The sequence below is a fragment of the Furipterus horrens genome, unplaced genomic scaffold (genome assembly GCF_987537825.1).
Source record: "Furipterus horrens unplaced genomic scaffold, mFurHor1.1.pri manual_scaffold_1, whole genome shotgun sequence".
Taxonomy (NCBI): Eukaryota; Metazoa; Chordata; class Mammalia; order Chiroptera; family Furipteridae; genus Furipterus; species Furipterus horrens.
In genome coordinates, this window is record NW_028327171.1 from 124,964,343 (window position 1) to 125,036,431 (window position 72,089).

Here is a 72,089-nt window from a genome sequence, read left to right on the forward strand (position 1 = left end):
GTGGCACAGCCTCCCCTATGACTGAAGCTTTGTACCCAAGGTTCCCACTTTGTATGGGCTGAGTACACCCTGCTCTTGTGGTTGAGCTTTGATTTCTGTTGGCATGTCAATGCAAAGTATTTACCTAGGCCAGTCAGCCGCATGTCCTGGCTGTGACCATTGACCACCATCCTCCACCCTCCTCCACCCTCCATGGATGATCAGCTGTGCATGGGAAGGGTGGTGGTGCTCCAACATGGTCTGTAGCTGTCCATGGGGTGCACAGGCTCTGGGCTTTCCTGGGTGGTGCAGGCCAAGGTCAGTCCCCACATGTGTTCTGTATGGCATCACCCTGCATAAGATATAAAACAATCTGAGGTGGCTGCTATTTGTGCTGGCCTTGGAGCTTCTCAGGAGAAGTTAAGCTGTGAATCTAGGCTGGCTGCTGTTAGAGCCAGGACTGGGGCTACTTAGCAAGAGTTACAGGGAATGGGGGCTCACTGAGACCAGCTGTTACTTGTTTGATAGGATTTAGGGAGTTGTGAAGCATTAGGCCAAGACCAGCCATTTTATGGAAAATTCATAGTTAACAGGTTAGGTAGGCCCATAATTTGGGTGATAGAGTCTCAGGAGATCTCCAGCATGGGAAAACAGTGTTAGCCAGGTTATTAAAGTCTCAGATATGGCACCAGCCTGCTGGCTCTATGGATCTGTGAGTGAGGGTTCAGAAAAGGACCAATAGTCTCTGCCCACCTTTCTGTCTGAGAGAAAGCTGTCCCCCAGCTCCTGCCTTGATGCCAGACACTTCCGTTTCTTTCTGTATGTCACCGTTGCCTTTCAAGCTGCTACCCCAGTGCTGGAGCTCATAGGGAGTAAGTCTGTATAAGTCCATGTGGGGGATCTTAAGGGGAACTTCTTGGAGCTCCAGAATTTTCTTCTACTGACTTAATCCCTGCTGGTTTTTGCATCTTCCTGGCACTAGAACCCTGGGCTTGTGGTCCTGGTGTGGAGATAGTACTCCTTACTCCCGAGATATTCCTCCTGAATTTTTATCAGTCACAAGTGGATATGGGCCCAGCCCATTTTGCATATCTCCTTCTCCTAGCAGTCTGGGTAGATGTGGTTTCTTTAATCTGTAGATGCCAGACTCAATTTCTGATGGTTCTCAGTAATGATTGTTTTATACTTTAGTTGTAAGTTTGATGTGGTTGAGCAAGGAGGCAAGCTGTATTTATCTATGCCTCCATCTTGACCGAGAGTCCTCTCTTTTCCTTAAAAAAAAAACACTAGGCTTTGGATTTAGAGCTCTTTTAAATCTGGTATAACCTCATCTTAACTAAGTACATTTGCAAGTACTTTATTTCTAAATAATGTCACATTCTGAGGTCCTAGGTGTATATGAATAAGGGGTGCACTATTTAACCAATGAAAAGACCATTTAAAATATTTAAAGAGGGACATTATGCCCTCATCCTGGTCTTCTCTGTTTCAGCATAATATCCTGAATAACTTCAAATCTCCTTAAATAATATTGTTTCCAGTCCCTTACCATCTAGGTCAAATTTCTTCAATTATATTTAAAAACATCCACACACTGACACGGCAAACTGTAGTAGGTAATTTTATTTATTTAAGCATAACTACTAATAAAAGCTGTTATAAAAAGTATTATCTGTAAGTTTTCATACTCAAGAAATAGTATGTGATTTTGTTCAACTAATAATTTAGCCTGCTGAGCAAAATACCTGCCTCCTGGATCATATACTTGGTGATCCAAAGTGAGAAATATATTACATTAGAAATCATCTACACTGTTCTGATTCTGACTTTTATACTCCAGTGGGTGCTTTTTAGATTGTATTTTACTACCTATGTCAAAGACCAATACTGGTCAAGACTTATTGCCCACAAATGAACTGTAAAGAAGATGCTGAAAAGGGCATTGGAGGCTGCTGAAAATATAGATCACACTCTGTTAGGGCAAAAATGCCCCTGGCACAGGACTTTATTAGCATTAGAGCTTCATTACTGCCCTTTTGGTTCTAGTTCAGAGGCTCCCAAAGTAACCCAGGCTTTGAAGTGTCAAGGACTGCAGAAGAATAAGAATATTGAGAATACACCTGCTCTGGCCTTAAACACCAGAATAGGGACCACACCTCAATTAATTAATTCAATCCAAAAGGTTTGCAACTGGGAAACCATGCTGGGAAAATTAATCAATTGCAATATTCATTTAGTGTCTACCATATTGGCAATCTAATGGTGGATAAAAAAATTGTGAGAAGGTAGGTAAGATGTGGAATAAATGTAGCTTAGTAGATGAATGCACCACCTCTGGAAATATGCAGTCTTGGATTCAAATCCTGGATCAGTTACTTACCAATTAAAATGACCTTGGTTAGTTTACTAGTTTAAGCCTCCAATACTTCATCTGGGAAACAAAGTTTAAGCCTCCAATACTTCACCTGGGAAACAAAGTTTAAGCCTCCAATACTTCATCTGGGAAACAAAGTTTAAGCCTCCAATACTTCACCTGGGAAACAAAGTTTAAGCCTCCAATACTTCATCTGGGAAACAAACAAATATAAATATATGCATTTTATTGTGTTGTTGTGAAGACTAAATGAACAATGCATACAAAGTACTTAGAAGAATGTCTGATAAGTATTAGTTGCTTTTATTATAACAGTGTAAAGCAACTTTGAAAACAAAGAGCAAAGCTGAAAGACACACACTACCTTATTGCAACAATTGCTGTGATGTTACATTATCCAAGACAGGACTGTATTAGCAAAAGATAGAGATGAAGAGCAGTGGTACAGAATAGAGACCAAAAATCCAGATACAGACACATACTTATAAGAGCAATATATTTTTTTAAATTTTGTTTTTCAATTACAGTTGACATTCAGTATTATTGCATATTATTGGATTGGCAAAATGTACATTTGGATTTTTCCACAAGATGGCTCCAGTAGTGCTTAGATGTCTTTAACTTCATTTGAAACAATTTTGTCAGATTATATTGCAGCAGCTATCATATCAGCGTGCATTTAAAAAATCGCACTTATCAAAATTGGTAAATTTTTGTGTAATCACTTTAACATTCAAGATGGAAGAAAATACACAACATTTTTGGCACATAATGCTTTATTATCTCAAGAAAGGTAAAAACACAACTGAAATGCAAAAATAGATTTGTGCAGTGTATGCAGAAGGTTCTGTGACTGACTGAACGTGTCAAAAGCAGTTTGTGAAGTTTCATGCTGGAGATTGCTTGCTGGACAAAGGTGGACCTGTTGAAATTGATAGCAATCAAATTGAGACATTAATTGATAACAATCAATGGTATACCATGCAGAGGTAGCCAACATACTCAAAATTTTTAAATCACTAAAGTTCTTAGTGATAATGAAAAAAACATGTCTTTTATTTTACGGAAAGAAAACTAAATGAACTTTTTAGCCAACCCAATAGTTTCAGTTGTATAAAATCGACTGATATTTGACAAAGGTTCTCAACTAACTCTATGGGGAAAGAATAGTTTTTTAATGAGTGGTGCTGGACAATTAGACATCCATAAACAAAAAACCAGACAAAACAAAAATTCAACAAGTATCTTACATCATATACAAAAACTTAACTTGAAATGTATCACAGAACTAAATAAAAGTACTAAAACCATAAACATTCAAAAAATATCACAGGAGAAATATATTTGCTACCTTGAGTTTCTTAAGACAAGAATGCAAAACAACTTTTTAAAATTGATAACTTGAACTTTTATCACACTGTAAATGTTGTCTTTTCAAAAAAGACTGTTAAATGAAATTACAAGACACACACTGTGAAAAAATATTTACAAAACACATAGCTGATAAATAATTTGTATCTAAAACATACAAAGAACTCTTGTAAATTATAAGAGAAGCAATTTAATTTTGAAATAGCAGAAAAGTATTTAAACATATATTTCACCAAAAAAAAAAAGGATGGCAAATAAGCATACATAAAGACAGCTAACACAACTGGTCACTAAGAAAAAGGCATATTTCAAACCACAAGGAGATACCACTATACTTCCACTAGAATTCCTAAAATTTATAAGACTGAAAATATAAAGGGTTGGCAAGAATGTTAAGCAACTCTGACAATCATACACTACAGGAATGTAAAATGGTATAGCTGTTTTGGGAAAATGTTTGGCAGTGTTTTACAGTTAAACACACACCATATAGCCCAGTATTCCACTCCTATTTATTTCCCAATAAAAATAAAAATATATGTCTACACAAAGACTTGTACATGAATATTCATTGTTGCTTGATTCATAATTACCAAATGTCAATCAACATGTGAGTAAAGAAATGTGGTAAATTCTTATAATGGATTAATTTTCAGCAAGAAAAAGAAACAAACTACTAATACATGCAATAACATGCTGAATCTCAAAAGCATTGTGCCAGTGCAAGAACCCAGAGTCGTATACTGCATACTATCTAATTTTATTTTATGACATTTTAGAAAAGGAAAATTTATAGAGACTGAAAATAGTCAATAGTTGTCAAGGGCTTCAATTATGGGGAAGGGATTGACTTCAAAGAAACATGGGAGATACTTGGGAGGTAATGCAAATATTCTATATTTTGATTATGATGTTGGTTACATAGCTACATATATGTCAAACTTCATCAACTCCACACTTAAAAAAGAATAAATTTTATTGCATATAAAATATACTTCAGTAAAAATAGTTCACTACAGTAATACTAAAGATATTATAAGGCAATGTTTGATTTATCATCAAAGTAGTCAGAAAATTAAAGAATTACATATTAATTAGATATCAAAATATTCTTGTCTAAGGCCTTATTTTAAAGAAGAGGACAAACAGTTCAGAAAGTAGAACTAATTACTAATTGGTTACACACAAATTGATGGGTTTTTTTAATTTTTATTTTTTTTATTTTTTGTTTTTCAATTACAGTTGTCCCATTTTTCCCCCACCCAGCCTACCCCTTCTCCCACAATCATATCCCTTCCAATTTTCCATGTCCATGAGTCATTTATACATGTTCTTTGACTAAACCCTTCCCTTACTTATTCCCCTTCTCTCCCCCCCCCATTGACTGCTATTCTGCTCTTTGTTCTATTTAGTTCAGAATATTTCCTCTACACAGTAATTTTAGGAGTTATTGTACTAGAAGACCACATGTTGACTTGGGATGTCAATCATACAAACCTGCATGGCTAGAAGAAACAACAGAATGAATGGGTTATATGAAAAATAAATACACTTAAGAGGGGAGCAGGGTGTGAGTGAAAAACACAAATGGGAGGTATTTTTGTCAACTTGATCTCAAGATTCTCTCCAATGATCTGAACACCATCATTTGACTGCCCTAAAGAGCCATTTGATTATTTTCTTGAGTAGAAAAATGAGATAAATTATTTGAGACCTGAGAATACTTACTGAATCCCCTCAGAGTGGTGTGACTGTGGTTAAAGTAGACATCTAAGGCTTGGATTCTAGATCTGACTCTGCCAGTTAAATCTATGTGCACTTATGAATCTTACCTCAATGTCCCTCAGTGGTGAAAAGAAAAAATAAAATAAAAAAGGAAAGAAAAAGAAAGGGAAAAAAAGAAATCTTGGATAAACAGCTAATAATAAGATGTATAGAATAATTGGTCATTTGGTGATAGAGTCTTATATAAATGGGAAATTGAAATGATGAAGATAGTCTGTACCTCTCTATTTAAATACATATAATCTATTCTTATTGGGGAAAATAAGTGATATTGCAGAGAGTTCATATTTGAATTTTTTTCTATTTTAGTTAAAATGAAGAATAATTCCAGGTAACTCTCCAATGAGCACTGAGGTTAAAAGGTAATGAGCGTACAAAAGAAGGAAATAAGGTCATATAAGTAAAGGTCAATAGGAGACAGTGGTTTGATCTATAAATACAGTGCCCAAGGGGGTAATCTCAAATTGAGCATATAAGGTTAAAGACAACCAAATGTCACATTCATAGTAGAAAAAGATCAAAGAAATCAGAGAGAAGCTCTGTGGAGCCTTTGGTGTAATGCCAATATATGGCATAGACAAAACAGAACTGCTCACTTCCCAAATTGCTTTTGTCTTTCCATCAAGGGAAAAAAAGGAGATAGAATGGATATCCATAGGAGAATAGAATTTCAAGGTGGAGAAAAAAGGTTCTTTTTATCTGGCAGGCACAACTCTTTAACAGTGTGGGAGAGCATTCCACCATTGCAGTTGAAGCGGATAAAGAGAATTTATGGCCTGAAGGAATGCTGATGCAGGAGGAAGCCACTAAATAGGGAGGCTTATGCCTTAATTGTTTATATTATACTCCACAAATATGGACAAATAGCATGAACCTTACATCAAAATTTAAAATCAATACTCAGAAACTGATGGCATATCTATATACTAATAATTACCTATCAGAAAGTGAAACTAAGAAAACAATCCCATTTACTATTGTGACAAAAAAAAAAAAAAAATGAGGTGCCTAGGAATAAATTTAACAAAAGAGGTAAAAGATCTGTATTTGGAAAACTATATGACACTGAGGAAAGAAATTGAAGATTAAGTGGAACCATATACTGTGTTCATGGATTGGAAGAATTAACATCATTAAAACGTCCATACTACTTAAAGTAATCTATAGCGTCAACACAACTCATATTAAAATATCAGTGGAATATTTCACAGTCCTAGAACAATTATTGCAAAAATTTATATAGAACCAAAAAAAGACCCCAAATAGCCTCAGCAATATTGAGAAAGAAGAACAAAGTAGGAGGTTTAACAATACCTGATACCAAACCATACTACAAGTCCACTGTAATCAAAACATTCTGGTACTGGCATAAGAAAAGACACATAGATCAATGGCACAAAATAGAGAGCCCAGAAATAAACCCATGTGTTTTTAATCAATTAATATTTGAAAAAGGTGCAAGAGCATACAATGGAGTAAACACAGTCTCTTCAATAAATGGTGTTGAGAGAACTGGACTACTAGTTGTAAAAAAAATGGAACTAGACCACCAACTTATACCATACACTACAATAAACTCAAAATGGATAAAAACTTAAATACAAGTCATGATACCATAAAAGTCCTAGAGGAAAATATAGGCAGTAAATTGCAGATATCTCATGTAGAAATATTTTTGCCAATATATCTCCCAGGGCAAGGGAAAAAAAGGGAAAAATAAACAAATGGGACTACATCAAATTAAAAAAGCTTCTGTATGACTAAAATAACCATCAGTAAAATGAAAAGGGAACCCTCTGCATAAGAGAACATTTTTTGTCAATGATGTATCAGACAAGGGTTTAATCTTCAAAATATACAAAAAACTCATATGACTCAACACCAACAAGACAAACAATCCAATTTTAAAAAATGGACAAAGGACCTGAGTAGACACTTCTCCAATGAGGATATACAGATGACCCCTAGACATATGAAAAAATACTCAACATTGCTAGCCAAGAGAGAGGTTGAAATTAAAATCATAATGAGATATCCCCTCACACCTGCCACAATGGCTATCTTTAATAAATCAACAAACAACAAAACCTGGCTAGGATGTGGAGAAAAGAGAAGCTTAGTGCACCATTGGTGGGAATGCAGACTGCTACAACCACTCTGGAAAAGAGTATGAAGATACTTCAAAAAATTAAAAATGGAACTGCCTTTTGACCCAGTGATTCCACTTTTAAGACATATCCAAACAATCCCAATACATCAATTCAAGAGAATATATGCACCCCACATTTATAGCAGCATTATTTACAATAGCCATGATTTGGAAATAGCCTAAGTGTCCATCAGTAGATGAGTGGATAAAAAAGTTTTGGTGTATTTACACAATGAAATACTACACAGCAGAAAAAAACAAGGAATTTTTACTTTTTTGCAACAGCATGGATAGAACTGGAGACTGTTATGCTAAGTAAAATAAGCCAGTCAATAAAAGACAGGTACCATATGATCTCATAACTGGAATCTAATGAACAAAATAAACTAATAAGAAAATAGAATCAGAGGCCCAGAAACATGAAACAGACTGGCAGCTGTTGGGGGATGGGGACTGGTTGAAAGAAGGTGAAGAGATGAGGCAAAGAAAATATATGCATCACCCAGGGACATGAACAACAGTGGGGATTAACTGTGGGGGGGGGGGAGAAAAATTGGGACAACTGTAATAACATAAACAATAAAAAAGGTTTAACTTTAAAAAATATATTTAAAAGAAGTCAACAAATGGATTCAAATAGAACACATCAAGTTAAAGTCAAGCTTAATAATTGTTTCTACTTTGAATAATAACAATTATAATAATCTTTATTAAAAGTGGTGGATCACTTCCCCACAGTCACTAAACTTATGAAGTGTCCTTCAAACAAGTACATTTTTCCATAAAATTTAGATAACAATAATCTAAATCTTAAAGTGAAAACTGAAGCACATAATGAGAAATACAAGCGAAAGAGCATGGATTCTGGAAGAGAATCAAAAAGCACAAAGTGAGATAAGCCAGTCAGAGAAATATGGTTTCATTTATATGTGAAATCTAATGAACAAACTGAACTAATAAGCAAAATAGAGACAGACTCATGGATAGAGAGCAGGATGACAGCTATGGGGGGATGGTGAGGGAGTAGAGGGATCTAGCAAAAATGGAAAAGAACTAATGGACATGGAACATGGTGGTGATTGTGGGGGTAAGGTGGTATAAGGAGGATAAATGGTAATGGAAAAAACACAATAAAAAATGAATTAATTTTTTTTAAAAAAGGATCACAAAGTTACCAGCACTCTGCAAATGAAATATTCTAAAAGAGCAACAGTAGGATATCATAAGTAAAAAATGCAACAATGGCTGTGGGGGAATTATGTGCAAATGTCAGATATATATATATATATATATATATATATATATATATATATATATATATATATATATATATATATATATATGAGGTTGCCCTGGCTGGTTTGGCTCAGTGGATTGAGCGTCGGCCTGCGAGCTAAGTGTCGCTGGTTCGATCTTCCAGTCAGGGCACATCAGAGAAGGAAAACTCTGACTCCAAAAAACCTCCGCTGCCTTGCGGCATACCTCTTCAGGGGAAAGGCTAAGGGAGTAAACCCCGACAGAAAATCCGGAGCCGGAGTCCCTAAGGCGGTTTGACGTTGTAGTCAACACCGGCAACTCCTGCGGCGCACCTGAAGCCAAGCTGTATTGACTCCGTCTTTCCCTTGGACCCTTCAGCTGCGAAGAGAGGGGGGGTCTGCTGCATGGGCAACAGCAGACCCTCCATATCACCCTGCCCAGGCTCTGTAGCTTCAGCTTCACTGGAGAGGACACTCCAGCGTCATCGCAAGATGTCGATTCAACACAGGAGGAGACAGATACCGTGTCACTCCCGAGTCGGACTGCACAGCCATTCTTGGCGGTGCAGATAGACTCTTAAGAAGCTACACCATCATCTCTCGAGACGGACGGCTGCCGACCTCGACCGACCTCGATATATATGAGGTCTGTCTAGAAAAAGTCCAGCCATTGTTAATGTAACTACAGTGGTTTGTGTGACATCCATATAACCTGGCAGCCAAAGTGAGTGGACTGGAATGTACATGCATGAACAATGATGACTTCACTGTTCTGGTCAGTGGGGGTAGTAGATGCTATTGAGTGAGCATGTGTTTGGTCATTGCATTCAAAATAGCTGAGTGAGCAGAGCAACAAATCTGCATCAAGTTTTGTGTAAAACTTGAACATTCTTTTGTGGAAATTATTCAGATGATTCAGAAGGTTACAGCTATGGGCAACTGATGATTGGCAACTTCATCAGGACAATGCACCCGCTGATGCATCACAACTTGTGCAGAGATTTTTGTGAAACATCAAATCACACAGGTGACTCAGCACCCCCTACAGTCCAGATTTGGCACCTTGTGATTTCTGGCTTTTCCCAAAACTATAATCACCTTTGAAAGGAAATGACTTCAGACCATCGATGAACTTAAAAAAAAAATACGATGGGGTAGCTGATGGCAAACGGGAAAACTGTGTGAGGTCCTGAGGTGCCTACTTTCAAGGAGACTGAGGCATCATTGCCCTCTGTACAATGTTTCTTGTATATTGTATCTTCTTCAATAAATGTCTCTACTTTTCATATTACATGGCTGAATGCCTTTTGGACAATCACACACACACACACACACACACACACACACACACACACACACACATATATGGCTCTTTGTAATTATTTTCCTGAATTAATTATAGCCTGTTAATTATATTTTACTATAGCAATGTACAGTGTTCTGCTTGATCAGTATTTTGTGATTTTGATCAATTTGGATCAGTTCATTGACCCATCATAACTTGAAGAACTAACAAAATAAAAAATAAAAATAAAAAGTTTTATCTTATTACAATATGCTGGCAGACCCTGAAAGCTAGATGACTTAGCAGGTTAAAACTGCTGCATGAACTTAGCACAAAACACCCACCAGTTTTTTCTAATACTTTAAAACCATGACATTCTATATTCATATTATTACAAAATGATTCAATACTTGTTTTAGTTTTTCTGGATTATGAATATTAAAAAGTGAGTTGGATGAGGAAGCAAAACGATGAACAAAAACAACAAAAAACATGTAAGGAAATGTGAAAGTGTACATGATTCACTCTCTCTTTTCATAGACTGGCTTTCTCTGCTTCACATGGTAGAACATGGTCCACCCATAATTCCCAAGTTTGTATCACTTCACTTAAAACTCAATATATAATAAACTTAGATCTCTCATCCACATTTCCAAATCTGGAATTATAGAATTTTATTGTCCCACATTAGATTCAATACCTACAACCTGGGCCAAACAACTGTGGCTAAACAGGGGTCTCCAAACTATGGGCTGCTGTCAGAAGATGAGAAGATGAAATTTCCTGTGAGATGATGGGTATAATTCCCCTTCTCTGAGCACAATGGTCTGAAGTTGGAAATCAACTACATGAAAAAAATAAAAAACAAATATATGCAGACTAAATAAAATGTTACTAAACAATAAATGAAGTAACAATAAGATTAAGAAAGTGTCAAATGATATGTTGAGACAAAATGAAAACACAACAACTGAAATCTATGGGACACACAGCAAAACCAGTCTACAGAGAGAAATTTATGACATTACCAGCCAACCTCAAGAAATAAGAAATATCTCAGATAAATAATCTAACCTTACACCTATGAGAACTAGTTTTTAAAAAGCCCAAAGTGAGTAGAAGGAAGAAAACAATAAATATCAGAGTGGAAATAAATAAGAGTCTAAAAAATACTAAAGATCAATAAAACCAAGAACTGGTTCTTTGAAAAGATAAACAAAATTGATAAACATTTAACCATATGCATTAAAAAAGAGAGAGGACACTCAAATAAATAACATCAGATATAAAAGAAAAGTAACAATTGATACCACATTAATACAAAGTATTGTAAGAAAATATTATGAACAACTATATACCATCAAATTAAACGATCTGGATAAAATGAATAAATTCTTAGAAGCATACAATATTCCAAAACTGAATCAGGAAAAAATGGAAAATCCATATAGACTGATGTTGTAATGAAATAAAAGCAGTAATAAAACTACCAGCAAACAATAGTCTTGGACCAGACAGCTTCACAAGTGAATTTTACCAGACATTCAAAAAAGAACTAATATGTATCATTCTCAAACTATTCCAAAAAATTCAAGAAGAGGAAAGACTCCCAAGCTCATTTTATGAGGCCAACATTATCTTAATTTCTAAGGCAGATAAAGACACTACAGAGAGAGAAAAAAATAAGCCTGGTGAATATAGATGCAAAAATCTTCAGGATTATATTACCAAACCAAGTTCAGCAATACATTAAAAAGATCATACACTTTGATCAAGGGAATTTATTCTAGGGATGCAAAGTAGGTATATTATCTGCAAGTCAATTAATGTGATACACCACAATAACAAAATAAAGGTTAAAAATCATAAGATCATATCAGTAGATACGGAAAAAGCACTTAACAAAATCCAGCACTCATTTATGATAAAAAAAAACCTCAGCAAAGTGGTATTAGAGAGAACACACCTCAACATAGTAAAGGCTATGTATGACAAACCCACAGCCAACATAGTACTCAATGGGAAAAAACAAAATGCATTCCCCTTAAGGTTGGGAACAAGACAGGGATGTCTGTTTACCATTCTTAATTCAACACAGTATTGGAAGTCCTAACCACAGCAATCAGAATAGAAGCTGAAATAAATGGCATCCAAATTGGAAAGGAAGAAATAAAATTGTGATTATTTGCAATGACATGATACTGTATATAGATAACTCTAATGATCCCACCAAAGAACTATGGGAACTGATAAATTAATTTAGTAAAGCAGCAGAATACAAAATAAATATTCAGAAATCAGTTACATTTTTACAAACCAATAATGAACCATCAAAAAGGGAATATGAGAAACAATGTCATTTATTATTGCATCAAACTAAATAAAATACCTAGGAAAAATTTAAACAAGGAAAGTAAAAGACCTGTATTAGAAACATTATAAGGTACTGAAAAAAGAAGCTGAAGAAGACATACATAAATGGAAGCAGACTCTTACTTGTGGATAGAGAAAATTAAGATCATTAAAATGTTTATACAACTCAAATCAATCTATAGATTCATTGCAATTTTTATCAAGATACCAATGGTGTATTTTATAAAACTAGAACAAGTAATACAAAAGTTTCTAAAGAACTACAAAAGACCCCAAATAGGCTCAGTAATCTTAAAAAAGAACAAAGTATCATGTGAACTGATATCAAACTATGTTACAAGTCCATAGTATTCAAGCCAGCATGGTGCTGGCATAAAATGAGACCTATGTATCAATGGAACAGAATACAGAGCCCAGAAATAAACCCATTCCTATATGGTCAGTTAGTATTTGACAAAAGAAGCAAAAACATACACAGGAGTAAAAACAGTCTATTCAATAAATGGTGTTAAAAAATTAAACAGATACATGCAAGAAAATGAAACTAGATCACCTTCTTACTATATACAAGAAAAAACTAAAATGGGTTAAAAATTTAAATGACTCAAGTGACAAAATTAAAACCATAAAACTCCTAAAAGAAAACGTAAGAAGAAAAATCTGATATATCTCACTAATATTTTTTTTCTGTTATATCTCTTCAGGCCAAGGAAACAAAAGACAAAATAAATAAATGGGATACATCAAACTAAAAAGTTTTGTACAGCAAAGGAAGCTATCAAAAAAACAACAAGAAACAAACTACTTAATGGGAGAACATATCTGCCAATGATATATCTGCTAAGGGGTTAATGTCTGAAATGTATAAAGAACACATAATACTGAACACCAAAAAAATGACACAACACAATTAAAAAATGGACAGAGGTCCTGTATAAACACTTTTTCAAAAAGGATATACAAATGGCTAAAATGAATGAGGAAAGATGCTTAATGTTACTAATCATCAGAGAACCACAAATTAAAGCACAAAGAGATATCACCTCACAGCTGTCACAATAACTATCATTGTTTAATCAGCAAATAGGAAGTGTGGACAAGGACGAAAAGAGAATCCTCATGCGTTGTTGGTGGGAATGCAGATTGGTGCAGCTACTGCAGAAAATTATATGGCAGCTCCTCAAAAAATTAAAAATAGAACTGTTTCATAACCCAGCAATTTCACTTCTGAGTATATAGCTGAAGAAACTTGAAACAGAAATTCAAAAGATTATATGCACCCCTATGTTCTTTGTAGAGTTATGTATAATAGCCAAGATATAGAAGCAGTCCCAGTGCCCAGCTATAGACAAGTGTATAAAATAGTGGTGATACATATATACAATGGAATAGTCGTCGTCGTCGTCGTCGGCAGCCATCCATCTCGAGAGACGATGGTGTAGCTTCTTAAGAGTCTATCTGCACCGCCAAGAATGGCTGTGCAGTCCAACTCGGGAGTGACACGGTATCTGTCTCCTCCCGTGTTGAATCGACATCTTGTGATGATGCTGGAGTGTCCTCTCCAGTGAAGCTGAAGCTACAGAGCCTGGGCAGGGTGATATGGAGGGTCTGCTGTTGCCCATGCAGCAGACCCCCCCTCTCTTCGCAGCTGAAGGGTCCAAGGGAAAGACGGAGTCAATACAGCTTGGCTTCAGGTGCGCCGCAGGAGTTGCCGGTGTTGACTACAACGTCAAACCGCCTTAGGGACTCCGGCTCCGGATTTTCTGTCGGGGTTTACTCCCTTAGCCTTTCCCCTGAAGAGGTATGCCGCAAGGCAGCGGAGGTTTTTTGGAGTCAGAGTTTTCCTTCTCTGATGTGCCCTGACTGGAAGATCAAACCAGCGACACTTAGCTCGCAGGCCGACGCTCAATCCACTGAGCCAAACCAGCCAGGGGTACAATGGAATAGTATTTGACCATAAAAAAGATAAAATCTTACCATTTGCCAAAGCATGGATGGACCTGGAGTTCACTATGCTAAATAAAATTATATGAAAAAAAAATCATATGATTTCACTTATATGTGGAATCTGAAAATAAAATAAACTAACTAAAAAAGTTAAAATAGATTCGGACACTGGAAATAGACTGATGTTTGCCAGAGGGAGGACTAGGTGGAAAAGGAGGAATGATTAAGAAGTAAAAACTGGTAGTCATGGTGATGAAAAATACTGTATAAGGAATATAGTCGATAATATTGGAGTAACTAACCCTGGCTGGTTTGGCTCAGTGGATTGAGCGTCAGCCTGCGAGCTAAGTGTCGCTGGTTCGATCTTCCAGTCAGGGCACATCAGAGAAGGAAAACTCTGATTCCAAAAAACCTCCGCTGCCTTGCGGCATACCTCTTCAGGGGAAAGGCTAAGGGAGTAAACCCCGACAGAAAATCCGGAGCCAGAGTCCCTAAGGCGGTTTGACGTTGTAGTCAACACCGGCAACTCCTGCGGCGCACCTGAAGCCAAGCTGTATTGACTCCGTCTTTCCCTTGGATCCTTCAGCTGCGAAGAGAGGGGGGGGGTCTGCTGCATGGGCAAAAGCAGACCCTCCATATCACCCTGCCCAGGCTCTGTAGCTTCAGCTTCACTGGAGAGGACACTCCAGCGTCATCGCAAGATGTCAATTCAACACGGGAGGAGACAGATACCGTGTCACTCCCGAGTCGGACTGCACAACCATTCTCGGCGGTGCAGATAGACTCTTAAGAAGCTACACCATCGTCTCTCAAGACGGACAGCTGCCGACGATTGGAGTAACTATGTATGGTTCCAGGTGAGCACTTTGAAAAATATATAATTGTCTAACCACTATAGTATACACCTAAAACTAATACAAACTAATATTAAATGTAAACTGTATTTGAAAAAGAGAATTTAAAAAGACAGTGGCCAAAATATGTATTTTTAATTCAAAGGATGGACTGTATCTTCTCCCAAGTTAATTTCCCATATACTACTTTTGGAGATGAATTTCTTGTGATCCATTAATTTTTCCTTAAGTTCCTGCTACAATTCTGGAATTTTGTCAATCAAAATTTATTTTCATTGCCAAACAAACAGTCCAATTTTTTTCTGGTGAACTCTACATTTTTTCCTTGGACTATACTGCTCTCTTTGACAGTATTCGTGAGCCCATCAAAAGTCATGATGGTATTTTCATAAAGAAAAGAAATAGTCATCTGAGCTGTCTTTGAAACATTTTTCCCAAAGTCTCTCATTTTGGGATAAAGAGCAGAACTAGAAGGATTGTCCAGTGCTCTGAATAAAGACAGATAACGAGACTGGTACATGATCTGCCACCACAAGGGGCAGACCCAGGAAGTGCAGATCAATCTAAGAAGCAGCAACAAATAAGAAGAGTCACAAAGATAAGAAGATGGGGAAACAACCCCTCATCAAAAGGAAAAAAAGAATCCCCAGGAAGAATGCTAAATGAAATAGAGGAAAGCAAACTATCAGATATGGAATTCAAAACATGGATTATAAAGAAGCTCAACTAAATCAGCGAGCTCAAAGAAAACTACAAAGAACTCCAGGGAAACTATAAGGAACTCCAGGGAAATTACAAGGAACTTACTGAGAATTACCCCAGGATGAAAAAAAGAAAACATAGAAGATATCAATAAGAGCCAGGAAAATGAAGAATACAATTTCTCAATTGAAGAACACAACAGAAGGAATTAAAAGCAGGCTAGAGGAGACAGAAAATTGGATCAGCGAGCTGCAGGACAAAGTAGAAAAAAATTCCTAGACAGTGCAACAAAATGAAAAAAGACTGAAAAAGAATGAAGAAGTTTTGAAAGAACTGCAGGACAATATGAAACATAATAATATCCATATTATAGGAATACCAGAAGGAGAAGAGGAGCAAGGGAGAGAAAACCTGTTTAAAAAGTAATGACAGAAAACTTCCCTAACTGAATGAGAGAAAGAGTCATGCACGTCCAGGAAGCACAGATGGTCCTCATGAAGAGGAACCCCAACAGGCCCACTTCAAGACATACCATAATTATAATGGTAACATTCAAAGACAAAGAGAGAATCTTAAAAGCAGCAAGAGAGAAACAGCTAATAACATGCAAGGGAGTTTCAATAAGGCTATAATCAGATTTCTCAGCCGAAACACTACAAGCCGGAAGGGAATGGCAAAAAATATTCCAAGAAATGAAAAACAAAGGCCTACAACCAAGAATACTCCATCCAGCAAGGCTCTCACTCAAAATTAAGGGTGAGATAAGGCGTTTCCAAGACAAAAGAAGGCTAAAAGAATACATCCCCACCAAACCAGCATTGTAAGAGATACTAAAGGGAATGCTTTAAGAAGATGCTTTAAGGCCTTTGTTTTTAGATTGGTTAAAGGTGGTTAGACACAAATTGAGTTTCAAGATCTTTTTAAAGCCGTAGAATTCTACCCTGCTTTCAAATAAAAACTTACTTGGAACTTCCATATAAAAAATTGTGGGAGATCAAAGATGGCAGAGAAGTATGGAAGCTACACTGACCTCCTCCCAGGACCAGTATGGATTTACAACTTAATTTCGGAGAAATCATCTGGAATAACCAACCGGCCGAACACTAGCTGGAGAGAAGTCTTATAACCACAGAGAAACAGAAAAGGCAGCTACATCACAACGTGACCGGTAGGGAGTGCGGAGACGTGCAAGAGCTGGCTGGGCTCCCACGGGTGGCAGCTGAAGGGACTGAGAAACAGCTCAGCAGCCGGGGGCTTTCCTAAGAAGGGCGGAGTCTATACCCCCAGCTGGGCTTCCCAGCCTACAGCAACAGAGTGGAAAATAAAATAGTGTCCAGCTGAAAAAAGCAAAAAGCCACAGGGTTTCTTGCTAGCTGAAGAGAAACAGCAGAGGAAAAGAGCTCTTAAGTGGATCACATACAAAAATATTTCAGCCCCAACTTACCCTGGGCTCAAGCAGAGGGAAGGCAGAGAGGACTGGGGACACTTGGAGAGAGTTTGGCATGGTGTCTTTGAGGGGAGAACTGGGGAAGCAGCCAACCGGGTCCCAGTGCTGACTCATCCCCAGTACGGCAGGCAGACCGTTTCCCTTCAGGTGGCCTCAGCCTGAGGGGAAGCAAGATCCCTCCTACAGGAATTAAGCTGCCACACCCATGGTCTTTAAACTTGATGGCTAATCACAGATTGAATAGATTAACAAATAAAGAAGACAGACAAAGGCAGTAGATCCCTGGAAGTCTCCAACAGGCTGCCTAGGCCCAGACTCAGAGAAAGAAACTAAAAGAAAAATCCCATTTACTATAGCAACAAGAAAAATAAAGTACCTAGGATTAAATTTAACCAAGGAGGTAAAAGACCTGTACTCAGAAAACTACATAACACTGAAGAAAGAAATTAAGGAAGATACAAATACATGGAAGAATATACCCTGTTCATGGATGGGAAGAACCAACATCATTAAAATGTTCGTACTACCCAAAGCAATTTGTAGACTCAACGCAATCCCTATTAAAATACCAATGTCATATTTCACAGACCTAGAACAAATACTTCAAAAATTTATATGGAACCAAAAACGAGCCCGAATAGCCACAGCAATCTTGAGGAAGAAGAACACAGTAGGAGGAATCATAATACCTGACACCAAACTATACTACAGAACAACAGTAAAAAAACAGTTTGGTACAAGCATAAGGACAGAGATATAGATCAGTGGAACAGAATACAGAGCCCAGAAATAAACCCAGGTCTTATGGTCAACTAATATTTGACAAAGGGAGAAGGAACATAAAATGGAGTGAGAAGGGCCTCTTCAACAAATGATGTTGGGAGAATTGGACAGGGACATGTAGAAAAATGAAACTAGACCACCAGCTTACACCATACACCAGAATAAACTCAAGATGGACCAAAGACTTAAACGTAAGCCGCGACACCATAAAAGTCCTAGAGGAAAATACAGGTAGGAAACTTTCAGATAACCCATGAAGCAATATTTTCACGGATACATCTCCTAAGGCAAGGGAAATAAAGGAAAGAATAAATAAATGGAACTACATCAAACTAAAGAGTTTCTGATGAGAAAAAGAATACATAAGCCAGATCTAAGGGAACCAACCATATGCGAAAATATATTTGCCAATGATACCTCAGAGAAGGGATTGATTTCCAAAATATATAAAGAACTTTTATGACTCAACACCAAGAAGACAGACAACCCAATTAAAAAATGGGCAAAGGACCTGAACAAACTCATTTTAAAAAAGGACATAAAGAAGGCATATGAAATTTTGTTCAACATCACTAGCCATCAGAGAGATGCAAATAAAACCCACAATGATATATCACCTCACACCAGTCAGAATGGCCATCATCAACAAATCAACAAATAAATGCTGGAGAGAATACGGAGATAAAGGAACACTAGTGCACTGCTGGTGGGAATGCAGACTGGTGCAGCCACTGTGGAAAAACGTATGGGATTTCCTCACAAAACTAAAAATAGAACTGCCTTTTGAACCAGCAATTTCATTGCTAGGATTATACCTGAAGAATCCTGAAACACCAATTGAAAAGAACTCATGCACCCCTATGTTCATAGCAGCACTATTTATACTAGCCAAATGCTGGAACAAACCTAAGTGCCCATCTGTAGATGAGTGGATCAAAAAACTGTGGTACATTTCCACAATGGAGTACTATGCAGCAGAAAGAAAGAAGGAACTTCTACCATTTGCAACAACAGGGATGGAACTAGAGAGAATTACGCTTAGTGAAATAAACCAGGCAATGAAAGAAAAATACAGGAGACTAAGGAACAACACAAACAAAAGAGCAAAATTGAGCCAGAGGACACAAACCTATGATCTCATCGCCTGAGCTACTGTCTGTACATATAGGCCTCACTTAACCCTGTCTGCATTGCTGCCTCCTGAGACTCAATAGTTAGCCTGAACTTAGTGGCTGGGTTGGTCAAGCATAGGATGGTCTGTGGGCTTCACTTTAAAACTCATTTCTCTTTTCTATCCTAATGTCTTGAACAGAAAGGGCCCAGAGGTTTGAGAGAGGGGAACCTTAAACTATTCCCCTCAGCCCAAACTAAGTACAGTGGGCAATAGTGTTTTGGACAGGTGTGATGTGCCTTGCACACCTTCCTCCAAAGAGTGCTTTTTTCCCCCTAATGTGGGACATTAAAAAATTAATCCCTGCATTTTGTCATCTAGTGGTTATGGACTGAATGATCCCTTTTAATCCTGTTTCCAAATCTTTTGCCCCAGAATACAAAAAGGATGCCAGTTTGTTAAACCAAGCACGTCATTGTCTGGGGACAGCCAAGTGACCTGGAGTCTGCAAGATCCTTCCCCATGTGGGAAGGTCACCCTCCCCGCTACACCCCCACTCTTACTAGGGATTTCTGGACCCATAGGTAGGTAGGACGATGACCATGTCCAGCTTGAAGCAGCTAGAGGAGCACGAGACCTTCGCCCATTGTCCTTTATAAGATTATAAAGAGTTTTAAGACTGAGAAGGGGGAATTGTTATAAAAAATTAATTAATTAATTTAAAAAATGATATAAGAAATGGTGAAGCCAAGGAACTTATATGCACGATCCATAGACATGAACTAAGTGGCACGGGATTGATGGGACAATGGGGGTACTGGGCCGAGGGAGCTAAGGGGAAAAACAACATAAGCAATAAAATATACTTAAAAAAGTAAAAATTAAATTAAGTTTTAAAAAAATTGTGCGAATGTAGTTTACCTCACCAAAATAAACAGCATTCCCAGAAGCAAGTTTCCATATACATGGATATTAACAATTCCATTTTGAATTTTCAGTCACTATGTTTTTCCTATGTCTTCTTTGTTATATTAAACTTCTTCCATTTTAAGTTTCAGTTTACCACTTCTTTCACCATAAATATGAGCACCCACTGGAACTGACTTTATTATCTCAGAATTTCACTCTCCGTATTTGTTTTCAGACTCTTTCTTTTGTGAAATGGATATATTAGTAGTCCATAACAATCCCATTACTGAACTCTTTGATGGGTTCAAGATTAGCAACTTGCTTTAGAAGAAACTTAATAAGCAGATTTGTGTTGGTAGTAAATGCATTACTAAACTTATAGTAATGCAAATGAAATAAGGTTGTCAGTTAGTTGCAGTGTATCTGCTTGTATCTTGTCTATTTACATCATGTTTAAAAATTTTAGATCCTGTATTTTTTTTTAAATGCAGATCACTCTGCTCCTCTCTTTGTGTGAATGATTTTTGTTTTTCATATCAGAGTTATTTGAATAGCCATGGTGTTGCACTGAGAAAGCAAAAAAATCAGGAGGTGTTTTGCTTCAAGGTATGGTGAGATAGCACAACTACCAGAAGCACCTACACTGTAGAAGGTAGAGAATCACTATGGGGGCAGCACACCAATTCTTGTCTGGATGGTTACATGGTCTAAAAATGAGAGAATTAGCATTGATGTAGAAAACCAAATTGGTAAGTAAATCATGAAGTGGAAGAAGAATGCATGAGGTCCCATTCATTTATTCTGTGAACAGAAACAGAGCTCAGATCCATTTTTATTTGGTACCTGAATTGTGGCACAGGGGTGATGGTTGCCTCAAGGTGGGAAAAAACATCTTGTCTCCAATGACAAAGCCCCTTCTGCAAATTTGGGTCTGAGAAGGGACCACTTTTCTGCTCTGCATTAGATGACTGATTAGTTTCACATTCTACACATTTCTGGGATATAAATGCCTGCACATTTCTACCCAGCAACCTTAAGTTCCCCTCTGCAACTCCTGTGGCACCAGTGTCTTCCACTTTTCACACTGAAACTATCTGTTCACTCCTATTCGCTTAAGCTCTTGAATTCTGTCATATTGATAATAGTTAAATCTCAAGCAAACAAGTTAGATGCAATACTTGTCTGGAGTGTCTATTGTTTATAATTAGAGCATACTTGCATTCTCAGCAGTGTGGCAGTCCTGTGGCATTAAAAATTAGGCCACATGCCATGTGTTGTATGTGCTGTTGGTGACTTAATAGCTTTGGGCATATGATTCTTCGGTCATTTTTTTTGTATTTTAAATGCACATGAATCACACCTTATCTATAATTTTTATATATTTTTCTGAACATAGTTTTTACAATTATTATTTTTAACAGTAAAGAAAAAAGCACATGCACCACAATATGGTCCTCCTCCAGCTTTAGCAATCACCAACATTCTGCTGCTCTGTTATTAATTTCTAAATGTTTATCTTGTTTTTATGTTTTGAAATTATAAATATAAACAAGTTGTGAAGAATGATGCTGGAAGTATATTCTCTCTTTAGATCTCATCTCTTTGGCACAGATGCCCAGAAGAAAAATTTCTGAGTAGCCTATCTCATTTCTATGTACTCACATGGGTTAAGCAAGAGATCTTTGGTTCTGTTTACAGTCAAGTTTTGCCCACTAAGGACAAGTATTACTCTAGTTGGGTACTGTAGAAATGAAGAATAAGCTAACATGAGCTCCAATACTCAGAGTTAAAGTCTGATTTACACTGTGGGCAATTCTTAGAGGGCCACCTTATGAGTGTCACAGAGGCTGTTGCTGTGATTGTAGAGAAAAGTGAGGAACATAGATCAGATCATGGTCAAAGTTGCAAATAAGGTCTTTGTGCATTTTAATCCAAGAATAACTGAATGCAGGCATTTTTTTCTTCTTCCCCCAAGCCCTTCTTGACAACACAACAAATGATAATCTAAAATCAAACATGACACTCTACCTGCAGGACCCAATGCTGACAGATGGAGCTGTGTTTAAATAGCTTCATGTTGCCAATTTCAATAAAATCCCAAGTCTGATGGGAAAAGGGATAGTGCTCAGAATGTGAAAGGGAGTCAGGTAATCATACCGACGATGGGAATCATCTGACCCATCAGCTCACAAGGGAACTTTGCCTCTGAGGTTGACTTGAATGGCCAGAGCTGTGGCTGGTGTCCAACTCAACATGAGTGGGAGGCATAAAGTTTGAGAAAGCTAAGAGCTTTATTTAGCTTAGATGGGGCTGAGGGAAACCTGCCAGATTTTTGATCCATGTTGGGCTGGTGGGTGTGCAACAGCTGCTTTTGTTTCCTAGGAATCAAGCATCCTGGGGCTGTGGGGCTGCTCTAAGCTTAGTAATTTTTAGATTTTGTCAAATAAAGGCACTCTGATGACATTCTGGTGAATGAGGCCTCAGAAGGCTTCAATAAGAAAAACAAATTTTATCTTATATTTTTGCACTTAGGGTCCAATGGGGCTGCAGTCATGTATCAAGTTGAAAGGCCTACAATATACTTTGTGAAAAGAAAAACTCCTTTTGTTTGCTACCTGATTTAAATCAGTTTAAGCATCATCTGGAAAGAATGTTAAATTTGTTATCTTTGGTCAGATATGGAAAAGAGTCTTCACTGTTTATGCCCTTTTTAGGCCTCATCTTCCAGGAACTGGTCATATCTATTCTACAGCACACACAGCCATCAGGAGTTCTTGGAGGAGATATCCTGGTTGCTTCAACAGTTTGGAGGTGGCTACATCCTAATGTCTCTCAGTTGTTCAGTGGAGTAATCCTATAGCACTGTCACAATCTTCAAAACCCATTGACACATTGAGTCCACCAGCATTTATTGGTGAATATTCTTGCCAAGCTCTTTGGGAATCACTAAGGTTGCAAAGATAAATAAGAGTCGCTAAACTTAAGGAGTTCACAGGAGGTACAGAAGATAGGCTTAATTAATTAATTAATTAATTAATAATCCTCACATGAGGATATTTTTATTTGATGAGAGAGAGAGAGAGAGACAGACAGAGAGACATTAATGTGAAAGGGAAACATTGATTAGTTGTCTCCCGTACGTGCCTTGATCAGAGATCGAACTCACAACCTAGGTATGTGCCTCAACTGGAAATCAATCTACAAACGTTTGTTGTATAGGGTGACACTTCAACCAACTGAGCCACCCAGCTAAGGCAAGGAGATAGACTTTAAATATATCATTATAAAATAATGTGCAGTAACTACAGTAAGTTGTGTGACCACCAGGAGGGTTATGAGGATACTGTGACTCATTCCACTTGGAGTTGTTGGTGAGATCTTCACAGGAGGTCCTGGGGAGAGTCATTGACTGGTCTTTAAGATAAAGGAAATCAAAAACTAGTTATTATTATGGATAACCCAAAATATATCAGGTATTAAACCAGACAGTCTATTAATTCAGCTAAGTTAATACAATACCATGCATTAGGTATTATAAGTCTCAATGTAAAGATAAGAAAACTAACTGAGGGAGGTACTGAGCTAAAACATATACAGCTATAAGGGGTCACAGTAGAGATATAAATTTAATTTTTCTGACTTTAAAGCCCATGGTCCATGCTCAACACTATACTGCTTTGGAACAAAGGTAAGTGGAGGAGGTGTGTACCCAGGCAGAGAGGTGGAGTTATTGCCATGAACTTTTTCCATCTGTTCTTCACCTCTACTCAAGGCCACACGCAGTATCCTGATGTTTTTCTCTGTCTTCTCAGTCACTTGATTATGGCACACTAATTCTATTTCTTTCTTCCATTCCTTTAAAACATTTGTTGTCTCATCAATTGCCTTGCAGTTAACCTTGAGACCAAAATGGATAATGGTCCTTCTGATTGTAGATCAGATGCTGTTTCACCAGTCACATGTACTGATTAGATACAATATTCCCTCATTTATCATGGGTATTACATTCTAGACCCCCTTGCGATAGGTGAAAATCCGTGAAGTAGGAACCTTACATTTATTTTAGTATTTATATATATTTTAAGGCTTTATAAACCCTCCCCACACACTTATAAACCATTCCTAGTCCCTTATTAATCTTTCCCACCTCCTTATTAACATTTTCCACACTTTTATAAGCACTACTTATGTTATTAAACATATTCTAAACTCTTAAACTTACGTAACTTTAACAACATACGTATACGGTACTACAAAATCCCATGATATATTAAAAAATCTATGATAAATAATTAAATATAATATTTTTAAAAGTCAGATGATACAATGAGGCCGCGATAAGTGAACCATGATATAGAGAGGGACTACTGTACTTCATTTTTTTTAAAAGTATATTTTATTGTTTGGCAATTCAAAACTAACCCAGCTGACTCTCGAGACACTGGATTTTGTTCTTAACTGGTATTAAGTAGTTCAATGTCCATATCAATCTTATAGTGCAATTTTCATGTACATTCTGATTCTGTAGGTTGAAAGTGGGTCAAGAGTTGGCATTTCACAAAGAAACATCACTGATACTTTGACCATACTGGAGGGCAAGACTAGACTAATTGTGCTCAGGTACTAACCAGAGAGTAGTCTCTAACAAGTGGTTAAGTATAACCACTTTTGAGAACCTAGACAAATGGATGAATTATGTATTCTTGTGGAAATCCCTTGTAAATACTGTATATTTCAGCTGAGCTTTGGAGAGGTTTTCTAAACCACAAAACAATACTTCAGAATATATTAATAAATTTTCTCACTTAACCCTCACAGTGGAATTCAAATGATTTAAGATACTTGCTAACAGCCACTCAGCTCTTAAACAATTGAGCCAAACTTGGACCCAAAGTTGCTGTAATTGGCTCTATTATTTGTTATATCATCATCTCATTTTCTTACTAGTACTTTTCTAATTACTTTCCTTAGTTACTTTAAATATATTTGTATTACTACAATGCATAGACTTTTTTAAAGCATATTTTATTGATTATGCTGTTACAGTTGTCTCAATTATTTTTTCCTTTGCCCTCCTCTGCCTGGTAACTCCTTTCCTTCCAGCAATCCCTCCCCTCTTAGTTCATGTCCATGAGTCATGCGTGGTGTAAGTTCTTTGGCTTCACTCTTTCCTATTCTATTCTTAACACACTCCTGTCTATTTTTCTCCTACCAATTATGCTTCTTGATCCCTGCACCATTTCCTCCTCTCTCTCTCTCTCTGCCTCCCAACTGATAACCCACCAAATGATCCCCATACCTATGATTCTGTTCTTGTTCTGGTTGTTTGCTTAGTTTGTTTTTTAGATTCAGTTGTTAATAGTTGTGTTTGTTGTCATTTTAATGTTTACAGTTTTTATCTTCTTTTTCTTAAATGTATCTTTTTAACACTTCATATAATAAGGGCTTGGTGTTGATGAACTCTTTAGCTTTACCTGGTCTGTGAAGTACTCTTTATCTTTAACCTTTGGCATTTTAAATATGATGTGTCTTGGTGTGGTCCTCTTTGTGTCCAATTTGTTTGGGACTTTCTGTGCTTCCTGGACTTGTACGTCTATTTCATTCACCAAATTAGGGAAGTTTTCTTTCATTATTTTTTCAAATAAGTTTTCAATTACTTGCTCTTCCTCTTCTTCTTCTGGCACCCCTGTGATTTGGATGTTGGTATATTTAAATTTGTCCCAGAGGCTCCTAATCTTCTTGTTTTTTCCAATTCTCATTTCTTCTTTCTGTACTAGGTGAGTGTTTATTTCTTCCTTTTATTCCAAACCATTGATTTGAATCCTGGCTTTCTTCCTGTCACTATTGGTTCCCTGTATATTTTTCTTTATTTCACTTTGTGTAACATTCATTTCTTCCTTTATTTTGTGGTCGTACTTAATCACTTCTCTGAGCATCCTGATCACCAGTGTTTTAAACTCTACAACTGATAGGCTGGCTATCTCTGTTTTGTTTAGTTCTTTTCTAGGGTTTTGTTCTGTTCTTTCATTTGGGTCATAGTTCTTTGCCACCTCAATTTGGTAGTCTCCCTATGTTTGTTTCTGTGTATTAGGTAGAGCTGCTTTGACTCGGTGTCTTGGTGGTATGGCCTAATGTAATAGGTGTCCTGTAGGGCCCAGTGAATTCACTTCCCCTCTTACCCAAGCTGGGTACTTGAGGTACACACTTCATGTGGACTGAGTACACCCTCCTCTCATAATTGAGCATTGGTGGCCAGTGGCAGATAAATGGGAGGTACTTACCCAGGCCAGCCAGTGGCAAGGACTGGCTGTGACCACTGATCACCAACCTCTGCTCTCTGTGGAGGAACAGCTGTGTAGGGGCAGGGCAGTGGTGCTCTGACATGGTATGTACTTGTGCACTGGGTGCATTAGCCCTGGAGTTTCTCAAACGGTGCAAACCAAGATCAGCTCCCACCTGTGTTTTGCCCGGGGCACTCTGCCTGAGCTATAAAGCAATCAGATGGCTGCTACTTGTGCTGGGCTTGGAGATTTCCAGGCAAAGCCAAGCTGTGACTCTAATCTGCCCGCTAGTGGTGCAGGGCTTGGAGCCCACTGAGGTCAGCTGTTGCTTATTTGATAGGATTTAGGAAGTTCTGACTCAGGAGTCATTCATATGGAAAAATAGCTTGAGTGGGGCAGAGTCTCTGGGGATCTCCATCGTGGGTCAAACAGTGTTAGCTGGGTTGACAGAGTCTCAGATATGGCCCCAGCCTGCCAGTTTTGTGGGTGGAGGGTTTAAAAAAGAGATAATGGCTTCTGCTGGCCTTGATGTCACACACTTCAGTTTCTCCCTTTATACCACTGGTGCCTTTCAAGCTACTACTCTGGTGCTGGAATGCAGATAGAGTGAGTCTGAGTAGAAGAGTCCATGTGTGGCTCCAGAAATTTTTTTCATCGACTCAGTCCCCACTGGTTTTTGCAGTCAGAAGTTGTGGGGACTTTATCTTCCTGGCTCTGAAATCCTAGGCCTGGTGTGGGGCTGGGATTCCTCACTCCTGAGATATCTTTCAAGAATTTTTATCCACCACACTTAGGTGAGAGACCAGCCAATTCTGCATGTATTCCCCTACTACCTGTCTCAATGGATGTGGTTTCTTTAACTCTGTAGTTGTCATACTTCCATTTAGCTAGATTTCTGATGGTTCTGGCTGATGGTTGTTCTATATTTTAGTTGTAATTTTGATGTGGTTGTGTGAAGAGGCAAGCCATGTCTTCCTATGCCGCCATCTTGACCAGATCTCTTGCATAGACTCTATGCTATCAAAAACATGTTGTTCTCCTTATTCTCTAAACTTATTATAGGAACATTTTGATTACAAAAAAAAAAAAAAAAAAAAAAAACTGAACACAGAGAAAATTATAATTAAAAAGCCTCCCAAAAGTACTTCTATTTCTAGTCTCTAGATATTATTCTTCTTAAAATTTTAGTAACTATCCTTCTAAACTTTTCCTTTCTATGCCTGTGCTTAGCTTTATTTCTTGAAATAATGGGTATAATTCCATGTATAGGTTTTGTAATTGCCTTTTTTCATTTAGTCATGTAATTTAATTTCCAGAATGTTATTCTTAATGAGTGCAAAGTATTTTTTTAAATGAGAAGAGGATAATTTATTTGACATATCTCTTAGTCTTGGGTCTTTACATTGCCTCATTGTTTTGTCTTTTGAATTTAAAATAACATCATAGCCAATAACATTCTTACACATTTGTGTTTGTGTATACTTTTAACTGATTTTTGAAAACTTTTAACCACTGATATAACATGTTAAAAATTATTCTTGTAGAATCTTTAACTAAGGTAGGTAAAGTGAAACCCCATTTCATTCCTAGCTGAGTCCAATTTTTGACCCTAGGGTCCTTTCAGTCTGGTGTTTTTCCTTCAAGAACTTTTTCCTTTGATACATGGTGAATGGCTCTCAGAACTCTTTATATGAATGAAGGCACACTGTATGAGTTTTTTTTTTTTATGATTCAAGGGTTAAGTCGTACATGCAAAACATACTGCTAATTGCATTAGCAAAAGACCAATGTAAAAACACTCCACAATTCTGCAACTGTCAATTTAAAAAATGTTGTTCTAGTGGTTGAAGGGTTCCACTGCATATTCTTGTCAGTGGGTAAGTTGTATAAAACTTGGTTAGCACAAGCACGGGGCTTACAGAACCTCACACCCAGAGGAGCACTGTTAGGCAGAGCAACAGGAAGCATGTCCACAGGGGGAGGCAGAGGGCCAGCATTGTCAGATATGGTGGGTATCTGGCAAGACAGTTATGTTAAGAAGGTTTGTAGTAAGGATACCTAAAATATTTTAAAAACTGTAAAGATGCAACACATAATTTTTACATCTAGTTACTAGAAAACTAAGTAAGGACAGTACTTATTAGCTTTGAATAAAGGAACATGAAAACAAGAATGCACTTCTACTAATCTACAAAAAAACTTCTAAGGTGTTATCAAGAAAGATTTTACACAAGGAGGCACACTGCTCATTGGGAAGGGCTCTGTAAGAAGAGCACTTTCTCAGTCAGCAACCATGGGAATGATCAGTTTAAAGATGACTTCAATGCCCAATTTTGGGAGGGATTAGAGGTTTAAGAAAAAGGAAAAGCTTAAGAAAACCCTTACTGATTAATACCAACTTTCTTCATCATCTACTACATCTGATAGAAATTAACCTACTGAAAATTTTACCTGTGACATTTTTATTCGGTTTAACTGTTATGTGTAAATTGTAGTGTAAATTAATCTCCACTTCTTATTTTGTCAAAATACTGCCACTTTCATCTTTTGATCACATCAAGTATCCCAACACTCCACCTCAGTGCACCCGTGGCTGGAGCAGAATACTTCAGAGGCAACAAGTGAGTAAGAGTTCCATTCAAAATCTCAGCAAAGACTAATACACTAATTTAAAAAATATCCCACTCTAAAATCAAAAAGATCAGTTCAAAGAGTTGAGTTGTTACACTCATCCATTATGATGTACAGTATAATGTTAGGTAATGAAGATGGATTGATAAACTATCAATGCATTAAATGGTAACATTTTGTAAGGGAAGCTGTACTGCTTAATTGCAAAACTTGTTAGAAAGTGTCTGCCATCTCTACCTGCAGAAGTTATAGACTTCTCAAAGACAAAGGTCTTTAACAGTTTAGTGCTTAGTGTTCTTAGCACAACAATGCAACTTAGTTCACAAGGTATTTTGGCAACTCTTTTTTTTTTTTTTTTTTTTGTATATTTTGTTGATTATGTTGTTACAGTAGTTCCATTTTTTCCCCTTTGCTCCCCTCCACCCAGTACCCCGCTTCCTTCCAGCAATCCCACCCCTCTCAGTTCATGTCCATGGGTCGTGCATATAAATTATTTGGCTTCACCCTTTCCTGTATTATTCTTAACTTCCCCCTGTCTATTTTGTGCTAATCGATTATGCTTCTTAATCCCTGCACCATATCCCCATTTCTCCCCCTCCCTCCTCCCAGCTGATAACACTCCAAATGATCTTCATACCTATGATTCTGTTCTTATTCTGGTTTGTTTAGTTGGATTTTGTTTTAATTTTTTAGATTCAGTTGTTGATAGTTGTGAGTTTGTTTTCATTTTAGTGTTCATAGATTTCATCTTCTTTTTCTTAAGTCCTTTTGACATTTCATATAATAATGGCTTGGTGGTGATGAACTCCTTTAGCTTTACCTTGTCTGGGAAGCAGTTCATCTGCCCTTCCATTCCAAATGATAGCTTTGCTGGATAGAGTAATTCTGGTTGCAGGTTGCCTTTCATCATATTGAATACTGCTTGCCAGTCCCTTCCTACCTGCAAAATATCCCCCTGTATGCCACTCTCTGCTCTCTTGCTGCCCTCAGGACTCTGTCTTTATCTTTTACTTTTGGCATCTCAACCATGATGCATCCTGGTGTGGTCCCCTCTGGGTCCATCTTGCCTGGGATCCTCTGTGCTTCCCGGACCTGTATGTCCATCTCCTTTGCAAAATTTGGGAAGTTTTCCTCATTTTTTTCAATTCTTGCTTCCTCATTCTGCACTGGTTGACTGTTTTTTTCTTCCTTATGTTCCATATCATTGATATGAACCCTGGTTTCCTTCCCTTCACCATTGGTTTTGTGTGGATTTTCCTTCAATTCACTTAGCATAGCTTTCACTTCTTCTCTTATGCATTTGCCCTATCAAACATACCTGTCAAGTCTGTGAGCATCTTTATCACCAGTGTTTTGAATTCTGCATCTGTTAGATTGGCTGTCTCCTCGTCGTTTAGTTCTCCCACTGGAACTTTGATCCACTCCCCCTTTTGGGCCATACTTCTCTGTCTCCTCATTCTGACATGTTCCTGTGTTTGTTTGCCTCTGTATCCCAGATAGAGATGTCGCTCCTGTTATGTTGTAAGAAACAGAGCCTTAGGGATTTGTCAGTACAGGGTGGCCTGTTTGACCACGTTGTGGTGCTGTATGTGGGGGAGGGGTCTGAGAGGGAACAATGCCACCTGTCCGGCACTCGCCCCTTTTCCAGGCACCTCTCTCACTTCCGCACTGGAATGGCACCCCTCTAGCTGCTGCCCTGGCTGTCATTCCTGGAACGGGTGGGTCTGTGGATATTCTAATACCATGGGTGCCCTTTAAACAAGTGGACTCTGCTGAGAGACCAGCAGTTTCTGCCTCCAGCTCAACACACACTGGTCTGCACAGTCAGAAGCAATGAGGCTTGATTTTCCCCGATGCTGGGACCATGAGTTTCGGGGTCTGGTGAGGATCTGGGAACGATCCCGCGGTGTCCCTCCTGACTTTTAAAAACATGTCACTGCATTTTTGGCCAGCCTGCTAATGCCACCGCTGCTGCCACCACCACACCACATCCTCTCTGCCCTGTCTCCGCCCTTCCTGCCTGTCTGGATGAGTATTTCTTCTTTATATCTTTGTTTGCTGGGCTTTCATGCAGCTTGATTTTATGGAACTTCTGGTTGTCTCTGGTTTTGAGGTAGTTGTATTCCTTCTCATTTGTGGAGGGAAATGTAGCATGTCTGTCTACACCTCCATCTTGGCCAGAAGTCTGGCAACTCTTAATCTGAGCAAGAATAGGGACTTTTGAGGAATAAGGCTTAAAAAAAACTTATCATTTTAGAGCTAAGTCTTAATAGAACATGAAAGTTTGAACTCATACTTATTTGTTTAAGTAAAACCTAAAAATTACTGATTGGTTCAAAGTGGTTTAAAGGAAAAACTAATCAGTAGCAAAAACTTGGCATTGAGTGCAAGGGCTCCATCGTTTTTGAGCAAAGCATAGAAAGGGTCCCAGGGGCAGGGCAGCAGGGAGAAGGGCCTAGACGCTTATAACAGCAGGCATTTTCTTTGCCTCTTCATGATGGGAGGTGGGCAGAGAATGGCTTGGATAGCTTCATCAAACACTGTCTTGAGGCCGCTCTGCATGAGAGCCAAGCACTCCAAGTATTTTACAACACCCATCTCCTTAGCCATGGCCAAGCCCTGCAGATAGGTGATGGGCATCAGCTTCTTCTCCTTCAGCTCCTTAATTGTGCTTTGTCATCCCTAAGATCAAGCTTGGTCCCCATCAGGATGATGCGAATGTTGGGACAACGGTGTCTCACTCAAGGATACCACTTTGCACGAATGTTTTCAAATGATGACATAGGACTCACAAGAGAAAAGCAAATTAAAAATACGTCTGTCTGTGGATAGAAGAGGGGACATAATCTGTCATAATCTTCTTGTCCAGCAGTATCCCATAAACCCAGATTCATTGGTTTTCCATCTATCATAACATTGGCAGAATAGTTGTCAAAGACAGTGGATCTCTATTCTTCAGGAAATGCATTAGTTGTGGAACTGATCAGTAAGCAAGTTTTACCTATATCTCTGTCTCCTAACACCATACACTTGATGGCCCGCATCTGGGCCACTTGGTGGGCCATGGCAGAGGCACCCTCTGGGCACTGAGGCAAAAAGTGGCCAGCTCTGGGTGTAGTGGGCAGGTGGCAGGGCATGGGGTGCTGAGGTGCTGTGCATGTCACTTCACCTTCTGCCTACAAGAAGCCAGAGCTCAGTCGCCACTGGCCACCACCTGAAGTGGGGGAAAACTGCAGAGAAACAGGAAATGGCTGCTCTACTCACATCCGACTGTCCCTCCACAGTGCGGATGCTGGTGCTTACAGGGTTGGGCTATATGAGTTTTAAAGTTACGTTTCATAGGAAGTATTTTCTAAAAGAGAGATTGCTTGGTCAGAATGTTAGAGCAACCTTTTATTCCCACCCTGCTATTGCTGTTCATATTATTTTGTTCATCTTTTTCAGGTTGATAAGTAGTAAGTAGTACTTAGTGGTACTTTAAAACTTATTGTAATTCTATAAATATACATAACTACATTTTTCTCAACATTTTTGAAACATTATTCCTATTTTTGAAGTTCTCTTTGTCCACTCTTTCCTACAATTCTTATTTCTTCCACCATCCTTCAGGGGTAACCAAATTTAATAGTTTGCATGCATTATTTTAGAACCTTTTCTAAGCCCATAGGAGTATACACATACAGATAAGTGTACACACATGCACACCGTATAATGTTCTGTGTACATGTGTGTGTTTAAAATAATTGACCTAATATATAAATTGGCTTTTGAAATAAACAATATTTCTTAGAGAATAATAAACATAAATATAGGTCAGTGTTTCTCAAAATTATCACTATTGACGTTTGGGCCAGATACGGCGACTGTCCCTATGCTTTGTAGGATGTTTAGCAGCATTCCTGGCCTCTACCCACTAAATAATATTAACACCCCCCAACTTCATCCCACAGTTGTTACAATCAATACTCTCCACAGATATTGCCAAATCTCTTCTGGGAACAAAATTGCTTCTGGTTAAGAACCAATGATTTAAATGTACCTAATTCCTTTCTTGTAAAGCATTACATTAAAATCATTACATTTTAAAAATAATATTACAATAAGCATTTTTTTAATAAGAGGACAATTTTATTGAGAGATTATTATGGCATAATGGGAAAGAACAGTTTCTGGAGCCAGACTACGTGGGTTCAAACCCTAGTCCTAAATTTTTTAAGTGGGGATGCTAATAGAAAATAATGAAGATTAAAGACATTTAGGCATGCAAAGCACTTAGAATAGTGGAAGCAATTTTTTGATAAATGATACCTATTAGTACATACCTCTATATGTATGTGTGCAAATGTTTCTCAAAGATAGAGAATGAGCAATTATATAGCTGGTCATATAAGAGAAACATGTTTTTAATTTGAAGAGATGTCACAAAATCTCCTCCCAGAGAAGTATACTAATTTATGCTGTCATCAATAATATATTATAGTATTAGTTCCTTATGCACTCATCAGTAATTTTATATCATATGAAAATTATGTTTTAATCTGATGGAGGATAAGTAGTATTTCATTTTAATTATATTTTGCATATCTCTAATTACTAATGAGTTTGAACAAGTTTTTATATGTTTACTGGACATTTTTTGTGAATTGTTTGCTTATAATTTTCACTATTTTCTATTTTTTTATTTATCTTTTTCTTATTGATATATAGTAGCTCCTCAACTATTTTGCTTACTAAACATTTATTTGCTTAATAACCAAATATTACAGGTATTTTTCTCAGCCTGATACATGACCTTTAACTTTGTGTATGGAGATTATTGGAATACAGAAATTTTGTGTTTCAATGCAGTCAAATTTATTGGTCTTTTCACTTTTGCATTTACTTTTGGGGGTCTTGTTTGAAAGAAAGCAGACTATGAACAAATTGTTAGTTGATCAGAACCTATATATTTTACCAATCCAGAGAGAATTTGAAGCAGAAATAGTAAGATTAAAAAAAACAAAAACAAATAAACCTAATATCATGAAGGAAGTGAACTAACATTGATGAATCACAAACATACACCAGGGTTTTCATACATATTAAGTCAACATCACTGAGAGCTGATCAACACTTCAGGAGAAGACAGAAAATATGAAATGAAGATGCCATCATTGTAAGATCATAGTAATTGGGGTAATTCAGTGTAGGGGCCAAGTTTAGTTGTAACTTCTGAACCACTATGGTACAGCTTAATCATTGGATTTGACAATAAGTTCTGACTTACAGTCTGAATGTTCTGCTTGAGTATAGAATTCCCTTGATTTATGTTTACATAAAAGTGGCTGAAAGAAATGCTGGTGCTTTTGTTATTTTAAACATGGAATATTGCAGAAACTCTGCATCTCTATGAAGTTAAGTGAATGAGGTGTAACTGTCCCTCAGTCATAGTAATGTGACATCAAAGTGTTTGTACCCACTTTAACCTTCTGAGGTGTGGTGAATACCACCTCTCCTTTCTCTGGGTGCCTAGAGATAGGGATGGTTAGGAAAGCAAAGAAAAGTGAGGGAAGTGACTAGACTCTGTGAGTATAACGATGTACTGCAGTTATGTAAAATACTGGCCAATCTTACCATCTTGACTTTTTAACATTTTCTCATTAGGCAGGGTCTGAAAGGAAACTTTTCTTTAACCCCTGAGACCAGGGATAAGACATAATTCTATCTACCTACTGTCCCTCTGAAAAACACTATCTTTTCTGGGGGAAAGGCTGTTTATAATCATGTCTTTATTCAGGTCTGAGGCTGAGTGGAAAAGGAAACAGGACACTGTGAGGTAGGCAGGGGGTTAGAAGACAAATAGATGGTGAGAAAAGGAAGTGAAATCACAGTGGAGGGTGCCCTTATGCCTCTATGAGGTGGGCTCAGTGTGGATTGATAGGAGATAGAATGAGGAAAGTAAAGAACTATTTTCACCATTCCCACAATTTGGGGCATGGCTGTCTAATGACAAGATACTTCTGGGGATGGACTTTCTGCATAGCTTGGGGTTGCAGTAAAATACCTCTGATAGTCCTGAATGGGTACTCTGTTGGGAGCATCACCTGGATGCACAAGGGTTGAAGGTTTGATCCCCAGTCAGGGCAGGTACAGGAATCGAGGGAAGTGTGCATGAATAAGTGGAGCAACGAATCTGTGTTTCTCTCTTCTCTCCCTTCTTCCTCTCTCTAAAAATCAATAAACAAAAATTAAAAGAATAAATAAGTAAAAATAAAATAGTGTCAATACAATAAATTTTCTGCAGAGGCTATGGAAGAAGTAGCAGCTGAATGCATAAACTACACTTTCTGTGATAGGAAGCACAGCCTGCAGTTAATAAAGTGAAGCAATATCCTTACACAGCAGGGATGTTTCAAAAAGCTCTTCATTTCAAGTCTGTATCTGGCTTGGCCTGTGAAACTGACAGTGGGGCACAGGTCTTAGGAAAGTATGATCAGACTGATGGAGGGTAGCAAACCAACTCTTTCTCTGAGCAGTGTTAAACTTATGCATTAAAGGCAACTCTGAAATTGAAGAAAGACTTGAACTTCAGGATAATGCTCCTTAATAAAAAAGAAAAGGATGACATCAAAGGAAGATGTGTTTCACTTTTATGCAACCCCTGTATTCCTGTAAAGTTTGATGTCAATTAAATACATTTTAAAAGGACACATTTTTTCTGTTTTTAGTGTAAACTTTTTATTAAAGCACACATGCTCAGAAATATATACAAATTACTAGTTTTCAGCTTGATGACTCTCTCAGACTAAGCACGCTCATGTAACTTGGAACCCAGATCATGGCCAGTTCCTGAGAAGCCAGCCTCATGCCTCCTCTCAATTTTACTCACCTGCCCCAAAGGAAACTCACACCTATGCCAGTGTTTAACAGCAGAGACTCGTTTTCCTATTTTGAACCTGACAGAAATGAGAACACATAATATATACTCTTTGTTGTCTGGTTCAGCCATTCAACATAATGTGAACTTCATGTGTTATTATGTAATGTTTAAATTGTTAATTCTCTTTATGGTATAGTATTGCACTATATAAAACATCATGATCCCACTATGCTAATGTCTATTCCACTCTTCCATTATATCTCTTCTACTACTAACAGAGATTTGAGTAGTTTTCAGCTGGAGTCTACTAAGAATGATGTTGCAATGAACATACTTATACAAATATTTTTGTGGGCTGAAGGGTGTATTATTCTTGAATACTTACCTAGGAATAAGATGTCTGGAATATATAGTCTATATAAAAACATATATATATAATACTTAAATTTGCAAATGATATATACATATATACACACAGACATACACACACACACACACACACACACATTGAGTTTTATTAGATACCTTCATGTTGTTTTCAAAATGTCAAATTTTAGACAGAAATATTTTAGAGAAATTTTGATTTATTTCATACAATTTAATTTTTTTTTTTATTTAAATAAGATACAAAACCAAGGAAAATTTTTGTCATGGACAACTATGAAATTGTTTTGTATCTTGATTGTGATAATTACCTGACTGCACATTTGTGAAAATTTGTAGAAATGTATAACAAAAATTGTGAATTTTATTTTATGCACAACAGTTCATTACTCAGTTGAAGGACATTTAGTTATTTACAGTTTGGGGCAATCATGATCTTAGTTTTATGCTGCTATAAATATTCACTTCAGGTATTAGTGTAGACATATACCTTTATTTCTTTAGGGAAAATACCTACATGTGGTTGTCTGGGTCATATAGGACATTTATGTTTCACTCTAAAAGTAACTGACAAGTTATCTACCACAGTAGGGTTTCCATTTTGTAATCTCTTCAGCAGTGTATGAGAGTTCCAGTTCCTCAACATGCTTGCCACTTCCTGGAATTATAAGGTTTTTTTTTTAAGTTGTGTTAAGAGGTATATAGTGGTACCTCATTGTAGTTTTAATTTGTAGTTCCCTAATTACTAATGATGGCATCTTTTTATGTGCTTTGTTGTCAATATACTTTCTTAGATGAAGTGTCTATTCCAATTTTTGCCTTTTTAAGAAATTAGGCTATTTTTTTTCTTATTATTAAGTTTTGAGAGTTCTTTATCAGATATGATTTGTAGATATTTTCTTCCAGTCTGTGACTTGTCTTTCCATTCTTTTAATGAATGTCTTTTGCAAAACAAAAGCATTTTATTTTGATGAAGTCAAATTTATTGTTTTTCCCTTTTATGGATTGTACTTTTGGTATTTTTATCTAAGAACTTCACCTAACCCAAGGTAACAATGATTTTCACTTATGTTTTATTTAAAAGAATACATGGTTTTATATTTTACATTTAAGTCCATAATCTATTTTGAATTATATTTTATCTGAGTGTAAATTATAGGTTGAAGTTCTTTATATATGTATGTCCAATTGTTTCAATATAGTTTGTTGAAACAAAGTATCCTTTCTGCATTGAATTTTCTTTGTACTATTGTCAAAATCAATTGGTCATATTTTTTCATGTCTATTTCTTGTCTCTCTTCTCTGCTCCATTTATCTATATATTCTTTCCCCAATACTACACTGTCTTGATTATTATAGCTTTATAGTAAGCCATAAAATGAAGTAACAAATCTTCCAACTTTATTCTTTTTTTTTTTTTACATTGTTTTGGCTATACTAAGCTTTTTTCCTTTTCCATATAAATTTTAAAACCAGCTTATTGAAATCTATAACCAATTCAGATAAGATTTTTATTGCATTGAATCCAGAGGTGGATTTTTGAAAATTGACATCTTAAATATCTTGTATCTTTCAATCCATGAACATAATACAGTCATTTGTAGTTTTCAGCATGAATATCTTGCACAGATTTTATTAGATTTATACCAAAGTATTTTATTCTCTGTCGTGGTATCTTAAGTGGTACTATTTTATTTTTTTCTTTTCATTTCCAATTGTTTGTTGTTAGTGTATAAAATTTCAGCTGTGTTTTGTATATTTTCAATGTACTCTGTAGCCTTGCTAAACTTTTGTTAATTATAGCAACAGAATACAGAAAGGAGAGAGCAAAGGGACCAAAGTTTGGGAAGGGGTTGCACTTGGAATTAGGAGAAGGAAAGTAGTCCCAAGGAAGACAAAAAGGGAATGGAGACAAGAAGAGGGGTAATCAGGAGAAGGCAATATATTTAATACTCCTCTAACTCAAGCATCATTTCAACAAACTCTTGAAATTCTAAGAATCTATATAACCCATTGCATTACTCAATTATATATTTGTTTCCCTTCAATTTGCTTAATATCTTCAAATTTTACCTCCTATACTCACTGCTCTCCACTAAAAAAAAAAAAAATTAGGTGTCTTTTGAAGCCAAGGGACAAGCCTTAAACACTGACTCATGGGATAATCAAGTCTCATTCTCTCACCCTCTCCCACCCTTAATGTTTTTTCTATTTTTGTGGTATGGGAATAAGCCTGTGTTCTCTTATTTAAAAAACACTTATTTATTATTTATTATGTGTAAACCACTATACAGGAGATTGGATGCAAAGAAGATACAGAGCAAGTGTGACATTCAAAATATTTAACAGCTTATACAATATCTGACCTGTTCAAAAGAACAAAGCTGCCCTTGCTGGTGTGGCTCAGTTGGCTGGAGCATTGTCCCATAGACCAAAAGGTCATGGGTTCTATGGTTTCAATTCCATCAGGGCATATACCCAGGTTGTGGGTTCAATCCTTGTCACGGCTGTGTAAGAGAAAGCAGCTAATTGATGTTTCTCTCTCTCATTGATGTTTCTCTTTTTCTGTCTCCTTCCTCTTTCTCTCAACAGCAATGGAAACAATATCCTTGGCTGAGGATAAAAATGAAAGAAAGGAAAAGAATAGAGCCATAATCTGGACTAGGACCCTTGAGACTCTGCAGTGCCAGTTGTCACGTCAGTTATTTGAATGAAGAGATATGAAGCGATGAGAAAGCTTGGGCAGGGGGGTTCTCCGTGGAGAGTATGGGGCAGTGACTCACTAGCAAATGTTACAGACATATTATTTCCAACAATGTGATAACTTGTCTCTATTTCCAGTGGTCCCAGGGACTGGAGAGTTTATTGCACTTGCTACTCAGAAGGAATATACTAACTAATGATTACAATATCATGTGGAATAAAATGAGTTTCTCAAGAGGGCACAAAGGAAGTTTTATGGACATTCAGGGAGGTCAAGATCACTACTTCTTTTGGGAAGGAGAATAAAAACACTCCCAATGTCAAAAATAAAACAATTGAATAATGAGCTCAATGTTTCATACTGAAGGGAAAACAATTCAGAAATTGGGGGAGTGCAGTGCCTCACAAGTAGTGAGGCACTCTTCCTGAAGGATTCTGGGCAAGAACAAGTTTCATAGAGCATTAGAAGCAGACTGGGAAGGACTTTCTGGGGTTGCACATCTAACCTTATTTAGGAAGATCAAGGAACAGAGTTGGCTAGGTATGTAGGGATTGGCTGACTGGCTAGTCTTTGTTTCCGGTCAAGTGGAGCACTTACAGGAACACAAAAATTTCCTTTGTTGACGTGGCACCCCAAGCAGGAGCAGTTCCATCTTGAGCCTATAAACTTATTTTAAGAGATATTTGAGTTGAGTGGCAAAGGCAATGTGTATTTAAGTGTTAAAGCAGAAACAGTGAAGGTGAAAGGCATACATTAAGCAAGGGATGTGTTGGCCTGCAACAGAGAGGCTCTGAGAAAGAGCAGTGAGAGATAAGATGGCTGCAAAAACAACAACATGAAAAAGAGAATGAACAAACTGTGGGAGTGCAGATCAATGCTCTTGACATTACAATATAGCAAAGAATTTTTTAGCTGAAAAGGGACATAGAGATCAGATCATATAGGCCAACCCTCAACCCTTTTGTTGTACAAATGGGGAAACTGAGGCCAGGGCAGATGTGAACAGTCCAAGATTTCACAGTGCTACACAGCTCCTTGACACCAGAGGCCCAGGATTCTCAATTTAGAGCTTTGTCCCCAGAACTTATTGCCCCCATCTCTCAAGATCTTTAAAATGCAAAATAAATAAATGCCTATACACAGCAGCTGCTAATCAAGAGCTTTTGATTTCTCCCCAGAGGACTGGTATCCTGCCTTACTTCCTAAGAATAAATTCAAATAGAGTGCAGTCTTAAACTCTGCTTTCTCTTTGCGTGTTTTAATAAGACTGAACACGAAGAAGATGCTCTGGTCTATCTGTCCCCCCATATCCAGCCAGCTGAGTCAGAATCTGCTCTTTCCTTCCATAAGACAACAATAGCACCGTTTAGTTGGCTGCTGAAAGACTCAAATGCAAAACACATTATATAAGCTCTCTCATATCTCCCCATCGTGTCGGACCTAAAGCTATCATCCTAAAGGGTTTTGTCTCTTTCCCTTGCTCTCTCATTCCTACATTAGACAGACTTGCTTGTTATGAAGCTATGTTCTCTTCCAAGATATTATTGGGATTCATTCTAGTTCTTCCGTTTCATCTATTCTATCAGTCAGGAAGAAAAGATATGAAAAGACTGCTCTTAGAACAAATAAGAAACCTCAGAGTTTTGAACTCAACTGAGTGTTAATCTCTTCCTAAATATTTTGTGTTCAAGGAACAGTAATCATATTCCAAGACCCAATTTAAAAAAAAAAAGACTAAATTTTTTCCCAACCAGTCTCTAATAAAACTTCATAATTCTAACTTTATAACATTTAAATCTTCTGGACACAAGCTTTTAATCTATTTATAAAACTTCACAACATAGTTTTATTTCACAAATCTTACTTTACATTAGTATTATAAATTTCATTTAGGCTGCAACATTTTGAATAATTTTCATTGGTATTTATTGCATACTTAGTAGATTCCATGAATACTTAGTAGACTCCTCTGAAAGTTAATCCTGCAGTGGCACAGGTAATCCCCAGGCCATAATCCATCCACTGAGGTTGTAATTTTTATCATCCTCTTAATAGATGGGAAAATTGAAACTTGGATATTTAATTACTCACCCAAGGTCTTCTAGATAATAATTAGTAGAACCAGAACTTGACTCCAGATAGCTTGGCTCTCAAACTTTCATACACAACCACAAGATTATCCAGCCCCATTCCAAGTAGTTAATTACATTATAGTTCTGTAGACCCTGAAAAAGAAAAAGAAGATAACTACCAAGAAGATCTTCTGGTGGCTGAGTTCAAATTTAAGAACAGAGCCTAGCAATTGTTTCTAAACAGGAGCCTCTTACACAAGCCATATTTCAGGGAGAAGACTGCACTGAATTGCCTGCATCCCACATTGAACTGTCTGACTGCACTGTCTTCCTGACATCTGAGACAGCCCTTACAAAGGAGTTCCTGATATCATATTTCAATCAATAAGACTGAGACTTTCCCTACCTAATTAGAACTGTGAAACATCTTCACCAACCAATCAGAGTGGCTCTATTCTGTTAAATCAGCACAGGGCTTTTTGGACCAATCAAACTGTGAAGACTTGGAGTTCTCATTTGCATAATGATGAACCAATGAGGAATAGGGTGGAGACTTCTCTCTGTATAAGTCAACTCCCCTCTGACCAAGGAGGGCCCTTTTCCTTTCCTCACATGGTGGAAGGACCTATTGAGCTTTCTTGGACCACTTTGTAAGTGTACTAATCTCCCAAAGACCCCACCTCCAGATACCATCACTCTAGGAGTTAAGTTTAAACATACAAATTTTACGGTGACACATGTTCAGACCATACCACCAATACTTTTTAAAGACTCATTGGTGTTGTAGCGTTTTTAGAATTTCATTTCCTTTAATTGCTGAATAATACTTTATTGTATGTTATATTTATCTATTTATCTGTTGAATGACATCTGGGTTGTTTCTACCTTTTGGCTGTTATAAATAATGATGCTATGACCATTAGTATGCAAATATTGCCTTAAGTCCTTGATCTCAATTCTTTTGAGTATCTACCTAGGCTTGAAAGTTTGGGGCCATATGATAATCCTATGTTTAACATTTTAAAGAACTGCGCCAGTGCTTTTTATGCCCACCTGGGCACTAACCCAGGAGCATGGGACTGGCAGGCCCATGCTTCATTCATCTCCATGTGCAAACCCAAAAGTAGTCTCTGGGACCAATCTTGGTTTCAAATCCCACTCCACTTCTCAGTACCTGAGCTTCCATTTTCTTGTGCTTTTTTTTCATTTAAAAATTATTTTTATTTTTCAATTATAGTTGACATACATTATTATATTAGTTTCAGGCATACACCCAGATGATTAGACATTACATAACTTACTAAGTGATCATCCTGATAAGTCTCACACTCATCTGACACTATACGTAGTTATTATAATGTTATTTACTATATTCTCTATGCTGTACTTTACATCCCCATGACTGTTCTGTAACACCCAATTAGTACTTCTTAATCCCTTCACCATTTTCCACCCATCCTCCAACCCCTCTCCTATCTAACAACCATCAAAATGTTCTCTATGAATCTGTTTCTCTTCTGCTGTGTGTTTATTTTATTTTTTAGATTCTATTGTTGATAGATATGTATTTATTGCCATTTTATTTTTCGTATTTTTGACCACAAAGTCTGGACATTCAAGGTGTGCCCCTCATGAGGGCTATGTACCCCTTCCTCTTGCAGTTGAGCCTTGATTACTGTTGGCACATAAATGGGAGCAATTTATCCTCAGACCAATTAGCTGCAAGGACTTGCTGTGACCACCAATCACTGGCCTCCAACCACTGTGGAGCATCAGATGTGCAGGGGCCCACCCCACACAGAAAGACCTATTTCAATGAGGCTTTTGTGCCTACTGAGTTCACCCTTTGATTGTGTTGCTTGCAGAGGTGGTTGGTGGTAATGCCTCGATGTGGCCTAAAGCTGTCCACTGGGTGCCCTCAATTCCAGGGCCTCCAGGAGGTGCAGGCCAAGGTCAGCTGCCACTTTTATTCTTCCCAGGACCACACAGCATGAGCTACTAAGCAATCTGCAAATGGCTGCTACTTGCTAAGCTTGGAGGTGCCCAAGTGAGGCCACACTGTGAATCAAGGCTGCATAATGCTAGTGTTGGGGCTGGGACTACTTAGTGAGAGGTTTTGTGCATAAGAGCAGATGCTGCTTGTTTGAGATATTTTATAAAAATCTGAAGCATGAACCAAGACAAACTATTTATATAGATAAGCCACTGAAAACAGCTTGGGTGGACCTGAAAGTTGAGTGGGGCAGGCTGTCAAAGAGTCACCAGGATGGGGAAAATAGTGTGAAACAGTCTCATGGAAATTCATATATGGCACCTACCTGCAGGGCTCAATTGGGAGAGAGCTCATCAAAGGAACAATGGCCTCTGCCAGCACTCCTGTGTGGGAGAAAGCTGCTCCCTGCCAGGTCTTACCCTGATGCTGGGCAATTCAATTTCTTACCATATGTCTCTGATGCCTTTTATGTTGCTGCCCCAGAGCTGGAACTCAGAGGAAGTAAGTCTGTGTAGGTTCATGTGTGGGCCCTTTAAGAAGAATGCCTGGGACTCCAACAGCCCTCCATCTCCCTTAGCCTCAATCCCCACTGGTTTTTACAGTGAGAAGTTATGGGACTTCTCTTCCTGACACTGGAACCTTGAGATGGGGTGCATGATGTGGGGTCTGGGTGCCTCACTCCTGAGGGACTGAAATATCCCTCCCAACTTTTACCCACCACATGTGGATGTAGGATCAACCTGCTCTGCATCTCTATCCCTCCCATCAATCTTGATATGGTTTTTTAAATTCCCTGGTGGTAGGACTTCCATTCAGCTAGATTTCAAGTGGTTCTGAATGGTGATTGTTCAGTAGTTGTAATTTTGATAAAACTTAAACATTTTAAAATCAATTGCACGTTTGCTGGCTTGAATAGGTATGAGGCATAGCAGTAGCTGAATCCCTCAAGTTTTAGAATGTTGCCTGCTCTACAAGATTGGAAGACATTCCACTTTAGTTAGCACATCACAAAGATCCCACTCTGATGCCTGAAATTTTGTCAGAAAGGGATAAACATCTGCAACTTTATTTTGAAAGTTGGAGAAACTAAAATATAAAATGTTTAGAAGACATTTTCCAAACTATAAACAGTGAATAGCTACCTACTGCATGCACACTATAATTTGATACCTTCACATATATTATTTCATATAATTCTCAAATGAGATTTTCTATTCAGAAATTATTTGTCTGAATTTCACAGATGATTAAGTAAGACACATAGTAAGAGATGATTTTGCAGTGGTTATTTAGGCAGTAAGTAGTTGATTATATATTCAGATATGCAAAATAGTCAACCCTCTTCTTTTCTAAATTCTTAAGTAATTGAGAATAGATACCAGACACAGTTGAGGATTTTCATCAACTCTGCTATGCTGAAGGGTATGCCTTAGTCCTCTGTCTACATCCCTAATCTAGATCTTAGCATCTGCTAGGAGAAAGTTGGGTTTACAGAACTGAATCTGAGCCAATTTACCCTGACACCTGTAGGAAGACTCACAGCCTGATTATCATCCTGAAAGGGCAGGTTAGAGAGAGCTGGAAAGTGACAGGACTCAGTAGTCTACCAAGAGCAGAGAAAGATTGAGCAGGCTAATCTGAGTGGAAATAAAATAGGCAAAAGTTGGGGCTTCCCATCTCTACCAATTATATGTTGGCAGAGAAAAACACAGAGAATGGAGAGAATTGGGAATGTCTCCACTGTTGTGCTCTCTTAGAGACATGGAAGTTTCCTTTATGAATACAGGAGAAATAGGTATATAGTGTCTCACCAACTTTGTAAGAAAGAGCTGCTGTTCCCAAAATCAGTGAGCTGTCCACTACCCTCTGCTTGCCTCCCATACTAGTCAGCAGAGGAGAAGCTGGAACATTTACTCTTGCCTTTAATTTCCTACCTTTTCACTGATTAAAAATGGATAGCTTAAAAATAGGAGGCCTCACTCTCAGGGAGAGTTTGATTGGCTCTCTCATTTGATTCCCCACCTTTCACACCAGTACCCTGATGATAGTGTGTGGATAGCAGTCTTCCTCTGCCTTCTTTCAGTTTGGGGGGTAAGCTGGGTACTTCCAGTCTATGTGCCCCTTCTTGAAAAGGTCAACAAAGTACTATTTCTCTTTCTCTCTATTTCTAGAACATTCATACTAGATCTCCATTCTTATTATCCAACCCCTAACTTGGAAAAAATAAAATAAAACACTGACTCCTTTTAAATCTGCTTAAGTTTCTTTTCTTTCTTTCATTCTCTAGCCTATTAATTGTTTTCATGAATTTCCTATTCATGCCATTGAATTCCTTCCTTTATCATCTTGAATAAGATAATAATCAGCTTTCTTACTTGATAAACCATCTACATAACATGTTCTATTTACAAAGCCCTTTTAATCAGGACTTTTTTTTAATAACTCTGGGAAATGGTTAGGTGGCTTAAATCTACCTGCACGGACTCTTCCTTTCTATTTCTTTCACAAATCTCTTTCCTCTGTCTCCCACCCCCTTCACCATTATTTGCCTGTCAGTCTATTTCTTCCAATGCATTTTCTTTAGCTTTTCAGACACATCTTCATAGACATCTGATCTGGGGTCAACTGTGTGTAACTGTAATTTCCCCAAGCCTTACCAACCTCTGCATATGTAAGTGGGAGTGCTGATATTAATACCTATTTTTTTCTGGCTCATTTCCCCAAATTGCTGATGCATAAACCCCAACTCCCTGAAAATTCCCTCCTAAGTATTTTCAAAATCTCCAGAGACATGTGTGACATATGCTGACCTTTCCTGGATTCTTTGCCACTTGACTAGCCATGGCCACTTCCTCCTGCTGCTCTGCTGGGTCTGTTTTTCTCTGCCACTGCTCTTTATGGGGCAGCACTTTACTGAAATGGGCCACTGCCACAGCAGATGCTGGCACTGCTTCATGCTCCTCCTCTGCATGCCAAGACTCTCTTGCTCATCCCCGGGCCCGGCATTTCTTGGTTCATGTCACCCTTGCGTACTCCAGAAGTCAAATCTGCTCTGTGGCCTATGGCAGGATGTCAGGAAGATTCCCAATTCTTTATTCTGGATACAGATAAAGCTTTCCAAATGGAAGGTTGCTGGGATACTATATTCATTTGTTTGGCTGCCATAATAAAGCACCACAGACTGGCTGGTTTAAAGAACAGAAATTTATTTTTCACAGTTCTGGATGTTGTAAGTCTGAGATCAAGTTATTGGCAGTATTAGCTTCTTCTGAGGCTCCTTTCTTTGGCTTGTATATGGCCACACTTTCACTTGTGTCTTCCCTAAGTCACCCCTTTGTGCACGTACATCCCTGTGTCTCTCTCTATGTTCTAATGTCTTCTTCTAGTGTCTTCTTCTAGGTGTGAAAGAAAAATCATAGATCCAAAATGGTGTTACTCATGCTAAATGTTCATGATGCCACTCTTGCATTTAATTTCTGATCTAAATGCAGTTTCAACCTCTCCCAGAAACATAATCTTAAACAACCAATGAGATTTTTTGGTTAAGCACCATTAAGGCAATCTGTCACATGGACCCTCTCCATCCTTAGAGAAAAAAGAGCCAATCTGCATAATAAAAACTGCTTCTTTTTTCTTAAGGAAAAGATGTCAATATCCTCAAATAAGTATTTAAAAAAATTTTTTTTACTTATAGCTCCTTTGCTCTACCCTGATTATATATATATATATATATATATATATATATATATATATATATAATCTTCTGTTTTGTACAACCATTTACAGCACTATTCTAGCTGCTAGATGGGATGCTGCCCAATTCATGAATCTCTAAAGCCAACTGGATCTTAAAATTTACTCAGTTTAATTTTGTTTTTAATATAGGATACCATTTAGACTGCATTAAGGACCACCCTAAAAGCCTCATTTTAACTTAATCATTCTTAAAGACCCTGTCTCTAAATATAGTCATATAAGAAGGTACTGGCATTAGGGCTCTAGCATATTATTTTTTAGAGAAATATAATTCAGCCCATAACAGGTACCAACACAATTCAGATCACAGATAAACTGTTCTTTTACTTTCTCTCTCCCTCTCTATGGTATAGATATACAGCTTGAAAACTAGTATTGGTAACCCCTTCATCACATCATTGAGAATTTCTACACACCTTTGAAAGTGAGGCATGTGTGAGTCCTGTGTTGTGTACAGCTCCCTTTTCCTAAAGATCCCAGAAACCACATGCCAAAAGCTGCACCTGGAGCCGAAGTTCAACACACATACTGGAACCCTCAACTGCAAAGACCTTCTGAACTTAAAATGAATCACTGCTAAATGTGTTACAAAGCTGATGCTCAGCAAGCTGTTGGAAATCTTGGGCTCTCTACTTAGATTAGATGAGTGCATCATTGTAACTCTGCCTAACTTAGCTGTGTGACTTTGGGAAATCTATTTAACTTCATTTTATGCCACAAGGTGAGGAGAGGGTGGGGGCAGAGACTTACCCTACAATATCTCTATAAGAGGTACTTAGTAATTATATATGGAAAAAATGTATTATTATTATAACATCTATTTACCACATTTTAATTTTCACCCAGTTCTTTTCTTTTATGAGTTCATTTAATCCACATGATAAAACTGATGACCAGAGATTTCAAGAAAGCTGACCATAGTGTTACACAACTAGCATGCCAAGTAGCTAAGATTCGGACCTCTCCCTTCCCCAGCTCTCTCCTTTCATTACCTTGCCTTGTAGTCAGCACTGTGCCCCTGGCTGGTTTGGCTCAGTGGATTGAGCGTCGGCCTGCGAGCTAAGTGTCGCTGGTTCGATCTTCCAGTCAGGGCACATCAGAGAAGGAAAACTCTGATTCCAAAAAACCTCCGCTGCCTTGCGGCATACCTCTTCAGGGGAAAGGCTAAGGGAGTAAACCCCGACAGAAAATCCGGAGCCGGAGTCCCTAAGGCGGTTTGACGTTGTAGTCAACACCGGCAACTCCTGCGGCGCACCTGAAGCCAAGCTGTATTGACTCCGTCTTTCCCTTGGACCCTTCAGCTGCGAAGAGAGGGGGGGTCTGCTGCATGGGCAACAGCAGACCCTCCATATCACCCTGCCCAGGCTCTGTAGCTTCAGCTTCACTGGAGAGGACACTCCAGCGTCATCGCAAGATGTCGATTTAACACGGGAGGAGACAGATACCGTGTCACTCCCGAGTCGGATTGCACAACCATTCTCGGCGGTGCAGATAGACTCTTAAGAAGCTACACCATCGTCTCTCGAGACGGACGGCTGCCGCCACCGACGAGTCAGCACTGTCAACAGCAAACTTCCTAACCTGCTCACCTACCTACCACTCCAAAACGAAAGTGAACCATCTCCATCTCCTGGGGATAAGTATGTTCATATCCGATTGTCTTTCACTGTGTCATTTAACTCTGTGTTTTAGAGATGATTTGAAAGGTGTAGAAGGCCTGTTTGGCTGGAAGAATTTGAACCCACCTGTGAAGAAAGAAATGCAGAGAAAATTCTCCCCATCTGCCTAGAAAGATTCAGTTATCCCTTGGGTTGGAGGAGGTAGGACCGCACTGTATGCCAGAATCACCACTGTATTCCAAGTGTTAGCACACATTTCCTGGAAATGGTCAGACAGGAAGTACTTTTGGATTTGCAGGTGATCCTCAATCTCTCTTGTGACAAACAGCTCTGCTATTGTAGCACAAAAATCAGGCATAGACAATATATAAATAAAAGGGCAAGGCAGTATTTCAAGAAAATGTTATTTACAAAAATGTGCCACACCTGACCTGATTGCCAACCCCTGCTGTATACACATTTCTGAGTTTATTATCACAATCCTACAAATGCAGTGTGTTTACTCCCATCTGAAGGTGTGGAAATGGACTCAGAATGGACTCAGTACAGGCCCTACAAGTGTGGGAGAGGAGGAAGCATGAGCACATTAGTCTTGGAAATGCTTTGTTATGTTTCAGCACGTCTCATGCCTGAGTTTTCCATTCTCCATTTCCTCTTCACATCAGCCTATATAGTATCATAGCTGCTTATGTTACATTGAAGTCCCTTTGATGACAGCATGATCTGAATGTCACTTTTATGGTGTTTTCCAGCAGCGATGACAATGCTGTTATTATTTATGGTCACTTGTTAGACTCACAGGTTCAGTACTTAAGGATCTGTTTATAGTGTTCTGGCTACTTTAGGTGAAAACAGGTTCAGATTCATAAGATAAGGTAATTACTCATTCTCATCTTTTAGTTTCTACTTAAGAACATGAGCTTTGGCCCTGGCTGGTGCAGCTCAGTTGGCTAGAGCGTCATTCTGCACATCAAAACGTCATGGGTTAGATTCCCAGTCAAGGCACATATCCAGGTTGCAGGTTCAATTCCCAGTTGATGAGAAAGCAGCTCATTGATCTCTCTCCCTCTCTCTCTCTCTGTCTCTGTCTCTCTCTGTCTCTCTCTCTCTCAAAGCAATGAAAAAAATGTTCCTGGGTGAGGGGGAAAAACACATGAGCTTTGGAGGGAGAAAGTTCTAATTGATTTTTCATAATACAGATAATATTACTACTTTCTTTGTAGGATTGTTGTGAGGAGTCAATGAAAAGATGTTTGTCAAACACTTAATACAGTGTTTGGAACACAGTAAATGCTCATTAAATGCAGCAATTATTACTTGTCAATGTTCCTCTTCCCTCATGTTCTCCCCATACCCTTGTCAGTGCTAGACTGGTATGCATCAATTCTCCTTTTGAGGTGTTATAGCTCAGCTCAGCGTTTCTCAACCCCAGAACTATTAGCATTTTAGGCAAGATAATTCTTTGTTGTGGGGACTTGCCTGCAAATTTTGGGATATTTAGCAGCATCTCTGGCTTCTACCCACTAGATGGCAGTAGCATGCCCCAGTTGTGACAATCACAGAGTCTTCAGACAGCCCAAAAGTTTCCTAAGAACTACCGGCCCACCTCCTGGTGAGGCTTTCTATGGTCTGTTCCTTCACACATCTGCAGCCAGATGTGGGCTCCCTGGGCTCTGCTTCAATGCCCGCTGATTGGATTCGGAGCGAAAAACTGACCCTAGCCAAAATATTTACCTTATACTTGAGAGCATGAAATTGAAATTCAGAGCCAGCCATCCTGCTTCAGCAGGACTCTTGCCCCAAGGAGGTGAATACTGGAGAGTGATGGGACTGGCTTCTGCTCATGAAACAGAGCAAGCCAGTCTGCAGGAACAGAACATGATGCTAGGAGCAGCAGAGAGGAGACCTACAGCAAATGCCCTAGGTTGTGGGGTTTCTCATCATTTCCACTTTTAGGTTTCAAGCCTCAGAGAGTTCTCAGAGTCCTTCTGCTCTTGGTTCAGTTAGCTATTCCAGGTTCTTACTAAGATATTTCAACGTTCTTTCTTTCTTTGTACTTAAATTCAATTGTGTAACTATTTTGGTTGCAAATAAAAGTCATAACTAAGACAGTGCTGTGTCAGTGAGGGTCCAGTCAAAAAAAATAAAAATAAAAAATAAACCAACCAACCAACCAAACAAACAAAAAATACTCCAGCAGTTTCAAACTTAATAGAACAGATAGATTATAGAAATTATGGGAGAAATGAAAGTACCAGGGTATGATGAAAGAACCCAAAGATTAATAATACCAAGAAACAATCTCCTTGCAGTCCAATGAGCAAATGGTCTCAATTATTTTTCCTCCCTATGCACGCACTCTTCTTATCGCCCTATTCTTAGGCTTGGGCTTGACCATTTGCCTTGCTTTGCCTAGTGACACAAGGGTGGAAGTAAAATTTTGCCAGTTTTGAGCTTAGATCCTAAGAAGACTCATATGATGTCCAGTTTCAAATTCAAGCTATAAAGTTTGAAAGCATTCACTCTAATTTTTCAAAAATAAAAACTTGGACAAACTAAAAATCAATTACTTTTCTTGGCTCAATCAGAAAACTGTTGTTTCAAGGCAAACTACAACCCCCAAATCCACAGGAACATGTGTATCCAGAGATCCACAGCTGGGATATGCTTTCCTAGAAAAGAAGGCACTGACACCGTAGCTGATAAAAAACACTTCAATGATAATTTTGAGGAATTTCTGGGGGCTGAGGTGGACTAGCTTGAGACTGAGAAACTCCTGGGACCACAGTTTTAGGAGGTTTCCACATTTTCTGGGATTTGCCTCCAAGTACCACACCAGTGAATATCTGAGACAGATTCCATTATGACTGAGGTAGCTGCAGAGAAAGAATAGTCATTGTGAAATATATCCAGAGCATCCTCCACAACAAGGGCCTGCTTTCCAAGAAAAGAGACTTTGTCAGAGTCTTATCTCATTCAGGGGAGAGGAAATAATCAACAGGTGTCAAGAAAATAGATGGAGAACACTGCATGCTGCAGCCAATGAAAGAAGTAAGAGAAAGTGGAAAAGGCTATATGACTAGAGAAATACTTGTGAAGGTCACAGTTCCACAGACTGAAATTTAGTATGACTATTATACAGTGTCCTCCCTTCCCCATACCTTAACACAACACCAACAGTGTTTCAGTATAGTAGAGTGAATTACAGGTGAAAAACTGCAGAGACAAACTGTCTTGGAGAAGGAGTTCTTAAGGAAGCCCAGAACAAAAGGAAAGAAAAAAATCAAGGATGCTAAAGGAACTTGAAGACACTGGCACTTATAATTAAAGCAAATGTTTAACCCAGCACTATTCCTATACATATTAATATAAATCCTCACACTAAAAAAATGTATTTATCTAATTCATAATACTTGATACATGTAACATGTTTGACTTTAAAGAAATATTATAAAGTATGCAAAAAAAAAAAAATGCCTGGTGAGATAAAGCAATTGTTACTGGACTAATTGGGTTTGTTTGCCTGTGTACATCAAACATCAATCAAATGTGAACAGGAGTTTGCAACCATAAAATAAACATTTATTTTTAAGGTTATGGCACTAATTCTGGAGTCACAGGTTTAGCTTCCTAATTGCTTCTAGAAGATGGGTTAGACAAGAAGATAGGAGTTAGGGTTGTGGTTTCCATTGATTTGTTGGCTCCAGGGTAGGAGGCTAGTTGATCATTGCATCTCATGACCCTTTCTAGTCCTGCTGCCTGGAAATGGCTGCTGCCTCATTATTGAATGTCTCCAGAAATGTCATTTTTCTATTTTCTTAAGACAGAAAAGAGACAGATTGTTTGTGTTCCTCGGTATATATAGGATTTGATTTTCAACAGCTCTTATACTCTTCTTTTGCTCAAGGCATGCAGAGGGTTTATGCCTTACTGGTAGAACAGCTGAGCAAGTAGTTTGTGTGTAGACCATACCTTTCTTCACCAAAATGCAAAGGGCTGTCTCTCCAGAGTATCTTCCTCTTCAAAGACTCTCACAACTTGTTAGCCTTCCCTTTCTAGCCCCTGGGGCTGGATGCAATGCCTTTTCTCAAAGGAGAGTCTTTGTGGAATGCTGGTTGGTCCTGAATAGCTCATGTCTACAATACCTGCTTTTTGTACTCTCACTGTTCCACATTTTGTAAATTGAAATAATCTCTCAGTAAAATCTTTGGCTACTTTCACTTTTTATTATACTTTTATCTATGCTAGCAGTTTTTTTTTTTTTTTTTTTTGGTCTGAAATACCCCCAGATGTGGCAAGATGAACCTGTCTTGACTGCCAGAGTAATAATTTGGATTTTCATTGTAGCAGAAATAGATATAAATATATGTAATACATCCCTTTATATTTCTTTATGAACCTATAAAAGTGTTTTTCATCAAGCAATATGCCATATAAGTATCTAAATCATGTTGGGTTTATTTTCTATTATTTATTTAGTTTTTTTTTCAACTTAAATATTAAAGACTTAAAGGGTATAATATTTTTAAAGTAAAGCTCAAAGATGTATAAAGTAAATATGGGATCAGTGACGTGAACTCTAACCTTTAGTTTCAGAGTGCCTATCTGCCTGACACATGACTGAAAATTTCAACATATAAGCTGGTATCACACAAGACTTGTACTAAGATGGAATTACTCTTCCTCACAGCAGTTAACTCAAACAGAACTTATACATACAGAATCTTCTTGTACAGAAAGTATACTTATTATGCTGAAAGTAGAGATCACCTTTTTAAAAAATCATTGCTATTGGAGACAGAAAAAGGAAAGGAATTAAATGAAAGTAATTTGGGAGCAAGAACAAATGAAAAGAAGAAAGTCTGGCATTTAAAGTCTGGAACAGGCTACAGAGTGAGACCCTTTTATATTTTGATCAACTGGGAGAAATGTGTATATGTACATATCTTCTTTGGTAAATTCCAAGGATCAGAAAAAAATGGTGTTAATTTTAATTTAGAAGATCTCAGTTTCAGATAATAAGAAACTCTAATACAATGTATGTAGTACAGGATTCTGGGATCTGAAGTTTAAGAAAATTACAAGTCTGATGAAGGTAGTTATGAGCCACACATTGATAAATAGGTTGTCTAATGATATTGGTGTGTGTGGTGGTGGTTGTGGGGCAGCTGTGTTCAGATGTTAAAGAGACTGAAGGTAGTTTTTTTCTTTTAGGAATTACAAGCAAAACACACCTATAGAAAGAAGACATAGAGAGAGGGAAAGAGAGAGAGAGAGAGGGAAAGAGAGAGAGAAAGAGAGAGTTTGCTTCCTGTTTCCACAATGTATCATTTTCCAGGCTAATATTCCTAAAGCCCATTTTTAGGTACCTATAATGGTTGCTTATGGTAGAAAATGAGAGAAGGAACAATTCCTTATCCTCTAAGAAGTTCAGCTATTCTATCTTGTTCTGTTATAGTACTATATCGATATTAGAGCAAAGAAAAATCAGATCTATAATGTACATTCAATGCTGTGAAAGTTATCACCAATGAGTTTAAGCTGTGCAAGCTGCATGTTCCTTTTACCCCCATATCAAATATATTTCAAATGTAGAAGTTGAAAGACTATGTTGCATGTAATACTATTTCATAGCTTGAAGATATTCTTTGTTTCTTATCCTGTACCATTTCTTACAAAATAAACTACATATCTTAAAGCTGTTATTGGCTTTGAGTATCCAGCTACTTTTGAAAGTATAAGCTTTATGCCATTGTTTAATATGGCATTCTAGAGTGCCACTTTCTCATAATATATCAAAATAAAAATTACATCTGTTAGTGCAGATGACTGAAGATAGAGCAGAACCCAAATACATACCCTCCTGCAGTCATCCATTTATTCTTTTCAAAGTAAAACCAAGACAATGTATTGGAGCAAGTGTGGTAATGTTAAGATATATGTAAGTTTTGAATTGTTACATATATATATAATTATGTGTGTGTGTATATATATATATATATATATATATATATAATATAATTTAGTCTCCCATTTTAATATGGGAAAGAGAGAGAAAGAGACATTAGTAACAACATGAATGAGTGAAATCTCTCTTATGATAATTGATTTGTGCTCCTACTACTTGATAACACATCTAAAAGGACATTCAGAAAATGACAATGACTACATGGTCCAAAATATGTTTTAAAAATCAAGTTTAAAAGTGTTAAAAACTTCCACTTACTAGACATATTTTGAGATTATTGCTGAGCTAAGGATAAACCTTTCAGGTGGGTTTTCCAATCACCAGAAAGCATATATGGCATTCAAATGAAGCTACTGTGCAAAGTCCTGTCCCACAACCCTCCACCCCCAATTCACTCTGGTCCCCTCCGATGTATATAAAGTAATGAAAACAAAACAAGACATATTGCATTAACCTTTGAGGTCAATTTTATGTAGATCAATTCTACTCCTAACAGTAAGTAAATGAGCTGGAACTATTTCTACAACAATTATTAGTGTTCAGGTGAATTTCTTCCTGAATGTTGTCATCAAATGACTGACTTTTTAGTACATTTTAAGGATTATAGGGATTTTAAAAAAGCAATAAGATACCTCTCCTGATTTCACAGATCTTAAAATATAGTGAGAAAAATGTAAAGTATAAATTCTAAAGCATGGTGAGCTTTCAGGTAGCTGTGAGAAATACCAAAAATAGAAATAGTTACAAGATGTAAATAATAAAAAAATATATGGGAAATGAGGTTCAGAGTAGATTTCATGAAAGAGTGAATAAAATTCTCAAAAGAGTTTAAATAACATTAGTGGTTGATATAAATTAAGAAAAGAAAAACATTTTTGGGAGCGAGAATAGGATGCACAAACATAGTAAATATACTGGTCTTAAGATAAATGACCATGTGGAGAGGCTATGCTAAGTGGTCTTGATTGTCTAAAGGTTGTGAGCAGATATGTGTTTTAGGAAGGTAACTCTGAGATAGAGTGAACTGTATGTTTTAAGGGCTAGAATCTGGGGACAGAATTAAGAGGTATGAAATTACTCAGGAAATTCTTTGAGGGCTAATGGTAGAAAAATGGCAGTGATAATTGAAAAGATAGAAATGTGAAAATATTATGAGGAAGAAGCAGGACTTGGTGACTAAGCGATTATAACAAAATGGAAAATATTTCATTCATTGGGAATCTAGAAATCTAGGAGAAAGCACACTGGCCCAGTGGGGCTATTCACCAAGAAACAGTAGTAGTGTATGTGAGGTATGGAAGCTGAGTGTGGAGTAAAAATTGCTACTTCTAACATATGGGCTGTGGAAGAGGCCAAATTGAAAGAGCGAGTGCCAACAGGGTATGGAAGCTGATGGGTCCTGGATATGATCGCTTCTATGTGACACTTCCAAATCCTGAGGAAAGTTACAGTATTTTCAAAATCATTGCTGTGAACATATATTTTGGGTGGGTGGGTGACCATTTAGATAAATCAAATATGTTGAGTCCCTCATTTATTATAAACACTCTATTCATATTAATCTTTCTTTTTAATAGCTTCTTTCACCCTCATCACCAAAGAACACAAATGAGAAAAAACAAGGTTAAGATAAAACAAAAATGATATGCATAGAATAAAAACAGAGTTGAGAAAGCACAAGGAAGTATGCTTTGGAATTAGAACAAAGAGTTAGGAGATATTAGACTATGTTGTGAGTTGGTAGAAATGAGTTCAGGTTACATTGACCCAGATGTGCAAGGCTCACTTGACTTCTGAGTTATCTAAATGTGAGCAGTAAGGAGCAAAAGGGCTATGAAGATAACTCATATTTTGAGATTAAGTTCTTGGGGAGATGGTGATTCATTTTTTAAAAATGAGAAAAGATTAGCTAAAGGTGTTGGAGCAAGAAACAGAATATGTCTAGCTCAAAGTGCTAGTGAAACATTAAAAAACGCCTGGGTCAGAAGAACCTATGCACCCCTATGTTCATAGCAGCCCTGTTTACAATAGCTAAGTGCTGGAAACAGCCTAAGTGCCCATTAGTGGATGAGTGGATCAAAACACTGTGGTACATCTACACAATGAAATACTATACAGCAGAAAGAAAGAAGGAACTCTTACCTTTTGTGACAGCTTGGATCATACTGGAGAATATGATGCTAAGTGAAATAAGCCAGGCAGTGAAAGACAAATACCATATGATCTCACCTAATACAGGAACCTAACGCACAAAACAAATGAGCAAAATAGAACCAGAGGCATGAAAACAAGAAACAGACTGACAGTGACTATAGGTGAGGATGTAGGGGGAGAAGGAAGGAAAGAAGAGGAAGGGTTTAGTCAAGGAACTAATGTAAATGACCTATGGACATGGACTACATGTTGGGTGCAGATTGACTGTGGGAGAGGAGTGAGGTGGGTGGGGCAGGAAAGAATAATGGGGGAGAGATGGGAGAAGTGTAATAGAACAATTAAAAAATGAAAAAATAAAAACAAATAAGCAAACAGGAAAAAAGCATCTGAGAATATCAATTTGGTACTCCAGTTAGAAGCTGTGGCTAATGATATGCACTTGCCAATTATTAGCATGGAAGTAGCAAATAACAAGGAGGAAATGGGAGAACAGATGGTGGAGGACAGAATGTTGAAATTCACCCAATAAATATTTATTGTATTAGGAACCATCGCAGTGAACAAGGTAGACCAACTCTGTTTTCCTCATGAGGAATGTTGCTGGTGTGAGATGATTCAGTAAGAAGAAAGGGGGAATGGAGGCAGACAGCAGAGATTTTTTACCATAAGGAATGAGTACAAGAAAAAGATGCAAAGAGAAAGAGTGCAGGCTTATAGCCAAACAGAACATTTAAATCTCATCTTACCTACTTTGTCAAAAGTACTATCTTCAGGTTTTTGAGTCTCAGTTTTCTCCTTTGTATAAGGGAATCATTTTATTGTGAGGATTAGATAAATAAAACATGTTGAGTCTCTCACTCATTGTAAACACTCCATCCATTAGCCTTTCTTTAACATTTTTAAAAAAAAATCCTCACCCAAGGATGTGCTCATTGATTCTAGAGAGAGGAAGGGAGGGAGATAAAGAGAGGCAGAGAAACATTGATGTGAGAGAAAAACATCAGTCGGTTGGCTCTCGTATGCTCCCCAACCGGGGATCAAACCCACAACCTAGGTGTGTGCCCTGATCGTGAACTGAACGCATGACCCCTTTGTTCCATAAGACAACACTTCAACCAAATGAGCCACACCAGCCACAGCAGTTTTTTTTTTAATGACTTCCTCCCACTCTCATAACTGAGAAATACAAAAGTGACAAAAATACCTTACATCTCTACATCTCTTGCTAACCGTATAAATTGGAAACTTTCTCCCATGGCTGATGAAGATGTGCATACTGATTTCTTCTGCCCCCACTTCCCACCTTTCTTTGTCTCTGTGTATGTGTACTAGTAACTGGTTTTTATGTGACAACTTCAACATGGTCATTCTTATTTAGAATGTTCTGTTCTCCTCAATTCACCATTTATGGACAGGTTAATCCTCAGAAAGTCCTGACTTCCTAGACCATGTCAGACCACATGGTTGTATTCTTTCTGAAGGCCCAATTCTCCTTTGTAGCACCTTTTACAATTGCAAGTAAATAATTAACAATGTAATAAATGTCTATATCCCCTAATAGAACATTGGCTCCAGAACTATCTTAGCCCCAGTTAGCCTTATGCATGGCCACAAAATAGATGCATAGTCTACTTCTGTTGGATCTGTGAATGAATAGCACAAGGTAGATATCCAATTAACGATAGTCAAATGAATGCATGAATGCTAACATAGGAGTAACAGAATAATGTCACTGTAAATACATCCTAGTTTCATTTCTAGTCAAAAGTGGAAGGGTTTAGGGTCATGCTATACAAGTAATAATCCCTTTTAATAATTTTGTATATGTCTATCATCCATAAAGTTTTCTAAACATTTAAAATTCTCCTTTATGTGTTTAAGCTGTACTAAGTCTTACACAGATATTACAAAATTTTACTTCTCCATTTCTGACTTAACATTTATTTACAACAACTTACTATCACAAACTTCATGGTTTTCTTCTCCCTTTATAGCAATTCTGAAGTTTTAGTCTTAGCTAATTGCTTAATCAATTTTTTTAAAAGTAAGATTCTGACAGTTAGAGTCTGAATCTGACCTATTGCTTTGCATATGGTAAGCTTTCATATAGAAAGATTTTATATTTTTACTTGATTGACTAATTCACCTTTTCTGTAGGCTTTGCTCTTCTTTTGGCACATTTATACATTCTTGAAGGTGCAAAAGCAATAATACACAATGTACTTTTTGGAATTTACAGTGTCTGAGGGTAGGAGAAAAAATTTCTTGTGAATCCAATGTCTTTGCTGATGAGACCATGGGTTGGACTATTGTTCCTGTGCCTGATAGTCACAAATGACTATTCTATGTCGTTACATTAAATAATTTCAAAAGACAAAATAAATTATTTTAATATAGTTCATCATAAAATATACTACAAAATCAAATAATAGAATTTTTATAGTCAGTCTTTAATGGAACTTGAATGTGTCTTAAAAGCAGATAAGCGTGGGCCAAAATTCTAGTTTTGCTCTTTATTTGTTATGTGACTTTGGTTAAGATGCATTTCCTGGGTTTCAGCTTCATTTTCTCTGAACATGGGCTGTGTCTGTCAATAACATTGCTATAAGGATTAAATGACAAATGAAAATTATTTCAGAGGTGGGGAAATTTTTCAGAAAATGGTACTTCGCTTCTTTGTCTCTATTCCCTCATCACAAGAGTAACTATTTCAGAGTATTCTTTTCTTCTGTTTTTATTTATTTTTTCTGTCTCTTCAATTCTTTTCCTGCTATTCTTATTCCAACTTAATGTCTTTGTAAAGCTATCATAATTTTGAAAAGGGCACCTTAAAAATTATCTTTGTAACATTGAAGTAACCATGTGACTTGACTTTTTAGAACAATACTATTTCTATAGAACTTGGGGTGATAACCTAATGCAGTGATTATTTGGTTATATAAAATTTTTATATTAATAAATTTCTAGTGAATTATTAAATTAGGATTAGCTAAAACAGAATAATTTGGTCATGAAAAGCACAAAGTAATCATGGTTCTGAAAGCATTTCTGAAAGGTTTTCATAACTGTGGGCTTGGGGAAGGATAGGGGTGATGAGTATAATCTTATATTGGAGGTGGGAAAATTAATCCCTCATCAAAAATATAAAATCTATCCAGAGGCTACCTGGCCGTGTAATATGAAAAGTAGAGACATCCATGGAAGAAGATACAAGAAACTTTGTACATAGGACAATGACATCTCAGTTTCCTTCAAAGTAGGCACCTTGGGACCTCACACAGTTCTCCCAGTCACCATCAGCTGCTGCATTGTATTTTCCTGAATCTCATCAACAGTCTGAAATCTCTCCCTTTTCAAAGGTGATTTTAGTTTTGGGAAAAGCCAGAAGTTGCAGGGTGCCAAATCTATGCTGTGTGATTTGATGTTTCACCAAAAACTCTGCACATGACAGCATGCGCTGTCATGATGAAGTTGCCAATCACTAGTTGCCCATAACTGCAGCCTTCCGAATTATCCAAATAGTTTCCATGGAGGAATGTTCAAGCTTAATGCAAAATTTGATGCAGATTTGTTGCTCTACTCGTCCAATCATTTTGAATGTGATGGCCATGCAGTACACATGCTCACTGAATAGCATCTATTGCTCCCACTGACTAGTACAATGAAGTCATCATTGTTCATGTGCGCTCATTCCTGTCCACTCTCCTTGGCTTCCAGGTTACATCAATGTTGCACAAATCATTCCTGTTATATTAACAGTAGCTGGACTTTTTCCAGACAGACCTCATAAATACTGTTAATGATAGAATGTGTTGAGCAAACAGTTCATCAGAGTTACTCTAGGGTACACTTTTTTCCCCCTAGTTTCTACGGCAATGTCTGGCACTTACCAGTACTCAATACATATTTGTTGACTTGACTGAAATTTATTATAGTTCTCTACTACAAATGCTTCTTTATGTAATTTTGTTCTTTGAATGCTGTTCTTTAAAAATAATTAGAATTATCAACAGTAGAGGTTAAATATACTTTACATAATCTTTCCAAATAATTACTCATTCCATAGATACTTAATCAAAACATTAAGTTTATATCTCTGGAACAAATACACTGCCATTTCCACTTCCTTTGCCTACAGATGAAATGTTTTCTCTAATTAAACTTCAATATTATTCCTTATTCTAAGCAATGATGGATTTGGTTTCATGAGACTAGTTGGCTTGTCAGACTGAAATTTCATGTTTTGGTGAGCTGATCCAAATGCCAGTGAGAAAAAAGCATAGTGTGAACAACACAGCCATGATCCCAGATTCATGGAAACTTCTGCAGATCACCTAACAAATGTAACCTCCACAATTACAGTTACTCTTAATTACAGTGTATACAAGAATTGCAACACCTTCATATGAGCCATTAGGATGAACAGGCATTGTGATAAATGCTTTGTATGCATTTTCTCACTTAATCCTTTCAACAACACTTTAAGCTTGATATTATTATTAACTTTAATTAAAGATGAAGATATCTGGAAACAGCCCAAATGTCCATCAGTATATGAGTGGATAAAAAAGTTGTGCTATATTTACACAATGGAATACAATATGGCCATATAAAAGAAGAAAATCTTATGCTTTGTGACAGCATGGATGGACCTGGAGACTATTATGCTAAGTTAATAAGCCAGTTGGGGAAGGACAGAAACCATAAAATATCACTAATATGTGGGGTATAATGAACAAAATAAACTGATGAACAAAATAAAAAAAATAGAGACAGTGAAAACTGAGGCTTAGCTAACTTCACTAAACTTCTCAAAAACATTTTCATATGCATTTTGCTTCTATTACCTGCAGAGGTTGTAATATTTTCAATAAACTTAAGCTAATGAACTAACAATTTAATTTATTACATTAAGTGAAGTTTTAAGTTAATTAATTAAAAATTCTAATCAGCAATGGTTACAATGAATGAGTTGAATGGGACTAAAGGATAGGCACTGAGACTTCTGAAAATGTTTATGAAAGCATCCAAATGCATGAATCTAGAATTAGTGTCTGGTGTTAAGATGGTGTTGGAAAAGACAGTATATAATTAGAATATTGAAAACCTTAATGAAGAAATTTTGCAAGAACTAGCTCTGTCTTGCTATTTTTCTACGCTCATTGTGTATCCCAGTATCTAGAACTAAAGAGCAGCTCAATAGATCTTCATTGCACTGAATCAAATTTTGTTAATGCCTTTATTATAATCTCCCAAATGTATATAGATTAATTATAGATTTTGCAGTCATATATTCATTTGTGACAAATAGAATTTATTTTATTTTTCTATAATGTAATTTCTAGAGACTCCATTCTGCTTAATAGCAAAATATTTAATTTAATTACTTGTATGAAATATCAGTCAAATTCAATGATTTCTCTTCAGTTATTTCAGACTTAAGTATTACTCAAATATATTATTTTCTCTTTTTTGTTTACTTGGGTTTATGCTTTCACATGGCTGAAGAGGAGAAAGAATCATTTACATGTGTCAAAACACAAGGATAATTAATATTTTTGGATGCTTATGAATATTGTCTGGCAGAGTTGTTTAAAAAAATAAGCAAATAAGTTTAATACAGATTTATTTGACATTAGCTCATAATTATAAGTAGTGGTTAGGATAAGTATGCTTTGAATAAATATCTTTGGAAAGCAAAAGCACAAATTATTATGTTGAAGAGACCAAAATTTTATACCAATTACAAAGTAGAAAAAAGAGCAACTTTTCTAAATTTTTCCAGAAAATGCTTGGGACTTGGGATAAAATTTCATCCTTGGTAACACAGTGTTGCACAAGATTAAAAACATACTATATATTTTTTCCTTTTTATCCTCACCTGAGGACATTTTTTCATTGCTTTTATTTTCTGAAAGATTTTATTTATTTCTTTTTAGAGAGAAGAAAAAGGAGAGAGGGAGAGAAACATCAGTTGGTTGCCTCTTGTTTGTGCTCTACTGCAGACAGACCCTGCAATCCAGGCATGTGTGCTGACTGGGAATGAAACTGGTGACGTGACCTTTCTCTTTGAGAACCAGAGCCTAACCAACTGAGCCACACTGGTCACTACCATTTTTTCATTGCTTTTAGAGAGAGAGAGAAAGAGAGAGAGGAAACGAGAGAAAGAAACATCCACTGGTTTGCTTTCTCGTAAGTGCCCAAGCCAGGGATCAAACTTGCAACCTGGGCATGTGCCCTGACTGGGATTGAACCTGTGACCCTTTTGGTCTACAGGAGGACACTCCAACCCACTGAGCCACAACAGACAGGGCAAAACATATTTTAAATAACTTAAATGGAAGTGAGAGTGATATGCCATCTGTGTAAAAGGTGAATGTCAGGAATGTGAAAAAATATGAAAACAGAAAATTTCTATATGTGATTTCAAATGTGCATGTGTAAATAATGAATTTATAATTATAAATGGATATTTGGTGTTTTCTTCTAGACACACAAAATTATATTTATATGTTCAAGTTGACCAAAATGCATTTTAAAAAGTGACCTCATGGGGGAAAATAGGAAAATTGCCTCTTTATTGGGATCACCTCATGCGTGGGCATGTTAAGTGCTGGGAAGACTCGCTACTGAGAAGTAAAAGTGGAGAGTTGAGTTTCATTGCTGTTATCATTTATCATGTGAAAATCTGCTGAGACTTCTTTCCCTCTGTCCTCCAAGCACTTGGTCCACACTGACATCTTAAGCAGACCTCTCTAAATACCCTTTTCTATATTTGATCCTCTTTTCTCACTTCTGCACCTCAGCTGGGTCAACTTTAAACTAGTTTCTGGATCATGGAAGGTTACTGGTTTAACAATGGAAATTGTTTCTAAGATGATATGACTCCTCAGAATTCAATGTAGAAAGCAGGGTGTAAATCTCCTTTACCATCAAGTTTCAAACTGACACGGGGCTCCCGTGCTGTTCCTCTCATAACTTCAGTCTGAAGAGTGGGCAAGGTTCAACCAGCTGCCCCAGTTCATCAACCTCTAGCTTCCTCTGTTAACTCCCCTTCTTTCTTCTCAATTCAAAACAAACAAACAAAAAAACACCCTTTTGATACATGTTCTTTTCACTCACTCTTGTCCTATTACTTTCTGAAATCTAAGATTTAATCTTAGCATGCTAAAGAAGAATTCACTACATATACATGATTCCTGGTGAGACGTAAATAGAATTACACCTGTGCTTGCAAAACAAAACAAAACAAAACAAAATAAAAAAACCCTCAATTTTAAAATCTCTAAATCTAGCTAACTTCCAGTTTGTAAGTTACTAGGGAAAGAGCTGGAACAAGTTAAAGATATCACAATGTAGCAATCAGCCAAATCCAGAATAAGCCATTTTTTTTCTGTAACAAATACATTACTTAAAAAGGGAAGGAAAAGAATTAAGAGGAAACTAAATGCAATATGTAGGCCTTGTTTGAACTCTAATTCAAACAAACTGGCTTAAAAACATTTTTGAGCTAAGCAGGCAAATTCTGATATATATGTAGGGTATTTAAAAATGGTAAAAAATTTGTTAATTTGATTAGCTGTGATAATGACAAACAAAACAACAGCTAGCAAACAATAAAAACACTATGTGGAAACATTTCCAGAAGCAATACATATATGGAACTTGCTTTAAAATAATGAGTTAAAAAAGTGTCATAAAATATGACATAAGTTGTGTGGAAGGAGGTTTTTGAGAGGACATGACTGCTGGTGAACCGTGGCAGTCAGAGCCTTCTTTCCCAACTTCTATATAGGGAACACATGTTCTGTCCATTGTTTGTACAGTGGGAGCTGATTCAAAGACCCAGCCTTGAGAGCTTAATGTATTGTTGAAACCATCTGGGTAATGTATGTGACTGACTACTGCTCTGGCTTCTATGTTCACTTTTAAGATTCTGACAGATGGGTGCAGAGATCCGCTTTTCCTTTGATCACTACTGGGCTTATATGTACAATAAAACCTAGAATTCAAGAATTTGACCTGTGTCTCAATTCTAGATTTACTCCTTCCAACACCATCTTGCAATATAGTGACCACTACTCGGTGTAAGCATGGACTGGGGGTTAAGGATGCAGGAAAACAAGGACAATGATGAAACGTTCACAATTGTAATCACTGGTTCATCAGTTTCCTGTATTAGGTGAGATTGTATGGTATTTGTCTTTCCTCACCTGACTTATTTCACTGAACAAAACAAACAAACTAGCAAAACAGAACCAGAGTCATGTAAACAAAAAACAGACTGACAGTGACCAGAGGGGAGGGAGAAAGGGAACAAGGGGGGAAAGAAGGGGAAGGGTCTAGTCAAGGAACTAGGATAAATGATTCATGGATATGGACAACAGGGTGGGGACCGACTGTGGAAGAGGGGAGAGGTGGGAGGGGCAGGAAAAAACAATTGGGGAAAATGGGACAACTGTAATAGAAGAACTAAAAAAAAGCTAAATAAATTACTTTTAATGGAGGAAAAAAATTTATTCCACCACATGTCCTTTATTTTAGTCTTTTTAATTTAAAAAAATGAGTATTTTTAGTCTGAATAAATAATGGTATCACACCAACATTGTACAGTTTATCAACTATATGAGTATGTAGATCTTCATGTGATTAATTTTATAAACACTTAAAATATTATTGGACTTATGCACTTACTTGTTCATAATGTATTATTTTAATTAACCCATAATTGAAGATAACTAGTGTCATAGGGTGGTTCACAACTCTTTTATTTTAAAAAGGAGCTCTCATACTTGAAAAGGTTAGGAACATTATCAAAGAAAAGGCAGCTCTTTCACAGAATCCTTTTGTTTGTTTGTTTGTTTGTTTCATTTCCAACCTAGGAGTTTTGACCCCGAGATAAAGATAATTTTAGAAACAAATGTTACCTTTCTGGTTCATGTCTGCAAGGATCTCTGTGCTCTGTCCCTGTGTCTGTGAGCCTTTGCTTGCATTTCTGAACTGAAGGGCCCTGTCAGTGTTCTCAGACTTGCCCATTGCCAGACCCGACCCCCTAGGATGGAGAGCATGTTCTTTGAACTTCTAGATAATCGTGCTGGTCATGTTGCAGCACAAACAGAGAGGGTCAATAAGGCGCTTTGTTTGACTTGATATCTTGGTAACACTTTGAGCCTCTTTTCTTGGTTTTGTACCTTTGGACATTCTTAAAAACAGCTTCTTTCCTGTTCTCTTTGTGGGCTGCAAGATGAATATGTCCAAGAGAAAATCTGTTCTCAGATAGGTTCCCTTCTATGACTCAAATTCCAGTTCAGTGGTGGGCTTTCACAGGCTTGTTCTTTTTTGTGTGTGCACATGAGCCCCTGTGGCTTCTTTGCCACTTGGTGCCTATTTAAACATCTAACACCACAAATCTGGCCACTCTAGAAACCACCAGTTAGGAGATCCAGATGGAGTGAGGAAGAGGACTCACTCAGTATGATGAATTGGTTAGAAAAACAGCAAATGAAGACTCAAGAAATCCTGCTTCCATTTTCATTTTTTCATTATTCTTTTGTGTGATTTAGAATAAATCTATGCCCTCACAAAAAATAATAGAATAAAATAAAACATATATACTGGTTAGTCTCCCAATTAGAAATATTGGGTGAGAAACTTAAAATCAATTTAAAACAAACCAAAACATGAAATTAGAAATGTAAATGTGATATACTTTTAAGGACAGGAGTTATTTGAGGGAAGAAAAACTTCTTTATGAAAATTATCTCTAATTACGTGGGGCTATGGAAACAGATGATAATTAACACTGGCTGAAACATTGCTTGCTTAATCATTCAATTCCTGAAAATGACTCTTGTTTGTTGACATTGAGGTTCATCCTAAAGACAAGAGCAAAGACATTTTTTTTTAAACTATAATTAAGGGTGCTAGATATTTAGCTGGATTTGATATGTAATTGATATCTATTTCTCTATGCTTTCTAACGTCTATAAAGATTTAATTTCCTAAACAACAGTAGGAGCCATTTTGGGATTTTATCTGAAAAAAGTTAACTGTGGAAGCTTCTTTTTACATGATAGGACTTGGCTTTTTTCATGAGCCACTTAGAAGCCCATGACTACACGAATTACAAATGATAATCCAAGGGGAAGTGAAATGGTTTGATTAAAAGAAAGAATATGAAATGTTACCACTGTCCATTTCAGATTTGGACTGGAGGGCTATCAATCTTGATGGATTCATTTCCTTCACTTATGCTGATTGTATAAGACAGCAGTTTCTACAATGGGTTGTGTGGCCTCCCTGTATTTTTTGACTCTGGCTTGAATACTTTGTAACAGATACCTACTGCCCTTGATTTAGTACTCTGATTTCTTCATGTCTTTCCACCCCACACCCTCTCTCAGTTGCCCAAATCAATGTAAGTGTAATTTAGGCCATGACTTTTACATCCAGGAAATGCCTTGGTCACCTTTCACCAAAAGGGCATGCCAAACTCCATGCGCACTGAGCTCAGCAAGCCCTGTTTTTCCCATAGATCAATCCTGTGATGCAGAAAGCTTTTGCCTCCAGGGATAATGGAAATCAACTCAGAAGCACCAGGCGGCTGCTCTATGCAGTGGAGATAATTCACATTGCATAGTAATGCTCATAAGATGAAGGCCCTGGGGAAATGTTTTGGATGGATGCAGGACTTTTCACAGAGGCTTATTGCTTTTCTCATCAGCTTCTAAGGCTGCTTAGGAAGCATGGGGTTCTCTTTCTCCACAAGATAGCATTTACAAAAAAGGCAAGTCACTGGATAAACATACTTCACCAGTTATCATCCCTTTTAACCTCTGAACAGGGAAGCACAAGGAAGGTTTGACGGGTGTGCGGTTAGATGCAGTCTACACATTGTGGGTACCTGAGTTCATGGCTCAATGTGCTGAGCTGACTCACGAACTCTCTTTTTTTTTCTCTCTCTTACCCAAAAGCAAGTCCTGGCCCTGATAAATGAATTGAAGTAACAATGAGCAGTGTCTCTTCCTTTTACCTCCTCACTGCTGGGCAATGATTTTCTATACTTACTCCAAATGGTGGTGTTGCATTATTTCAGTGTTCCTGGGCACTACTGAACATGGTAATTGTGGTTAAATGTTACAGAAAAGACCATCATCAGACAGAATGCGTTCTGCCTGTTTACTCACCAACAGGCAAAGTGAAGCGGACATGAAACAAATGGCTTCACATGAATGTGATTTCCAAAAGAACCAGAATGGTTTTACCAGCCCAAAACAACCAACTTCATCTGTTCCTTTGAAGTGTATATTTCACAAGGCCAGAGGAAGTGTTTGTAGACCAATTCAGATGGCTTTGGAATCATAAATCTTTGGATTCAAATACCATATCGAGGGATTCCTTGATCAGCAGGACCCATGGTGCAGATGAAAATGACCCAGAAATTGTCTATTCTGGGGAGCAAAGGGGTGAGCACCTCTTTGAGGAGAGAGTGCTGACAACCCTTCCCTGGAGTCCAGTTTTATACCCTGGCTGGTTTGGCTCAGTGGATTGAGCGTCGGCCTGCGAGCTAAGTGTCGCTGGTTCGATCTTCCAGTCAGGGCACATCAGAGAAGGAAAACTCTGACTCCAAAAAACCTCCGCTGCCTTGCGGCATACCTCTTCAGGGGAAAGGCTAAGGGAGTAAACCCCGACAGAAAATCTGGAGCCGGAGTCCCTAAGGCGGTTTGACGTTGTAGTCAACACCGGCAACTCCTGCGGCGCACCTGAAGCCAAGCTGTATTGACTCTGTCTTTCCCTTGGACCCTTCAGCTGCGAAGAGAGGGGGGGTCTGCTGCATGGGCAACAGCAGACCCTCCATATCACCCTGCCCAGGCTCTGTAGCTTCAGCTTCACTGGAGAGGACACTCCAGTGTCATCGCAAGATGTCGATTCAACACGGGAGGAGACAGATACTGTGTCACTCCCGAGTTGGACTGCACAGCCATTCTCGGCAGTGCAGATAGACTCTTAAGAAGCTACACCATCGTCTCTCGAGATGGACGACTGCCGACGACGATACATATAGGAATCTTGACAAGCATGCTATATCTGCTAAGTCAAACAGTTTGAGGGTAAATCAGTTACAAAATTTTGAATACACTGTGCAAAGGTCAGCGAGGCACAAGATGATTACTATCTCTTTTTATAACTGTTGGCCTGCTTTCACTCAGAAGTGTGTGATGATTCAAGACTGTGTTCAGTTTGTAATTTTCTGCCTCTGGTTTCAGGGCATTGTGCAGGGTCACAATCTTTTGAACCAATGCCACCCACCCCCCACACCATGTTAATTATCTCCTGATCAGACATAGAAATTTAGGAAGTCCTTAGATTTTGTTCTTTTAACTGTTATGATAAATTATTAACTTTTATTTATTGTATCTGATTAAAAAATTACATATGAAAATCACGGCTGTTTTCACAAATCTTAACGCTACAAATATTCAGATAAAATAAATGACAGTCACTCTGACAATCTTTTTCATCTGGGCCCCCACCTTAAACACACACATGGATATGGCCAATATTATTCATGTGGTGTCTACCATTCCTCGCGCTTCTAAACTTCATGTTTCTAAGTTTAGAAAAAAGCATACATAGGCATATTTTTATCTTTTTTTTTTCTGACAAAACTGTATCATGAATTATGATATCAAGAGGTGCTATACACACTCTTCCAATTCACATTCTCCACTTAACTTTTATCTCTCTTCCGGGAACGCTCTGTTTTAACAGGTTTAAATATTGCAAAATCTAGATGTTCTATAGTTTATTTAAATACTACTTACTTATGGAAAATTAGATTTCCCCACTTTAAAATGTCCTAAAACAATGTTCTTATACTTACATTTTTCAGTAGTGGTTCTTTTGTTCAGTATGATAAAATTTTAAAAGTGCAAATGATGACTTTGAAGATTGTGAACACTTTAACATTTTTTATTGCCAGGTAAGCTTCCAAAAATTGTTAGTGATCTACATACCCATCAGTGAGGAATGAGAGAATCTATTCTTCCATAGGTCGGCCAACTGCTACTGTTTCAATCTTTTTAATTTTCCCCTGTTTGATGATTGAAAATGGTATCTTGTTTTTATTTGAATTTGTATTTCTAAAAATCTAAAATGTGCAGTGAGATCCTTCACATTAAGGTCATGTGGAGATTCTCTCTAAATCAGAACTGTTAGGAAGAAATCATATTTAGCATATAATTTTTTTTTCTTGAGAGATAGAGGATATGGCAGATGACTAGCCTGGCTGTCAACATTAGAGATTCACACCTGGGACCCTGTTTTTGGCCTTTTGCTCTGATTCAGTTTGGTCAGCCCATTCAAACTTAGTTTTTCACAAGTAATTTGACAATAATGACCAGCATCATTTTGTGAACTTTGTGTCACAAATCCAGATGTGATACTTAAGAAAATAAAATTACTTCATGTATTTTGTGCATTTTCCCTGCTGATTTACTAATGCTTCCTATGTGAAGGAAATCAAAACAGTAAGATTATCTCCTCAGAATAAGAGCACTGCCTTTCTCACAGACCACAGATGAACTGCTGACACTGATTAAGTTCACACACCTTATCCTAAGGATGGAGGGATCTGGTTCAATAAGAAAAGGTGATTTGTCATATTGCAGCTCAGAGGTTAGATGAACTTTTAAAAATGTAATGAGTAATGCACCCACCTTCACTTGATATGTGTTAGCAATAAAAGATTGTGAATTACCTGGCAAATGACAGTAAGAACAGAAAAATGTACTGAACATTTATTTGGGACAAGTAAATTTCTAATTTTTAAAGATAAACTGTGTCATCTAATCCTCAGTGCAATATCATGAATCATTCATTGCCTCCATTTTACAGAAAAGACAAGGAAAGATTGGGTCACTTACCCACATTAACAGAGTAGGTAAGTCAAGGAGGTTTGAACCCAGGTAGTCAAGGTTTGAGATCAAGTGCTTCTTTGACTGTTACCTGGCCCAAGTTCACCAACTAGTAAACAGTACAAATATGATCACCTCCCCTCCCTCTGCCTAAAGGAAACAAAACAAACAAACAACAACAACAACAAAATGCACACATTAAAAGTTAAGTGAGTTGCCTAATAACCAAGAGCAGTAAAGATGCTTAAAATTGCAGTGTAGGTCCATTAGTTAGTCTCACTTATGGAATCAGTAAATGAATTCTGCTACCCAGTATCAATGAACAAAATTAAAATTCAAAGTCACTTCTTGTCATAAAACCTCCTTACTGTATCCTCTCAGTGTCCAGTAAGGAAAGAGACTGCACCAGCTATTTAATAAAATAATTTAACACCAGGATTTGTTAACCAATTAAGTAGAGAAATGAAAATGCTCAAAGAGTCATAGAAAAAGGAGTTGCAGGAAGAAACTATGGATGTAAGGGTCTTGGATGAGGGGCCCATAGAACTGGGTCCGCTGAGGAGGAGGTGCCAGCTGGCAAGTGCTGGTATCTGAGGCACTGTGAGGCTGGTTTTAGGTACGGAAAACCTGAAAGAGGACCCCATGCAAGGGTGAAGAATAATTGGTGCAGTGAGATTGATAGGAATAGGGAACAATTAGAAAGGCACAACTGTTTTCGCCTTTCTCCAGCCTTTCTGTCACCCTCAAGCACCCCTATTCACAGAGACTAACAGGCACCCACGTGATGAAGCAGAAATGAGGTGTGCAGAGTTTCAGCTCTAGCACTGCAAAGCTGAGTTTGAAGCTGAGAAACAAATACTTCATCTCCAGCACATTGCACTCTTTCAACTACTTGACATCCTTTCAGATCCTTCCACACATATGTAAATTACCCTACAGTGTTAAAAATAACTTTGCTTCTACCTGAAAGGCAACTTCTCTCTTACAAAGATTGTCTAAGCCTCTCCTTAAAATAATGTAAAAAAGAAGTTTATCAGTAGAAAAGTATTTTAAACGTTATTATACACCCACATAGGTACACACATATAGACATACATACACATACACTTGTTGTAGTTGGTTTGGGCTACTATAACAAAATACCATAGACTAAAGGGTTTATAAACAACAGAAATTTATTTCTCACAGTTCTGAGACCAAGTAGCCAGCATATTTAGTGTCTTGTGAAGGCTCACATCCTGGGTTGTAGATGCTGTCTTGTCATATCCTCACGTGGTGAAAAACAGAAAGGTAGCAAGCTCTCATGTCTCTTCTTATAAGAGAACTAATTCCACTATTTATTTTCCAAGTTCCCACTTCCTAATAACATTACATTAGATGTTAGATTTCAACCTTTGAATCTGGGGTGGGGTGGGGACACAATCCAT

At 37.5% G+C, this 72,089-nt stretch overlaps 1 pseudogene; it reads right to left on the reverse strand.

Moving 5' to 3' along the window:
* Positions 1–31,700: 31,700 nt before the first annotated feature.
* Positions 31,701–32,305, reverse strand: LOC150021892 (ras-related C3 botulinum toxin substrate 1 pseudogene; annotated as a pseudogene).
* Positions 32,306–72,089: the final 39,784 nt, after the last annotated feature.